At 37.5% G+C, this 72089-nt stretch overlaps 1 pseudogene; it reads right to left on the bottom strand.

Moving 5' to 3' along the window:
• Positions 1-45346: 45346 nt before the first annotated feature.
• Positions 45347-49853, bottom strand: LOC148840802 (uncharacterized; annotated as a pseudogene).
• Positions 49854-72089: the final 22236 nt, after the last annotated feature.

The following is a 72089-nucleotide window of genomic DNA, read 5'->3' as shown; positions in this document are numbered from 1 at the left end:
ATGCACTTAGCTAAGCCTGGCTATCATGATCAACGGTCATCCATTGGCGTCTATCTGTCTAGGGAGTGCCAAATGGACATCTGGACTGCATTCCTAAGTGTCAGGAGTAAGTGAGTCATATCTCACCTTGATCAACCAATCAGGGACTGGCAGGGCGTGGTAACACCACATGGGTCTCCAATGCCCGCCAAACTCTCAACCAATCAACACACATCTGTGTCTTGGTCAAAAAGGGAGTGCAAGCTCAGATCGGGGCTCTCCTTGGCCATTTTTGCGCATCCTCAGAGACAATCATGTGACAACTGCTGTTGTCTGCACTGGGACTTGGACTTTGTTCTAAGCGCGAGGCCGAGGATCCCGTACGTACTCAGAATTCTACCAACGTGAATGCTCTGCTTGATCAACGGCAGCCTACAGTTGGACCCTCGTCGACAACCTGAATAGCTTATTCAGAAGCAGCGCTGGACCGGGAACGAACCACCTTCTTCCCGGGCAAAAGAGTGACTTGCGAGGACCCGCGGTCACACTCTGTGCATAGAGACTTTCTACTAGCCAGCCGAACTGCTGGTAGATCCCCTCGGAGCAACGACTGTCCTGCGCGCCGCAGTTAGATTCCTCCGCACGTTCTATTCCGAGCTGCACCTCGACTGGTTGGCCGGTAGCCAGAGGACGCCGGGACAACACCCATTGGACAACCGCTGGAACAGAGGCTGCAACAGAGCCTGTCAGCTGGTTTGGTGTTCGTGCCGGGAAATCCCAAATCCATACACAGTGGATAAGTAAACCCCATGTTCTACATTGCGTCTCGAGAATTCAATTGTACCTCAACACAAGTTGTTATCAATTTAATTCATGAGTAATGTATTTACTTCTGAGTTTAGAGTAACAGTGGGTAATAACAGTGATTAGCGATTTGGTAACCGAACGATATATATTGACATATATTCTCTGTTGTGTATCTCTTTGTGTTTGCATCTCTTCGAGATTATATACCTTGTATATTGATAACCCTCACAGTAAGGTCTGCCGCTTGTATCCAGGCAGACTAGTATATGTTTGGTGCACAATTTATATTAATAAATGTATCTCGTGTATTGAACCCATATGTGTGCGTTGTTAGTTGTTCTGACGATTGATTTTCTAAAAGCCACAACGAACCACCTCGTGATTACTGCTACAATTAATAATTGTCTCAGTAAACCCATCAAACCTCTACAGTAGCAGCTAGTGACAGCTCCTTGAAGATGTTCCTCCTACAAACAGCACAAACAATGCAAACAATGAAACCCACTGCATTCCTTAGTGCTTTGCTTGTGCTGGTTTGTGCTGTTAAAAGTGGCTTTTGTGCTGCTATATACAGCACAGCGCCTTACTTTTTGGGTAATCACATGAGTGTCTACAAGGAACTTTAGTGTTAGTAGCAGACTCTCGATAGTATTGCTACAAATTAATGGATGTGAGGTTAACAATGCCTGCAAAGGTGGAGTGTTTTGCACTTGAATAACAATATTTTTTGTGTTTGTGCGAATAGTAAAATTAAATCAGTCTCCAATGTCTTAATGTTACCAAAAGAAGTGCTGTTTTAGCCTTAAAAAGGGAACATTAAGCACTTGATTTAAAAAATAGCATATACTAATACTCTGTAGCTGTGTCAGTAAAAATGAAGAATAAATTAAAGAGTTTCTCATTCTGTCCTTTTTTAAGTTAAAGCACATTTATATTGTTACAGTGAAAAGGAAGACTCATGAACTATTTTGCAACAACAAACCTTCGTAGTTTATATTTACAAGTATGCTCATAGTTAAAAAAAACCTTCCCCATACCCCATTTATTATCTACTAGTCCAGCTAGACAGAAACAAACCAAAAGTTGTTTTCTAACATGGATATGTCCTGTCCCCAAGTGGTTGTTTGTGCAGAGTTTATATGTTCCTCCTATTCCCCCTTCCTCTTCCTTGCTCCTCAGTATGAGTGTGTGTGTTTTTTCCATAATCAGGATATTCTGCTGGCTTGTTAAACCCACTTAATTCTGTAATGGAAGCGTTCTTTTGGGACCCTATGCAGACGACACAATCCAGGGATGAGTGAGGAAAACACGGGGAAAAAAGCACGCAGGGGTCAGGAATGAAAAGGTGGTGTGTCCATGGTCCGCAGGTGTTATGGGGGGTGAGGCCGGGGCAAACAATCCAAAACAGCGTCCAATGGGAAATCCAAAACGAGGCAAAAGTCCAAAGCCGGGCAGTCCATCCGAGACGAAGACAAACAGAATTAAAAACCGGAGCGGGATCCGGTGGAGGGTCGGGGGGAACAAGGGGGGAACGGGACCAGGTGCTAGAGGTCTCGGACTTACCTGGTACAGGAACCAATGCAGAGCCCAGAGCAGAGTGAGCATCTGGCTTAAGTAGGGAGGCAGGAACAGGGAGCAGGTGCACAAAATCAACACGGAAGTGAAAGAGCCGGAGCACCCTTAAGGGGGAGGGACTACAATCGTGACACATTCCATACAATGCACTGTAGAAATGTGGTAAATTTTAATAATAATATAGTATTCTCAGTGTAATAGCTGATACGTGTATTACAGTGTAATAACTGATAAGTCCCCAATACAAATCGTGATGCACAATAGTGCAATCTAGACCACCACTATGTGATTGTGGTATATCTTGGTTGTTTTTTCATAGGAGCTAGTGACAAGGACAGTTGGTGAATTTCAGCACTTATTACATAGTGTTTTATATAGAAATGCCAATCTGCCTTCCATACTGTCTTGCAGGTCCTGCATAAAATGTCTTTTCATGTTTATTTCTTCCTCACCAAGCAAGCAAAGTGTGTATTGTACTGTATTTTTTAATCTAGCTTTTCATGAAACCCGATTGATGAGATTCACTAATGTATGACAGAGAAACATTATGAATGCAGCCAAAAAATGGTTTTAGTGGAAACACCACTTATCTTTATTGTAAGAAGAATTCTGTTTTAAGTGAAGAGCTCCAAGTCACCTACTGTACACATTAAAAACTGGACCAGCCCCAAGCAATGACATCCCTAATACAAGTTTGAGTTTTCTTTTAATGCTAAGCTACAGTATGACAAGGAGTTTTAACAATGTATGGGTTTGAGAGATTATGAATGTAAAATATACTCTATCTGCTGAAACGTTATCTTCTAAATAAAAAATTATTAGCAATCCATAAATGTTATTGACAATCTCTAGAGTTTCATTCTCTCTGCAAAGCTCTAAACTTTTATTCCAAGAAATGTTAACATAAAATATTATGAAGTAGAAAAGGTATCCAAAAAAGAAAAATTAACAAATACAAACCAAAACACTGCCAGAAATAATTACAGATCAGAACACAAGTTAAGATTTTTATATGCATTGTTTTTTGCTGTTGCAGCAGGAATGCTTATTAATAAGACCGAGTTAGGTGTTGTTGTGCTTTTCCCAATGAGGCCCATCTCTCTCATCTCTGTGGTCCACAGAGGAGATATTCATGTTTGTGCACTGATTTAGGGATGTTTGTCTTCTTGATAAGGAACAGTTCCCAGAATCTGGATGCAACCAGCTATCATGATAGATGCCCTCTCTTGGAGCCTAGTTGTCTAATGAGACCCTAAGCACATCAGGATTGTGTTCCTAGAGTCAGAGGTCATGGTCAATCATTCCTAAAGTTGACCAACCAATCAGGAACCTTCAGGGTATGGGGACTCCAACTGTCTGGCAAACTCTTGACCAATTACCAACCGTATGTCCTCCAGTTAAAAGGCATTGCACAGAGCTCTGAGATTGTTCCTCCGTTAACTCTCACGCTCCTTCAGACTTGCTTAAGCAACTTGGCTGTCTGACAATTACGTGACTGCCAGTGTTGTTGTCTGAGTGTGGGGATTTGTAACTTTTTACCAAGTGCTGAGCCAGAGAGAGCCCCATTGTATCCGCCTGGTCACCGGAGCAATATGGTTGGACTTTTGTCGACATCTGAATACTTTTATTTACTTGCTCTGACCATGCAGTCACCTCTGTGCACAGACTTCCACTTGTCCAGCACGACGCTAACTAGCAGGTCCCTGGAGAGTAACAATGGTCTACTGCGAAGCTGACAGAAGAGCTGACTCTCCTCCCCACGACTCCGAGCCACACCAGGACTGGTGGGGCATCGAGTCAGAAGACCTCACAATAAGATCTGCTGTCTGTATCCAGGCAGACTGTCATATGTTTTTATATGTACAATCTTATGTATTAATAAATGTATTTTTAAGCCTTTAATAGTGTTCACGTAGTATTGCATTTCCATCATATAAGCATTAAAGTACAAATATTAATGTTAAACCATTTTATTTTTTGAATAAGATACACTATCTAATCAGTATATTAAAAGACTAACAATAAATAAATGCTCTTTATTAATATTACATCTTGTAAAATATATTAAAATATATCAAACTACTTAAATTTAATATTAACCTTGAAGCTGGCATTTTGCAAATCTATCCAAAACAATTTGTATATATGTTTCTATACAGTGACAAATATCGAGAATACTGCCACTTAACCACCAATTAGTCACTCTGATTGGACAACAGAATATGTGGGAGTGGTTGGGCATTTGGGAATATAAGTCCATAAATGTTTAAGGTGAGATGACTTTGTAATATATTTGTTTTAAATTTATCATTCTATATACAATGGTGTTAGTTGTAAGCAACTGTGAGTTAGTTCCCCGCTTCAAGCTGTTTCACAATATAACGTTTTTTTAATACAATATATTATTTAGCTATAATGTATAATATATTTTTTAAATAAATATTTAATACTGTACTGGTTTGTCTAACAACCACCTGCAGCTACGGTACTTAAAAGGATTCCCTGCACCACCAGGCAGTTTTACAAAGTAGTACAGTCCTGCATCAGATTATCTGAGAACAATAAAAATGCTGTGATATAGTGCTGTCTGGCATGCCACGGTGTGGTATTGTGTTTCTTTTTTTCTCTTTTCAGCATGGAATAAACTTTTATTTGGCCAATTAATTTGATTATTAGGGAGTATATGAAGTTATCAGTTTAGGCCAATTTTAGGGATTTTAGCCTGCAGAAAATCTGAAGTATTAGTGCTTGAGGATTTTTATAGTCATGACATGGGTATTGACATGTTATTAAAAGAGTGTTTCCATTAAAGGTGGTGGGAGTTCTGCATAGCACAGTATTCATTTTATAAAGAATGGTAGTTAATTTCCAAGCCTGTACTCAAATAAACATAATATTTTTATTGTTTTGCTCTTCTCTAGTTTGTGCATCGTGTTACAGAATATCATACAAAAAAGTGATATTACAGTCATAAACCTCCCACTCATGTTATTATCCTGGGATTGCTGGGCTACAAAAGGAATAACGGAAAGCAGGAACATTTTGTTTATATAAGTACTAACTTATTAATTATTTATTTGTTAGATCTAAAATGAGTAGTGGATTTGGCATGGTAGCAACATAATAGTGTAATAATAGTTGAAAAAAATAAAAACTGATTGAATGTCAAAGAGTACTTAAGGCAAAATGCAATGGTAGGCAAAAAAAGAAAAGATGACATTACACAGGATTTACACAACATAATTCTTAGTAATAGGGAAAAGCACCGTACTTACAGAACACAATATTTAAACAAACAAATGACTTGGTACTGATATTTGCTGTGACAGCACGATAAGTTTTTTGAGAAAACAAAATGATTACTTATTAATTCATTATGGAACTATGCTTTTATATCAATTATTGTTGTTTTGGTGCATGCATTGTTACCTTGACTTATCAAATTTAATTGCATCTTATATCTCCTCTTGTATTTTTCCATGTTCCTGCATTCAAGAGGAAACTGAAAATGCTGATTGATGTGAATGCAAGTTTTAGCTAATAAAAAATTAGAAGAACTAAACAGGGCCATATTTGTATTAAATATTTTTCATTACTAAAAATTATACAAAGAAACACATGGTACTGCTAAGGAAGATGTAAAACTGCCTTGACTATAAGAAGGTAAATCAAAAACCATAGAGAGAATGCATTTACTAAAGATTATTAAAAAACACAGCTGTTTAGCTATTCTCTGTTCTTTGTGACTGTTTCATTTGAGCTTCTTATTCTTTTTTGGTATAACTGGTATTATTAACTATGAAAGTGTACATTTTCTCTATTCTCCTGAAAGTATATTTTATTTCATTTCAAAATTATATAAAATATTATATATATATAATAATTAATTAGATAAAATTATATTTTATTTCATAATTTATTTGTGAAAATGTGTGGCTTTCTAAATAATTTGCTGCTGTCATTTCTGCTTATCTTTTTTACATGTTATGATAACTACTGGATGAAAATATACTTCAAAGTTGAAAATTCGGAAGAGATGCAGAAAAGAATAGTGAACAATATGCTCTGAAGTCTTTTTGTACTTTCACATTCAGGCATTACTGCCTAAAGCCTAAAACCATATATTCAATAACCTTTTTGCATTTTGTGCGACTATATAGGTAGACTGGGAAACTGTAAAGAAGAACAGAGGATTGCTAGAAAACTCCACTGCTTCCAAACTAATTGGATATGTTAAATAACTGGTACTAAATAACAATAAAATATATAAACAAAATGATAAATGTTCCTTCACATTCTGGCAGTCAATATATTTCTGCTGAGAAGGAGAAATTAAATTAAAATTGTGAATTTGAACTGCTTTTCAGTCAACATGCACTTATGCACTTATCTGCAAGTGTATGAAATTTTAAAGACTTAATAATAAAACAAATTAAATTACAATAATGAGCTGCGTCATTGCAGCAATTAAAATATGTTTAAATATTGTTCCAACTGTAATTCATTTATAATTCAGGATACACTCTGTTGTTAATTCAGGGACTGAGAAGTGTTTTTGTTGGAGTGAAGTAATAGCATGTTTGTTATATTAATGGTAAAGATCATTTTTTGATGCAGTGATAAGTAAAACTCAGGCAAGGAGCAGATCATAGATGATCTAATGGTTCACTTAACACTGACCTATCATTTAAAAGTGTTTTTAAATAATCACTTATTTCACAATTCACTCTGTGTGATGTGTGTGGTTAAATAAAATAAAAAGAATACACAAGATAAAACACAATTACAATATGCAGAGGAGACCGTGGATGTTGGTATTAGGAAAAGCAGAGGGATGAAGAATGGAACCAGTTAAGTAAAGGCTCCTCTAAAGAAGAAAGTTTTGAGTCTGGATTTGAAGTTTAAAGAAGGTGATTTTGATATCCTTGGGCAGAGAGTTCCAGAGCTTGGGGGCATAACAGGAGAAGGCCCTGTCACCCATACAATGTAGACGGGCTTGGGGGACAGTTAGGAGACCAGAATTAGAAGAGCAAAGGTTGCAAGGTGGGGAGTAAGGCGATAATAGCTCAGACAGGTACTGAGGTGCCAAGCCATGCAGAGCCTAATAGGTGAGCATGAGGATTTTAAAGTCCACACGGAATTTAACAGGAAGCCAATGCAAGGACTCCAGGATAGGAGTAATGTGATCACTTGCACTAGACCTGGTCAAGATCCTGGCTGCTGAATTTAGGACATACTACAGTTTGTTCAAAGTAGATTTAGATACCCCAGTGAGTAGAGCATTATAGTAGTCAATTCGAGAGAACAATTCGAGTGTTGATCAGCTTTTCAGCCACAGTTAGTGATAGCATGGGGCGTAGTCTAGCAATATTTCTGAGGTGAAAAAAAGATGTTTTGACAATATGTGCACATGTAGGTCGAATGTTAAGCCAGAATCGAATATCACCCCAAGGTTTTTCAATTTAGACTGAAGCTCAAGAACAGAACCATCTACTGATAGGGTTACAGGACTGGCTTTACGAAGTTGATGGGGGTGCCAATAAGCATGACTTCAGTTTTTTCACAGTTAAGATTAGGGACATTTTGAGTCATCCAAGTTTTTATGTCAGAGATGCATTTTGATAGAATAGAGACAGCCACATCAGTGTCATGTTTAGTATGGATGTATATTTGAGTATCATCAGCATAGAAATGATAGCTGAGGCCATGTGATCTTAAAAGCTGACCAAATGGAAACATGTAAATGCTGAAGAGCAAGGGGCACAGTATTGAGCCCTGAGGAACACCAGACTTAACAAGACCAATTTCAGACCTATACCCATTAAGAGAGACAAAGTGACAGCAATCAGTGAGGTAAGAGCCATTTGAGAGCAGTGTCAGAAACTCTAAACACGAGATGAGAACGTAAGATGTCATAGTCAACAGTGTCAAAAGCAGCACTGAGATCATGAAGGATGCGTATAGAAAGAGAACCAGAATCAGAAGCTATTAGAAGATTGTTAGTGACTTTGATCAGGGCAGTTTCTGTGCTATGGAATTGACAGATGGTGGGGTTCGAAAAGGTTAATTGTCATGAGGTGGTTATGTAACTGAAATGTGACAGCACATTCTAGAATTTATGCAAGAAAGGGTAAGTTAGAGATGGGGCGAAAATTGTTAAGATTGTCGAGAGCCATGTTAGGCTTTTTTAGCACAGGAGTAATGGCAGCAGTTTTGAGGACCGTTGGTACAATGCCAGTGCTCAAGGATTCATTTATAATATTGAGGACAATGGGACAGAGAGAAGAGAAAATGGACTGAAATAAAGTGGTGGGAATGGGATCTAAAATAGATGTGGTGGGTTTCATGTGTGTAACTAGTTTATTGAGGGTTGCTGAGTCAAGAAGAGAGAAACTGGAGAGAAGGGAACCAGAGAAGTTGGATGAGGAGGGAGGAGGTATTTAAATGATATGCGTAGTGGAGAGAATGTGATGCCGGATGTTGTCACATGTGTTGTCACACATTCTTAGAGAACTAAAGTAATCTAAGAATGTGTTGCAAAGTTGCGATGAGGCAGGTACTGTGGTGGGGTAGTTTGGCTTGAGCAGTCTGTTGATGGTGGAGAAAAGATGACTGGTGTTGTTTTGGTGATTTTCAATGATGTGAGAGAAGTAGGTGGATCTAGCAGACTCTATAGTAACCTTATATTCAGGCAAGTAATCTCTCCAAGCCTGATAATGTACATTTAGGCCAGAAAGACGCTATCTACGCTCCTGAGTAAGGCAGTAGCAGGTGGTGAAAGTCTTCAGTTGAGCAATTTCACAATGCAAGTGGAAGTCGCATTTGTAAACTGCAACGTGGAGCGGAAAACGTGAAGCAGATACAAATAAATAATTAGAAACCAGTGTTGCCGAGAAGAAAAATAAATAAATAAATAAATAATAAAAAACTGGTGAGAGGAGCGGCAGCCAAATGCACCAGCATTCCCTCTCGACCGGAGCAGGAAGATCCACAGCTTACTCATCTACAAGATCACAACTGAAGGTATATGAGATATTTCTGGTAAATGTAGATGTGTTGAATTGAATGTATATGCAGCTCCAGGCTGTTGACTCCTTTCATCCAGTAAAGTTGTAGAATTGCAGTATGTTCTTTTCTGAAGGTGCTGTTACAGTATTCTGTCACTTATAACCGTCAGCCACATTCAGACTAAGCCTTATGAACAACTTTCCTGTGTACTAACCCCACACTGGGTTGATATATATCACTAACAGGCATTTGTTAAGGCTTTATAAGCCTTTTATACGTTCTTTACAGCACCTCGTGTAAAGTGTGAACCTATTCATGCTTATTAATGCAAAATCATGTTGCAGTAAACTATTAATAGAAATTAATAAAGCCTTTGTAAACCACACATTAAATGTGCCAATAATGTACACCACATGTTCAAAACAAGATTATTTTAATGACAATAATTGTAACCACTGTATTATATAAAAATATTTTGCAAATACAAGTACAAAAACAGAATTCTTGGACAAAACAACTTTACAGTATGTTAATGAAACATATTTGTATTTTACACAGAAATTAAATTTAACAAATACCCTATATTTTCAACAACAACACTGAGGCATGGTAACAAAGTAAACATTACTATTAATATAGAAAAAAATAGATACAATTAAATTAGAAAGTTGGTTAACAAATATAAAAACTGAAAGAATAGAAAAATCTTCTTACAAGAAAGGTAAGCCATGAAAAATTTACAAAGCTTCAGATTTCCTTTTGTTGCCACCAATGTACAGGTTATTTTTGTACAGATCTCATAAGTGGCATAAAATAAGAAATATTGTGAGAAATAATAACATGATATATTAAAAATGTAAAAGAAATTTAAATGCAGTGAAACTTTCACTTTTGACCTAATTCAACACTTAACAGCAAGTATTCTTCTTCAGAGGAAGCAACTTGCTTCCATTTTCATTTGTTCAATTTTCTATTTTATATCACTATCTATTGCTGCTGAACAGAGCTTTGCAAAATCGAGCAGCTTTCTCCTTCCGGTATGAGACTGTAAAACCTCATTATATTTCTCAGGTGCACTAATTCTGCAACGGCAGCTTTTGAAACAATTGTGTTCCTGTCCACATTCATTGTCTGAAATGCTTTCTTCATCGTGCCCTTTCTTCTGAATAATTTCAGCACCCTCTTGTATCATAGCACAACACTGGAAGGAGCACTTACTGCAACACAAAGTTGGAAGGTGAGGTATTTACTGAGTAGGGTGGAGCAATCTTACACAGAGAAAAATAATTCATAAAGGAATTCTATCTAGTAGGTTTTTGTCATGACTGGTTCTCAGAGGCAACACTGCAACCAAAAACAAATTTTCCTTCTTTCCATAACTTTCACTCATATTCAAAATGATCCTGAAATCATTTATCTTTAAATACTAATGTTTTAATTGAAGGCCGTGTTACAGGCAATGACAGAATAATCCTGTAACAGGGGCAGAAAGTCCCTCTAGAGGACCTAGTTTTTAAATGATTCCCCACATGTCCGGATGGCGCCCGGGCTGGGCACCATCTGAGTTGGATGCTGCATCACTGCCATGGATCCAAGAGGGACTGTAGATATAGCTATTGTTTAGGAGGATTTTACTGGTCTACAGAGATCTGCATGGAATACTAACACACAGAAGACATGATGGATGGATTAATACCCTCATTCATTTATTTCCTTTTTTTAAATTATATTATGTTAGCATGCCCAAAGTGGTTGGGCAACCAATTGACCTTTTTTTTCTCCTTACTAAGGAGTTTTTGGTTCCTCTCCTCCGTTGTCTTCTGGTCTTCTGTTCTGTATTGACAAAATGTATTGTCACTTGCGTTGTTAAGCGCCTTGGGGCAACCGTGTTGTGAAAGGCGCTATATAAATATAAATTGAATTGAATTCGTAATAAAATGACTACTGGTGTTTTGTAATCCACCATAGACGGAAAAAGCACAAATACAGTGAACAAAGTAAAATATAATGGCTAGAAAAAAATAGAAAAGCACATATTAGCCAGCAAAGCCCCTGTCTGTTTTAGTGTTTATGTGTTTCTGTTAGGAGGTTTGGAGCCCAAGATATCTTCAAATAGATGTGGTGTCTTGATGGGGTTAACTGAAATATTGCCATTTCAGTATAAAGATAAAAAGCTGCCACCTCCACATGCTGGTCAATTGTTCAATCATCCTTGCCCAGGGAAATGACACTTACACTACTAGTAAAAAAATATTTAAAGTCATTTACAAAGCAAACTCATGTTTTGCATACAGCAGCCACATTAGTATTTACCTCTCTTACTGCCTCTGTGAACTTCACTCTTCTTCCTTTTCTTCCTAATTCTCTTTTTCTTGTGAGAGGAATCAGAAGAGGATTCAGATGATAGCGAAGAACTTGATGCGTCTTCATCTTCTGATAAAGATGACTTTTTGCGTGAAAAACAACATGTTATTTAAAGATCTTAAAAATATTAAAAGTAATATTATGTAATAAAATGTAAAGACAAATGCTGATTGAAATTCAAATTAAATCTAAATTGTGATGCATTTATTGAAACAGACTTTACAATGCAATTGCACATCATTTACGTATGTCTTACAACTGTATTAAATAGGTATTTTTGGTAAAGGTTTGTCCTCATCAGCTACTGGCATGGTACAGTAATAGTAACCTTATGTACAAGACATAGAAAAAAGGATTACTGACATTCCATCAACTGGTTTCTTAGAAAACATTCAGTGATCAGTTATTTATTCTTTTCTTCTTGCCACTGCAGTTTAAGCTTTAGACTTTCCAGTTGTGCCTTTACCCCTAAATAAATTAGAGAAAGTGATTAAGTGAACATGTTTTCTGAATGAGCAACACCAACACCAACATACTGTATACATGCCACATAAGTATGCTGTTAACCTTTATCAATGGTCCATCGACATGCTTTTAGCTACACCATACAGTATAATTTACTTTGTCTTTTTAAGTTAAGTTAAGCATTGGGATATATCTCTAAAAATGCTTTATAACTTCACATATGTCCAAAAATGTTTTTACTTACTGTCTGCTGAATTGCCAGTGGTGTATTTTCCATCCCCCTTTCTGGCAAACTCATGTTTGCAGGGATTTGATTTCGGTTATTTCTTCTTCCGTGCCTCCATTTTTTAGAGACACATTCTTGAACCTTGACCTTTACCCAGTCTATGAGCGCTGTAATCCCCCGATGCATGTGAATAACGGTTCCATTTGTCAATTAGTAAAACAGTAATTAAGATTTCATTTGTGAAAATTAAATCTTTTTTAACAGTTATTATCTATGTACAGTGCCTTGCGAAAGTATTCGGCCCCCTTGAACTTTTCAACCTTTTGCCACATTTCAGGCTTCAAACATAAAGATATAAATTTTGTATTTTATGTGAAGAATCACCAACAAGTGGGACACAATTGTGAAGTGGAACGAAATCTATTGGATTTTTGAAACTTTTTTAACTAATAAAAAAATGAAAAGTGGGGCGTGCAAAATTATTCGGCCCCCTTGCGTTAATACTTTGTAGAGCCACCTTTTGCTGCGATTACAGCTGCAAGTCGCTTGGGGTATGTCTCTATCAGTTTTGCACATCGAGAGACTGAAATTCTTGCCCATTCTTCCTTGCAAAACAGCTCGAGCTCAGTGAGGTTGGATGGAGAGCGTTTGTGAACAGCAGTTTTCAGCTCTTTCCACAGATTCTCGATTGGATTCAGGTCTGGACTTTGACTTGGCCATTCAAACACCTGGATACGTTTATTTGTGAACCATTCCTTTGTAGATTTTGCTGTATGTTTGGGATCATTGTCTTGTTGGAAGATAAATCACCGTCCCAGTTTCAGGTCTTTTGCAGACTCCAACAGGTTTTCATCCAGAATGGTCCTGTATTTGGCTGCATCCATCTTCCCCTCAATTTTAACCATCTTCCCTGTCCCTGCTGAACAAAAGCAGGCCCAAACCATGATGCTGCCACCACCATGTTTGACAGTGGGGATGGTGTGTTGAGGGTGATGAGCTGTGTTGCTTTTACGCCAAACATATCGTTTTGCATTGTGGCCAAAAAGTTCGATTTTGGTTTCATCTGACCAGAGCACCTTCTTCCACATGTTTGGGGTGTCTCCCAGGTGGCTTGTGGCAAACTTTAGACGAGACTTTTTATGGATATCTTTGAGAAATGGCTTTCTTCTTGCCACTCTTCCATAAAGGCCAGATTTGTGCAGTGTAAGACTGATTGTTGTCCTATGGACAGACTCTCCCACCTCAGCTGTAGTTCTCTGCAGTTCATCCAGAGTGATCATGGGCCTCTTGGCTGCATCTCTGATCAGTCTTCTCCTTGTCTGAGCTGAAAGTTTAGAGGGACGGCCAGGTCTTGGTAGATTTGCAGTGGTCTGATACTCCTTCCATTTCAAGATGATCGCTTGCACAGTGCTCCTTGGGATGTTTGAAGCTTGGGAAATCTTTTTGTATCCAAATCCGGCTTTAAACTTCTCCACAACAGTATTACGGACCTGCCTGGTGTGTTCCTTGGTCTTCATGATGCACTCTGCGCTTTCAACAGAACCTTGAGACTATCACAGAGCAGGTGCATTTATACAGAGACTTGATTACACACAGGTGGATTCTATTTATCACCATCAGTCATTTAGGACAACATTGGATCATTCAGAGATCCTCGCTGAACTTCTGGAGTGAGTTTGCTGCACTGAAAGTAAAGGGGCCGAATAATTTTGCACACCCCACTTTTCATTTTTTTATTAGTTAAAAAAGTTTCAAAAATCCAATAGATTTCGTTCCACTTCACAATTGTGTCCCACTTGTTGGTGATTCTTCCCACTTGTTGGTGATTCTACATAAAATAAAAAATTTATATCTTTATGTTTGAAGCCTGAAATGTGGCAAAAGGTTGAAAAGTTCAAGGGGGCCGAATACTTTCGCAAGGCACTGTATACTATTGTCGCAGCAAGGCTTATTAATAATATAGGAATTAAGTTTACTGCTCCCTTGCCAGTGTCTCTCTCCCTCATCTTACTGGTGCTGGACACAGAGAGAGAGGCCATTGCATTTTGTTCAGATTTAAGGTGTTTTTCTAGCTGATAGAGTTTCCTGATAAGGAACAATTCCCAAGGCTGAGATTCTCCACCCACCCTAATAAATGATCATCTCTGACGCCTTACTGTCTGGGAGATTCCTTGGGAGAGTCTCATCCCAGATTGTTTACAACCCTAATGTCAGAGAACATTGTTACTCATCCTCCACCTTGATCAGCCAATCAGGAACTGGTAGGGGCAGGGTAACACAATGTGGGTCTCAAATGCCCGCAAAACTTTCAACCAATGAATGACTGGAGTTCCTCCAGATAAAACAGGCAGCACAAGGCCCAGAAGGTGGCCCCTCCAGGATGTTCTCAGACTCAGCTCGGACAATCACGTGACGGCCAGTGTATCCGAGTGCCAGGACTTTACTTTGTTCTAAGAGTTGAGAATGGAGGTCGCCCACGTGTCACCAAAGGATCTGACCGAGGTTAGCCCAGCAGCAAGCCTTGTGAACTGCCGGTACCCCACCATGAACGCTCGCCTGATCAACGAGTGAACTACGGTTGGAACTGTCGACAGCTGAATCTCAGGATTCAGGACTATCGCTACATCAGGAACGAACCGGTCTTCTTCCCGTCTAAAGAGTGTGACTTGCTTGGACCCGCAGTCACTTTTCATGTGCACAATCTCTGCTAGTTAAGCCAGGACTGACTAGCCGGTCTTCAGAGAGCCCACTGCCAGTGCGCCACAGCAGATATCTCTCCCTCCTTCTCCCATACCTCACGCCTGACCAGCACTGCCTGGCACCGGGCCTGCCGCTGTTCCTTTGTGTCCGCGGGAGATCTGAATTCACACAGATTGGATGAGTATTCAATATTCTGCATTGCAGCTCGAGAATTTAATTGTTACTTCAACCTGAGTTGATATCAATTTAATTCCTATGAGTGATGTACTTGCTTGCGAGCATCTAGTGTAGAAGTTGTAATCAAAGCTCATTAACGAAACGGTATAAATAAATCGTATACTAAATGTATGTCTCTCTTGGTTTGTAACTCTTCGTTATTGAATATATACCTTTTGTATTCTGCTAACCCTCACTCTTAAGATCTGTTATGTTTATATGCACATTTTATATATTAATAAATGTATTCTCGTGTATTAGTATCCGTGTGTGTGCGTTGCTGAGTTATCCCACAAGGTCGGTTTTCTAATAGCCATCAAATAATCATTTTGTGACTTACTGCTACAATTAATAATTGTCCCAGTAAATGCACAAAAACTCTACACTATATTAATGAACATTACAGGTGTAATTAAAATTTTAATTGTAATATGGATGGATGGAATGATATTTTACCAGTTGTGCAGTTGTACACAGGACTTTTATCATTGTGGGAATTTCACGCATCTTCTGTGATATATTGACCATGTGAAGATTTGAACCACGAAAGGTCAGATTTTGGAATTCTTTAACAATCCTCTGTCAATACAGGTTTTGATGTGGGTTTTTCACTTGTAGAACCCTGAAAAAGCTATTAACCGTAACTATAATTGTTAGATCAATAACATAAGCACTAATATAGGTGTAAGAAAATAAGTGTGAAACATGTTTTTTATCCTCTTGCATACATCTCGTTTATTGTATTAGTATGCAATGTGTTTTTAACTTGTTGGTGTTTTATTCATGGTTTCTCTGTATTTTTTTCTTTTAGGCAATATGACATCTTGCAGATGAAATTATTTAAATCATTTTGGCAGCCCAAGAAGAAAAAAACTTTGAATTTGATATAGCTTCAATGAAGACAAATTTTAAAAAGCAAAATTAAGTGCCAACTTTGCCAACACAATAGGCATTTGAAGGACAGGAGGATGAAACTGATATATTTTATATACCTAGTAAGTGCAGTAGTACCTTTACTCGTTGAGTTTTGACTTTGTTATATTAATTTAATGACATTGAAAAATAATGTATTGGTTTATATATTTTAATGTTACGTTCTAACTTAAATGTTAAAGTTAAGTTGTTTATTTATCCTCCCTTTTTGCTATCAAGGGTTTGTCAGTGTTCACAGCACCGTGGAAGAACCTGTGTGGAATCAGAGACATGGATCTTTGTTCACAAAATCGAAACTCTCACTATTTCAGTGAATGAAATGTTTACACAAGTAAGTTTCACAGAAACTGATGAAATGATCACAGCAAATGGCGTCAAAGATTTCGTAAACTGTCTTTTATCCAGTAATATTTATGTTTTTTGCCATCCTTCTAAAAGTCATGTGTAAATCAAGGGGTAGGACAATTAAAGTGTTAAATATTTGCCAATTAAATCTGAAACCTATTCCCCAAAACTAAAAAGAAAACAGCTTAAATCAACAAATATATTGTTTGAACCTTCAGTTACTAAACATTCTCTCACTGACTCTTGAATTAGATTTGCCCAAGGATTGCATCTTCATCAAATAGACATGATTCAGGATAGCATAGATCTGAGCAGCAGCCCCTTGTCAAAAATGGCCAAGGAGTTCCGGGGTGTCTGTGTGAAAGCTATCCGGAGGTACCGCAGATGTACCCGGGTTTGCGGAAGGGAGTTTGTAGTAATTTATAAGAGCAATTTCATACACAAAAGAAAGGTACATTCTGTATGTGATATTTATGGCATTCCATAATTGTTTCATTATCTTTTAGCTTTCTCTTTGTATTCTGATGATGGAAAAATATATTTGCAGACAATTGGGACACTATTAAGACAAAACTATAAAGTTCTTAAATGACTAACAATAATATGACATATTTCTAGAGAACAGATTTTGCAATAATACAAAAACACACCTTACTGATTTATACAATAGAATCACTAGAATGATTCTTTAACAAAATGAAGGTAGAAATGTAGAACAAATCTCCACTTTTGTTATATGTTCTTGTTATATCATAGGTACTGTATTTGATAATGTTTAAAGTTACCTGTTTCCTTTTTCTCTTTTCTGTCAGTATCAAAGCAGAAGGGTTTCTGCAACATGGCAAAGGAAAAAATGAGTTTTTAGAATAGTGGGGATGAAGGTTGGAAGAAAAGAAGCCAGTCCTGCATCTAGTGGAGAAAGGTCATGAAGACATCTGATACCCCTCATTGTTCATTACGTTCGACCACAAACTAGCATAATCACATATGAGTGGCAAACACACAGGGGAATACTAGGCAGTCTTGGTTACAACCATTTTACTGTCAATCACAGAAAAACCTTTGTGAATCCTTGCACAGGTGCAACAACACAACATATTGAGAGAGCATGGCGTATGTACAAGGAACATGTGTGGAGACTGAGAGGAAATAGGACAGAGAGGCTGTTATAGGAGCACTTGGATTTGATAGAATGGACACATTGGCTTGGAAATAAATTTTGAAATAGACCACTGGGTAGATTATTTCATGATTTGAAGAAATAATACCATAGTCATTAACTATCCCTACAAATATGTCACTCATTATGCCAAACTCGATTCTGCTGTGCAGTCTTTGCTACTGATCATTTTGTGTAGTCACAAAGCGATGATATGCATATACTTTATTTTATTTACACCCAAAGAAGGCTCAATAGCCAAAGTGTGTGTTTCTCTTTCCTCTACTTTTCAGCATGGAATAAACCTTTGCCTGTTCCTGCTTGATTTTATGTATTTACTATTTTTTCTATAGTAGACATTACTTTACTTCCATGCCTCAAAGTCAAACTAAATTTCATTTCTAACTGTATAAAACATATATTGTTTCGTTAAGATACTGTAAAGATACTTTGTCCAAGATTTCTGTTTTTGTATTTACAAAATATTTTTATAAGTAATACATTGGTTACAATTATTGTCATTAAAAGAATCTTGTTTTGAAAATGTGATCTGTTTTATTGGCACATTTAATGTGTGGTTTGCAAAGGCTTTATTAATGTCTATTAATAGTTTACTGCAGCATGATTTTGTATTAGTAAGCATGAATAAGTTCACACTTTACATGAGGTGCTGCAAAGAATGTATAAAAGGCTAATAAAGCCTTTACAAATGCCTGTTATTAATTTAGATCAACCCAATATAGGGTTAGTAAATAGGAAGGTTGTTCATAAGCTTTAGTCTGAATGTGGTTGATGGATATAAGTTGCAGAATACTGTAACAGCACATTCATAAAAGAACATACTGTAACACTGCTCTGAAGAGGTGAAAAGGATCCGATGCAGATGCAGGAGTCGATGGGAGGTAAGTAAGCGAACAGAGCAAAACCAGGAGCTGAGTCGTAGTCCGAAGGCGTAAGGTAGGTCGAGATCCGGTAAAGGCGCTGGTGGCGAACAATCCAAAATGTGAGACAGAATCGTGGTCGACATGAGAGCGGCAGGGTCAAATCCGAAACAGACACAGATAGCAAACGATCCAAGGGGCGAGACGAGATCCGAAGTCCGAAGGCAAAAGGTGTAGACAGATTTCCAGGAAGGCAAAAGGGTAAGAAACGCTAGGCAGAGCAACAAGAAGTGAACTCAATACCGAGCACAGGCAAGTAGGTTAGAATAGTATAAATAACCCGGCGTGCCGCACGGTAGAGCAATTGCAGGTGTGTTAACCCGTGCGGCGGCGCTTGTTAATAGTAACCCGCTGCTGGTGCTGATTAGCTCGCTCACGCGTTGATCTCTGCTGGCTGGTGGTCGTGACACATACTGCAATTCTACCACTGTCCAGAATGAAAGGAGGCAACAGCCTGGAGCTGCATACATACTCTCTTCAAGACGTTTCCCATAAATATCTAGTATACCTTCAATTGTGATCCTGTAGTTGAGTAAGCTGTGGATCTCTTCAAAAGGTGTTCTATAAAGCACTTTGGTACACCAGAGACAGCTTGTGTTGCTCTTCCAAAGATCAGAGAATTCATGTTTAACAAAACAAAAATTGACATCTGTTAATGTGCTGTTCACTCTCTATAAAGTATGAGCGTATCTTAGATCTGTTTTAAGAAAACATTTACAAAACATGTTTAAGACCATTTTTTTCTCATTCTGGTGCTGAGAAATTAGTTCATGCTTTTATCTCCTTAAGGTTAGATGTCTGCAGTGCTTTGTGTTGCTGATTGCTGACCAAGTCTAAAATTTCCAAACATATATCTCCTGTGCTGAAAAACCTGGACTCATAGATAGATACTTTATTAATCCTGTGAGGGAAATTGCAGTGCAACAGCAGCCAGGCACAATCAACACAGCACAGTACAATGTAATAATACAGAATATACAAAAATAAAACAGAATGTACAGTACAGTGCACAAAGAAGCTGTATTACACAGTACATATATTGCACAGTCCACAAGCATATTGCACAAGTGTAGATATATATTACACAATTATAGATTGCAAATCCACTTCCATATATTGCACACCTGTATACATTGCATAAAGGATATAATTTAAAATTCTCTTGTTGAACCTAATATATTGCATGAGTCTGTGTACCTTCAGGTTTTACTCTATCCCCACATGATTAAGGTCAGTCACCTCACCTCGTTCCAAGGACTTCATATTGTACATTAGGGGACCAAGCTTTTTCACTAGTAGTCCCTCATCTTTGAGCTACTCTTCCCGATGATGTTAATGATGCAGATTCTGATGTTATTTTAAAATCTCACCTTAAAACTTATAATGGCCTTCTGATGTTTTTGATGGCCTTCCATTTTTAAACTGTCTTTCTTTTAATTTAATTTCTTAATTATATCTTGTTTTATTATGTATTCTGTGTACTGTATTGTTTTTATTGTATAATTTATGTAAAGTGTTTTGAGAATGCCCTGTATTTAAAGCTGAAAAACATGTGTAAGCAAAAGAGAAAAATATCATTTTGAATGTATACCAGAAGTATACTGTATTCGTTTAAGGTCCTTTTTAAATATATATACATGTATTAAATAAATAAAAAATTAACAGGTACTCAAGCTAACGATGTATTTTTGCCTGATATAGAATGAACAGTTGAAAATTCTTTAATGTCTTTCCTGATTTGTATTTGTTAATTAAAAATTGTACCCTTTCACAATCTGGTAAAATGTTAATTTCTTGTTTTCACTAGTTCAAATGTTTTAAAAAATAATATTGAAGTTATTCTAACACTTTCCTAGTCTTTTTCTATTATATATATTTTCAACCATTTTAATGCAAATGATAAAATTATCTTGGCACAATTTACAGCTCAGCATATCATTGCTGACATATTGCCAGCTGTGAATTATTATTTAACACATTAGATAGCTCAGAGGATAACCTTTCTCTACAACCTTATTTTCCCTTTGACCTTCCATAGGACCTGAAATATGGATGTTTCCATATAGTCTAAAAAATTAGACAATTTATCGATCTACGCTTTGGTGGGTTATTTGATCATATTCTCACCAAATGTCTGTGCATTGCCTCCCTTCATCATGTAGCTTGATTTGACATATTTCTTTACTGTGCTTCTTTTCCTCAGCTCCTTTTCTCATAAGTATTCCCTTTTGGAGAATGATGTGCGTTCACCATTTGCAACTACATGATTTTAATTTTAAACTGTTACAACATAGTTTGCAACACAAGTAAAAGGAAACTTGTAATGTTTCTTTACAGTAGGGCTGAAACAGTTTATCAATCTACTCTTTGGTGGGATCATTTGAAAATTTGGATATCTGTTTGTATGTAAAAATTCCAAAATGACTTTAAAGAGACTTTAAAGAGATTGTATGTCAAAATATTGCACATAACAGTTATTTGATCATATCCTCTCAGATGCATTGCTTCCCTTCATAATGATGATAAATGATAAATCTTACCATTGTTTTTTTTTATTCATTCTTTTTTTAGCATTTCTATTATGAGACACATTGGTCTTATGTTATAGAGAATCTAAACTGTTTACTAAATGGTTATCAATGTTCTTTACTTGGTTACCTGTTTGTATTAATGGTGTTTTCATGAAAGACCTGTGGGAGGTTAAACTGGGCAGATGTGGGAGTGTTAATGAGATTAGAGGCGATGGGTAAGGAGATGTGCTAGTAATGATTTACTTGCTGCATTGTGATTTCCTTCACTGTCCTATTAAATGTCTAACTTTTTTTCAGATTATCTAAACCTGAGCAGCTCATGGTTCCAAATAATAAGACCAGTAAAATAGAAAAAATCACATTAATACTATAAGCTTTCCAAGTGTTCTAAGTATCTTACATTGACTTTTACACATTACTCGTGTAGATAAAATATAACTTTTTAATCTCCTTATAATGAAGTCTGTGAAATTCTGTGAGAAGATTGTGAATTATCTAATCATATATTTGTTTTTAATCCCTGCAGAGTATTATTGATTTTACACAAATTATATGCACATGATAATGAGGCTATAAACAAGTCACAGAAAAGGGCGCTCTCACACCTAAGACATGCATCATATTTTGTTTTCAAAAAGATTTCTTCTTCATCTGTAAGGACATAAGATGCATACCATTAGAATGAATGGAATCAATTTATTTTACCATATCCAATGTGACCTATTGGATTTCTTTGATATTTTCATTTTAAACATGCAGAACTGTGTTTGTCCCCTTTACTCTGGTGAGGACTTAGATGTAAATGCACACAATTTAATTGCTTTACTTAAAATAGTGTTACAAATTAAGTGTTACAAAAATAGTGAATATCAGAAATAGGCCCAGTGGATTGATCAATATGTAAGTAAATAATCATAACCTCCAACTTGTAAAGATTTTGCCAACAGTATACCCAAATGGTTGGTATAATCGGAGGCACCTGAGTTTTTTGTTCTCTGGCACAGACAGTAACAATTCAGGCAAACTGGATTGAACAAATATTTATTAATAATGACAATACACACACTACACAACACATAACATAAACATATAACATACAAGTTACACTATGTACAAACTTACAGACAAGGTGTCCCAGAAGCCTATTTCTTGACCACCCAGAAAAAAAACAGATTGCTAACAAGTACTCAAAATCTTACATAACAGCTACAAAGGCCACAATAAGATAAAGTTGCCTTCTAAAACAAAATAAAATATGACATACAGTTAAATCCCTCTCTCTGCAAAGTCAGATGCTATTAGAGGAATTGGAAACCCATCTCCCTATTTTAAAAATGTACTCGCTAACTAGGAGAGGCCACTTTAAACTGAGGAATTCCTTAGACAGGAAATCAGAATTTCGTAAAACCAACAAAATGGCAAGCTTTCTTAACAAGGTTCAAATATATAACATGTATCTGATCTTTCTGGATGATTTGGACAAGGACCTCTCACCTTCTGTCAACCTGTCTCTTCCTGTGCCCTCATCTGTCTCCTCTGTACCTGCTTGTTATTAAGCTGTGCTCCTAGACTGTTGACACTCTTAATGATTTACCAAGAACTACATTAACAAAGGTGAACCAGCATAAACTTTATGATTGCTTTGATCACTTAATCTCACACCCCTACATCTCAGCAAACATCTCCTTGCCTTGAAGCTCCAGAGAACTAAAAATGTTGACAATAGCTAGGTGTTACCCATTATATCTACATTCTAACATGTTAGTTGTCCAAGCGCATGTCTCTGGCATGTCATACATTTTCATTTCATCCACATGTAGACATTCCAGATGTATGTGTAACTAACAGTTTCTGCACAGAACAACATCCCGAATACTGTTCATTTAACCCTGTGACAAAGCAAAAGTATATCAGTATTCCAGCTGTAAATGATAACTGATTTTAACAAATACACTAGAAAATTCCTGTATACTTTATAAGCCTTAAAATCAAATGTAGTCCTATTCTAATGTATAAATTAATAAGTAGCAAAGATACTCCACTGTGTACAGCCTACTTATTTCATATTGTACTGTTCTGTCAGCTTGTATGAGTGCAGAGAATTACATTTGACAGTTGAAGGTATAGTAGTGACATTAATGTGTTATACTGAACATCACCAAGTCTTAAATAAAAAAGTTTAAGTATGGAGCCAAAACAAATGTCTCCAACATAATGAGTATTTTACTCATAAGGTGCTGCAGTTCATTGGACCAAGAAACCCAACAGTATGAAGCTCAGGGGTATTCATTATGAGATAAAAATGTCCTACAGGAGCTGAATCTGTTTTGACAAGAATATCAGAGGTTGCAGATAACGTTAGTAACATTCTATTTGAAAACATTCTAGATGGATGCATTAAGATGAAATAGTTGTTACTCTCTGTTATTTGAAAAGAAAACTTTGACCTTTATTGCATTATTGTGTTTGCTGTCACAGCTGACTGCTCATTAAGTTAGAATGGCACTGCTAAACAGCAGAGTGCAGTGCTCCTGAGATTGGATAAATTAAGTAGTACAATACTGTACTTCTTTGCTGACCTGGCAAAACATTCAAACTCCACACTCACTATAGCTCCAAATATTGAATCAGTTTGCCTTGTCACTTTTCACATAATAATGTGTCTGCTAAGGGCTGAGGTAAACCAATTGCATTCTTCTTTGTTGACAGACGTAAAAGACTTATGTATGGGCATTTGAAATTTCAGGACAACACAATAAAATGTCTGATCTAATTTTTTTAAACATGGGAACTTAATAAGTCTTATAACTAAAGATAGCAAGGGTTCTAATTGCAAGGGTGTTTCAATAAATAAGGACAATCACAGTGTGGTTAAAATGTAAGTAACCCCCTTAAGATTTTATGGTTAACATAGTAAGACTTCTTTGACCTTCACTTAACCTACACTTGACCTTCATCAAGTCCTAATAATAGATAAAACTAACCTGATTTTAAAAATAAAATGCCAGAATATAATTTCTGTATTTATATAAGAAATCAGCCAGCATTTGATATCTTTGAGTGAAAAGTAAATACATCTTTACTTCCACAATCTTAATTAAGTATTAGTTCCTGACCTGGGATGCTGTTTGTGTGGAGTTTATATGTTACTTGTGGAATATCTTGTGGATTTTAGCTGGGCGCTCAGTTTCCTCCCACAGTCCAAAGACATACTGATCTTCTGGGAAAATATAGTCCTGGTGTCAACGTGTTGTTGTCTATGTCAGCCCTGTATCCCTCCTTGCACCTGCTGCAGCCTCCCCCACGACCCAGTATTGGATAAAGCAGTTAGAAAATAGATAATATCAAGTACTGCAAAGGATTCTGTAATTATTAAGAAAAAAGTAAATGAGTTCTCATGAAATACCTACATACTGAAGTAACTTATATTACATATGAAAAATAAGAATCTTGATAAATGCTCCAATAGACTGGTACTTTAACTGAATAAATGTAAATTATATAGAGAGTTATTTAAATGTACTGACAGCTTGAACTTCATAGTGTGTAAGATATCAGTTTTCCCTGAAGACTGGTAAACGTAATTGGTTTACAGAAGTGTAACTATGTAATTAGTTAAGTTTTAATTAACATTATTAGAAAGCAGTCTTATTTTACAGCTTTTAAGGAACTGAATTCTTCTGACAAAAAATTATACTTTCTAATACTTGGGTATTGCTAAGAGATTGCATGTGTAATTGTATTTGAATAGTTTTCTGGAAGGGAAACTTTTACTTTTACCAACTTATTTTAGGGAGTACTTTTACTCAAGTAACATTTAAATACTTCAGACAGCCCTGGTTCTACAATATGAAAATATTTTAATATTTGTTCCCAAAATACTGTATAAATAATGAAAAAAGGCCTTAGCAAACAAAACTTATATAGATAGCATTATATACTGTATTACATAAGTCCATATGTAGCCATTGTAACTGCAAAACAAAGAATATATATTTCAGACATTAACCTTAACCTAAATCACCTTTCATCTTACTATGCAGATTATGCTTTCACAATTGTTTCTTTCAGTAGCCTAATTATTTTCTGGCTGAAAACATACCTTTTTACAGTTTATATGGTTAGAATGTAAGCAATTTACTACTTTTCTCAAAAACCATTTATTTTAGCAGAAGAAGAATTTCAGTCCCTTATGTCATGGTCATAGTCCATTCTCCTGGGCAACAAAGTAACAAATGACTAAAGCACCAGCCTGTGAGGGTTCAATGAACTGTTGTTGTCCTAATACTTCACCCTATCCAGCACAGAAATCTCAGCATTCATCATCCATAGCCTATATGAGCCTGCTGCTGCCTGCTATGACATTGACATCTGAAGTCCTTTGTGACTCCTGTATCACACTTACTTAAATGGGCTATTGTGGATTACAATAACAATTCACTCTTTTTCTTTATACTTCTCACAGGCTATCTTGCAAAGCATTAAAAACATAATTCTCTGATGACCCATTAAGCAAAGCAAAGCAAAGACCCAAGCTTGGTTTTCAAAATCAATCCTGAGATGGACAGGATTGAAAGGGACAATTTGGTAAACCTGTTGTACTCTTGCTGAAGAATTCCACAGAGGTTTGACTATACTCTTGAGGTCAGCTTCAATGGCAACAACCTTGCAGCATTTCTTTTGCAAAAATGCATACCTTTAGAGTACATGCTAAATCTTGGCAGAACCTTTTTACAAATTGTTATTTTTTCATATTTCAAAGGAAAAACTTACTAAACTATAATTATTTTGAAGATGGATTAACATCTTAGTCAATTCTTTAGGTCATTAAGGTTATGTGGATATTGGGTTGTTTCTGAAAAGTTGTATCTGTTATGTGTGTCAGTTTCATGTTAATATATGCAGTAGGTGCGTCTTGTAACATGTAAGTGTGTCTCACTGGTGAAAGTAAGCAATGTTACACTGTTGAGCTCTAAAAAGGTAAAACAGCTGTGTAAAGCTTTGTTGTGGGAAATTCTTCATCAGAGGAGCAGGTAACAGTCTTGTGCAGATTCAGTTTTATTGAGCTCAATAAGTCCGACAACACGAGCTGGATCTGCCCCACAGAACAGAACAGACCGCAAGTGTTTCCCAGCTCTTAGATACAGTCAGAAGAAAGTTTGTTTCACAATCTGAGTGCTTGTCCTGTTCTTTGATATGTAATTACTTCTTGTCCTACTCTGTCTTGCTCTAGGTTCTGTCCTTTGATATGCAGCAGATATTGGTCTGCTTTATCCTGTTTGTGGGTGTTGTTTCTGTCTTTTATTGTGTAGCGTTAAGCCACTGGGGCTGCTAAAGCAAGTCAGCTTTATGGCATGACTTAGTGTAACATTTGTTTTGAGGCTAAATTAACAGACCACATTAACATCTCTCACAATGTGCTTAAGTGGTGATACTGTGATGCTGCATAAGTGAGATATATACATGTCCTTCTTCAGCTTTTAACTTTGACTTTATATAGTGTTTGTTAAATGGTTGCAATTACATATTTTTTTCTAAAGATGGCACCGACAAGGATCCCATCCGTTTTTGTCATTTTCTCTACTTTATGCTGTCTTTTACACTGTTAACTGTACATAATGCTTGCTCGATGATCAGCTATGACCAAAAAAAGCTAATGGACATAAGACCAACTATCAGCTCAACGAGGTCTGCACCGAATATGATGATGGATTATCTGGACTACAGAGTTCCAATTGTTTCTGTTCCCGAAAGCAAGCGGCGGCGCAGGAAGAGAGGTAAGTGGGCAGGTGTCTTGGTTAGACTGAGACAACGCTGGAATCGCCTCCCACTTCCGAGCATACTCCTCGCTAATGTTCAATAACTTGACAACAAGCTGGAAGAAATGAGAGCAAGGCTTGTTTTCCAACAGGACATTAAGAACTGCAACATGCTAGCATTTACTGAAACTTGGCTCGACCCATCCACCCCGGACACCACTATTCTACTGGGAGGTTTTTCTGTGCACCATCAGGACAGAACAATGGACTCAAAGGCAGAGGGGTATGTTTCATGGTTAATAACCTGGTGTACAGACATGGAGACTATTTCATTGTCATGCACTCCACATCTTGAACATCTGACAATTAAATGTTGCCCCTTCTATCTACCGAGGGAGTTTACACTGGTAGTCCTCACAGTAGTGTATATTCAACCACAGGCTAACATCACAAAAGCACTGGAGGAACTGCACGAACACTTAAACAGACATGAAAACTCATACCCTGAGGGCACATTCATCACAGTGGGGGATATCAATGATTGGACAATGTTTACACTCCCTCTGGGATGGCTAGAAAGCCCTCCCCTGACCTCCTTTTGGCAAATCCGATCACACCTCCATCCTGCTACTCCCTGCCTATAGGCAGAAACTCAAGCAAGAGGAACCGGTGACAAGGATCATTCAGCGCTGGTTTGAGCAATCGGACTCTATTATAAGTCACTGCTTTGCCACCACTGACTGGCGGATTTTTCATGAAGCTGCTGGGAATGACATTAACCTGTACGTGGACTATGCTACTGGCTACATCAACAAATGCATAGAAGATGTTGTCCCCAGGATTACTGTTCACACATACCCAAATTAAAAACCGTGGGTAAATGGCAAAGTACGTGCTTAACTCAGAGCGAGAACATCCACCTTCAACTCTGGAGACAAGGACATGTACAGAAAATCCAGATCTGATATCAGAAAAGCCATCAAAAAAGCCAAATTTAACTATAGAGTGAAACTGGAATCACAATTTTATGATGACTGGGACTATGTGAATATGTGGCATGGAATCCAGACCATCATAGATTACAAAGCAAAACACAACTACACAACACACACTGCTTTTCCCCCTGATGAACTAAATTCATTTTATGCACGGTTCAAAGTCCATAACATGGAACCAGGTAAGGAAATCCCAGTAAACCAGGGGGAACACCCACTATCTGTCTCCAGAGCTGACGTGTACAAAGTCTTTAAAAAGACGAATCCACGCAAAGCTCCTGGACCCGATGCTATCCCTGGTTGTGTCCTGAAGGCCTGCGCAGATCAACTGGCAGACATCTTCACGGACATATTTAATCTCTCTCTCACTCAATGCGCAGTCACCTCTTGCTTCAAGAAAACCACCATTGTTCTGATCCCCAAGAAAACCGGAGTTAGCTGTCTGAATGATTACCGCCCCGTTGCACTCACATCTATCATCGTGAAATGCTTTGAGCAGCTATCAAAACACATATCACCTCTTTACTGCCCAACACCTTGGACCCAATGCAATTTGCATATAAACAGAATAGATGAACTGACAACGCCACTGCCACTGCTTTACACACTACCCTTTCACACCTAGATAAGAAAGGAACATATGTAAGAATACTGTTTGCTGATTACAGTTCAGCATTCAACACCATTGTACCCTCAAGGCTTATCACCAAGCTCCGGGACCTAGGGCTAAGCTCCCCTCTATGCAATTGGACTTTCTGACTGCAAGTGGTGAGAGTAGGCACAAGTACATCCTCCACCCTGACTCTGAACATTGGCGCCCCCCAAGGCTATGTGCTTAGCCCTCTCCTCTACTCCTTATTCACCCACAACTACATCGTCAGGAACAAAACAAGGACCAGGACCAGGACAACAACCTTTCTCTGAACACCTGCAAAACTAAGGAGTTGATTACCTTGTAGCCAAGACAGCACGGCAGCACCTAGTCTTTCTCTGCAGACTAAAGAAGTTTGGCATGCCGTCACACATCCTTTCCAACTTCTACAGGTGCACCACTGAAAGCATCCTAAACCGGCTGCTTCACTGCCTGGTATGGTAACTGCTCCGCCCGAGAGCACAAGGTACTCCAGAGGGTGGTGAAACTGGCTCAAAACACTAACGTCTGCATGCTACTGAACATCGAGGATATTTACTCTGCTAGATGCCTCAAGAAGGCCAGGTCTATCCTCAGGGACCCCAGTCACCATAACCACAACTTGTCTCTCTACTACCATCTAGAAAACAATACAGAAGTATACAGACCAAGACCACCAATTTTCGTAACAGCTTCTTCCACTAGGCAGTAAGACTGCTAAGCAGCCAACCACAGCAGATGCCTGCATTTACCCAAATGGCCACTGGCAAATAGGCAACCCGTTGAACTGATAGGTTGCACCGGTGCCCTCCTGTCACTTTGCACTTTCTGGACAAATATGAACATCGCTTAATACCTCCTATCCTTGTGTTATGTTTGTAAAATCTGTAACTGTATTGTAAATTTTATAATTTATTGTATCGTAATCCTAACCTTATACCTATAAATGTCTGTCCTTCTACTCTTCTGTCCCTCTTAATGAGCTTGCGAATACTGCTGTATGCTGTACTGTTCATGCATTGATAAATAAACCTTGATTGACTGATTGATTGATATATAATAATTAGAATTTTTGTAGATCGTTTTCCCCTCCCAGAATTGTGAAATTTAAGCAACTGATTAATATTAATTCCTGAATATTCCTATGAATAATATTACCACATTCACATTATATCCTGATAACTTGCAGCCCTAATGTGGAACAAGGATGACGACACATGCTCAAAGAGCATGACAGATGCACCAAAATTTTATACAGCATTCAAAATGTGGTTAAACTAATCTGATTTATGTTCTGCATTTTACAATTAAAATCAAAGGCCAAGAATGGAATACTAAGATATGTTGAAGATATAGGGACACTGAAGACTTAATCAAGGTTTATTGTTGTGATAGAATTGTATAATGTGTATCAAATTGGCAAACGCTTTTAAGTTGAATGGTTTATTCTAATCATTTACTTTTCCTATGATCTTACCATTTTTGGCTTTTTTATAACTTCCACAAATTGTGTGAAGGGATATGCTGTTCATTTTACATACAGTCAACACCTTAATTCCTTTTTGGAGATTTATTTTTCATGATAAGAGTCTCCAAAATGTTGTAATTCAAAATATATATTCTTACTACTTTCATGCAGGACATATAAAAAAAATAAAAGGCCTTTTATTTAGGTTCAGAATCCTGTTAGTGCTGACAAAGTAACCACAGTATTTTTACTTAAATTTCAGCACAAATTTTGGATTTATAGGAAAGAACCACAACAACAAGAAAAAAAATAGATTCAGAAGAAAAGGTACTTTTTCATAAAGCTATAGGGATATACAGAACAAAGTGTTTTTTAGAGGGAATTATTAAGATGCTAATATCAAGATGACAGAGGTGGATTAAATGACCTTCTCTCTTCAAACCTTTCTTCTGCTCTATTCACATCCCACCAGGAAATTGTTTCCGATAATCTAGGTTGTTTTTTTTGGCAGCCTTGTACTCAGACTTAACTAAATTGAACATCTTAGGGCCAAACTGAAATAAAAGCCTTTGAAAAGTAATTGTTCTTCAAAGGAAAACCTGCTTGAATTGATTCAGGAAAGCACAAGTATACCCAAATAACCATAAGCATTGTTTCTAAAAGGAAGCAGGAAATAAAAGTAATCAATTCTTTAACTATTTTATTTCAAATACTTCATTTTTATTTGATTTTAAATAATTTAATTTAATGTATATCAATATAATTGCTATATACATATTACTAGTATAATTGTTATCCTATTACTACAGCTGTAAGTGGAGATGGTTTTGGAGATTATTCGCGAAAGCAAACTTAGACACTTTTGTCAGGAAATAAACTTTGATGTTTTATTACATACTGAGTACAAAATAAATTTAAATGGATTGTAATTATAACAGGTGTTTTCTGTGATTTAACAATAACATTATATAGAAGTTGTAAAATACTGTGGACCTCATTGACATTCATAGTGATTGACTTGTCATCACAACTGGTAGTTGTTTTGAGTTACCTGAAAAATGTGCTAGGAACCCATCTTGCAGTTTAATAGTAGTTGCAAAATCTTGCATAGTACATTTGTGCATGTATACCTCAGTATTTGTTTTTCTTTATTGAAATAAAATGATAAATCTTTTTCAATGAATATGTGATGATCTTAATACCCAATAATTAAAACTACCTTGACAGACTTTTTCAGAAATATCAGCATAAAAAAAATCATTTTCTAGGAATGACATGAAGGTCAGATTTAAACATGCAACATTGAGTAGCTTCTTACAAATACAAAATCAATCAATAAAATAAAATAAAATGCTAGTGTTCTTAACAGTTGAAATATAAACTCTTTCAAAGAAATATGTAATGTACTTTGCATGGTATGGTATAACACATATACATTTTATCATCTTAGTTAACTCCAAACAAAAAAGGTGGTGTATCTTTTTAAGATGTTTTTCAGCAGTTCCATGCTTTGAAGGCTGCTCCTTCCTGTCCACTGACACTTACAGTGGCCTTTATGCAAAGCTCCTGTCTGTGCTGGATCTGGGCTTCTCATTCACAGCCCTAGATGACCCACATTTCCCACATTTCTCTTCTCCCTCCCCTGCTGACATCTAATAATGTGTAGTGTCAGTCCTCTACAGGTACTTTCTCCCCCGAATCTTTCCACTTGCAGCCCCCACTGTAAGGGAGTCTGGGATTCAGACCTTGCTCCCCAGTGTTTCAGATTCCTGCACTCCTTCCAGTGCCTACTTCCCCTCAGCAGCTCCTCTACCTGGCTCCATTTCTGCACCCCCAACTTTTAGCTCAGGCATCTGTCAGCATCAATGGCTCTATCATGTACAGTATCTCTCAACTCCAGCTCTGCACCCCTAATTTTCACTCATGTCCACGTACACTCGCATCATTGGAGTCACCAGCTGTCAGCTTCAGCTTTGTTCATGTACCTTTGGCTTGAGACATTACACACTTCTTTGTTATTCTGGAGAAACCAGGCTGCCTCCTATTCCTGCAACTCTTTTTTCATTCTTTCCTTTGCTTACCTCAGAATAAGTCCTTTATATTGTGGTTAAACACTTTTTGTCATCAATCTCATTCAGTTAATAACTCCCTTTATTTCCAGCATTAACAAGTTTACTCTCTAGTTCTTGTCTTTCCTCTGCCCTTTGCTATCATTAACAACATTATACTTGATCAAAGTAGTAGATGAAAAACTTAGCTGGTGACAACTATCATCAGTTAAACCTCAAACACTTCACAAGGTCCACAACTGAGATCAATTTTATTTCATAATCCATCTCATATTTCACTACAGCATTCCTCAATAGATTTTCAACACTTTCATAAGCCCTCTACTGGACCTTCTTTCATTCACTAACTTGCCCTCCATCTTTAATTTCCCGGAAGAATTGTTCTCACTGATGTTCCTCCTGCTAGGGCTCCTTCAACCTCTACACATTTTTATTTGCATGTGTCTGACTTCCCTTCAAAAGAAGTTAAGTTTTAAACCTCCTCAGTTACAAATCTATGTGATATGCATGGTCCTTCTGGATCAGCTGTTTCCTAACTGCTTGACCTTGCTTCCTCTAAGATATCTCTGCATTACCATGTCAATCTGGATGCCATCTGCATGGTAAATTAAGGTTGTGGCTCTTGCTCCTGGAGCAATAGAAAGGCATTATTTTCTATAAGGACCACTCTCTGTCTCCTGAAGACCTAGTGATGCCACAAGGGCCAGAGTTCTCAAGGCAGGTTACTTTCCCTGAAACCCTAACAGTTTTTAGAAGCTTTCCCCCTACTCAAGATAGTGGACTGGATCACACCACTCCTAAGATATTGGACCCTTCTCTAGCTCACATAAAAAAGAGCAGAATCAGAAAAAAGACACCAGAAAGAGAAAAACTGCAAAGGGAAGAAGCCAGAAAGAGAGTGATCACAGAAACACTGCATACACTGCTCTACTACAGCAAACCCTATCTTACAATTCAAGCCACAGGGCTGAAGATTCCAGCTGCTCACCTGAAAAACAAGCTACTGGGCTGAAGAAGCTGCTGTTCTTAGGCTCAAACAACTACTGTATATTGTACAAGTTACTGACCTACAATACTAGCTTCTTGAATACAATACTCATCACAGTGCAGTTGCTGTGCTGGATCTGAAGAAAATAACATAAATATTTAACTTTAAATAGGGTGAAGTTTGAAATTTAAAGTTGTGTTGAGTGTGTCTTTCATTACTCATCTATAACCTGTGCCCCTGCTTTGATTCCTATGAATCACCACTGAAATGGAAATCTAATAAGTAAATTGATTCTTAAAATGTAGAGAGCTTTGCAAAAAATATATTGGTGCTTTTAGAAAATATATTTCAAGGATGTAACTGCTGTGCTACAGTACATGCAGAATTTTAGAAAACAGTGCGTCAACAGTACGCACTGTTTAGGTTACTTTAGAAGACAATGTACCAAAACAATATATGCTGTCTGGGTCATTAGATTAGCCGAAAGTAACTGATAAGCTTTGAAAAACAAATCTAGTGGTGCTTCTTCTTTCGTTTTTATGATGTAATCTGTTTTGTCTCAAGGAAAGGGGAAGTGTTAGAAGGGACAAAGTGCTGAGCTTTCTCTTACAGCGCAACATCTTATAAAAACCCTGTACTGCTTGTAACAAATTGAGTCTCTGGTTGCACTTTGCAAAGTGGCGGCAGGGCTCCCAATATTGCAATATTGAAATAAAGACCTTACTCAGGTGAGAACTCTCTCTTGTGGCTTCCTTGATAGGTAAATTTCCACGACACCACTCACGGCAACACAATCCCCAACTTTTGACTAGTGCTTCACTGTCTATAAACTTAGTGGCTTTACAGTGGATAACAGTTCATTGCCCTCTTTCCTCATGAATCTTTTTGGATTCAACTGTAAAGTTTTGCAAAACGTACCCCATCATCATCACTACATTTCTTTGAGGCTGCATGCATTCCACTCAGTCATATATCTGTGGTTCACATTATGAATAAAATACTTTCAAAATATGAATTTTCCCATTTGTCTATTGTGTGTTTGTATCTGGTCATTTCTATCAGAATATCTCATGCTGAGATGTGGAGCAGACCTTCTTTATTGAGGTCACAGCAACAGCAAGTTCTAGCTTTTCTCCAGATGACTAAAAGGTAAGGTAAGGTAAAACTGGACCACAGCAATAATGCACAATGGGGCAACTCCCACCGAACAGTCACTTAAGCAGAGGCTGCTCTTCTCTTTCTGTACACAGCTCAGACATGCAAGATGTGATCAGATTAACAATTGGCAAGAGGTGAGCATGATCGATAGCTTTTTGGCTGTTGTGATTACCTTGAGGAAATTGTATAAACTTATATAGTAATTTTGTACAATTTATATACAGAGTGGTTTCAGCTGCTGTCATTAGCTCTTAGAATTTTTAACCAAACTGCCATTGTTTTTCTTCAGAGTAACTGAGCTTTGTGTTAAATTAATTCTGTTCCCTTTCAGATCCTCGTGCTTTCTCCTAGAGACAAGCCCAGGTAGGATACATAAGACCCTTCATGGACACATTAGTAGAGCCTGTTGAGTGTAGTTAATTTCCTCAGCTTCCTTCTCAGCAGCCGTCTCTGAATAGCAAATAATTTACTTCATTACACTGCATTATAACACCCAAACCCTTTTTATTTTTTCAAATAATTAGATGCAGGATTGCACTACTTTGTAAAACGGCACATAGCGTGTCTAACATAATGTACAGTATTTTAACAATAAAAATAAAAGAGTATTAACCCATTAGTCCAGTCCTGAGCTAGTCATACTTTACAATAACAAAGCTTTTTAACACCGATCATTTCAATTACATATGGAATTATTAGTATTTGTCAATAAAAAAGTAATTAGAAAACAATTTTATTTTACCAACTTCCACCCATTCTTCAAATATACAGTTAACATATCTTCCACTACTCACCCAACTACCTCCTGTATAGCTCATTTCACCTCAAACACACTAAAAACTCCTTTTTCACAGTTCTTTCAGCTACGATGACTCTGCAGCGACGACATCGATTTCCAGAACCAAGCTCTCAAAATGTACTCTTTTTTCATCAACAGAGGATACCCTAGCAGTGTTATCGACAGGGCTCTTGCCAGAGCCAAAAACACCCCTCGGACCATCAACTCAAACAGCAACTCCCGCCATAACAACCGCATTCCTTTGGTGCTTCCCCACCACCCCACCACACTTTCTGTCCCCAGGACTATTAAAGACAACTTTTACATCCTACAGGATGATCCCTCCTTTGGGGCCCTCTTTTCTGACCACCCCATCATCTCATTTCGCCAACCACCTAATTTGCGTAACCTTCTTGTTCACAGCTCCCTTGACCACCCTCAGCAACCATCCATACCAGGCACTTTCCTACAGAGCTTGCTGTATCACCTGCAAATACATGTCTAACACCAGACTCATCCAAGGCCCCTCAGGACAATTCCGGATCACTCCGATGACATCTTGTACCTCCAACAACCTTATTTACTGTATCTCTTGAAGTAAATGCCCAGCCATTTAGCTTGGGGAAACAGGAAGAAGACTTGGGAGAACTCCCCAGGCTTTCTGCACTAACCTCCTAATGTCAGCCATTTTCATCCCTTTTGCATTGGCATGCATCACAATCATTTTCCTGACTGAGGGATGCAGATTAGCAATGAATAACCCTTTGAAATTCATGTTCTCTTCGCAACCCTCTTCATTCCGCCCTGCAAAATAAGTGCGCCTAAGCCTCTCATAATATTCGCGAGGGGCTTCAGCTTTTTCGTGCTTAATATGGTGCGCAGCGGCCACGGCAGATATGGGATCGATAAAAGCCAAAAATTCTCCGATCATTGCCTGACACAGCTCCTCAAAGCTATTACAGACCTCCGGTCCTTGTCTAGACATCCACTCGTGGACCGCTCGGCTGGTAGTTTTTCTTACTAACATAGCCTTTTCCTGTTCTGTCGCTTCAGGCATAAACTGCAAAGTGTAATTCAGCTCATCGATGTAGGTCTCCACATTATTCCCTGACACTGACGGGTCGAACCTTTCTAATCTTTTGCTAGCTGTCTCAGGGACTGGAGATTAATTTTTACGGCTTCTCCGCGGGCAGGGAGACGGCCGTGATCAAGACCCGGGGGTCTATGCCTGGATTCAATCGCCCTTGCGTCTTGAGCAGGACTCGGCGATCTCCCCCATGCCGCTGGGTGAGCGCTCCGGGCTGTTAGGTGGGCTGGCATGCCAGTGGGATCTAGCCTGTTTTGCTTCCCATACAGCAGCATCTAGCTCCTTTTGCAGTCTCTCTCTCTCATCCCGACCACGCACAATCTCCTTTTGCCTTTCCTGGTTGAGCTCATGTAAAATCTCAATTTCTTTTTCTTTTTCCTGCAAACTTGCTTCCAGGTCTCTCCTAGCTCCCTCAGCAGCAGTTTCTTTAGCAGACAGGTCATCTAATTTACCTAAAACTTCCTTGAGTCAGTCTTCACTTTTCTCATTTTCCACTTTCTTTTCTTTGATTATATCCAACAAATCACCTTGCTCCGCCTTATACCTTTCTAGCTTTCCCTGAAGCTTTTGAAACTTCGTCAACTCAGACAAAGACAGTTCAAGCTGTTTAGCTAGATATAAGGCGAAACTAGATAGGACCTGAACTGCGTTCACAGAACCTCCTGTGTTAAGATGGTTTGCTACCTTAGCTACCAAATCTAATTGCAGCTTCTCAATCTCATCAAAGTTCAACTTTTCGATATCGTTCCAGTAACCAGGATTGTTGTCGCTAGAAATAGTAGTTATAAGCGACTCCATTTCAGATGTTTTAGCAGCCATCGTCATTACGTCAGAGAACTTAAAGAGCATTACTTTTTTTTTTACACAACACAGTATGGAATCTAAACACCCAAGCAGATGGATTTCCAATCAGCCCACGTTACACTAGACGCTAAAGAGCAGGGGGATTTCTTTTCTCAGTTATCAGCACACCCTGTATTCTAGTGTACAGAAACCACGGTGCTGTGCTGAAATTACAGCAATATCGGTTATTCTGTGTGATTGATTCTCATTTCACTCTAAACCGTCCTCACACGGGGCACCAACAAATGTAGGGGTTTTGTGATTTTACTGAGACAATTATTAATTGTAGCAGTAATCATGAGGTGGTTCGTTATGGCTTTTAGAAAATCAACCGTCAGAACAACTAACAATGCACACACACGGATTCAACACACGAGATACATTTATTAAACATAAATTGTGCACCAAACATATACCAGTCTGCCTGGATACAGGCGGCAGACCTTACTGTGAGGGTTATCAATATACAAGGTATACAATCTCGAAGAGATGCAAACACAAAGAGACACAAAACAGAAAATATATTTCAATATACTGTTCGACTATACCAAATTGCTAATCAGTGTTATTACCCACTGTTACACTAGACTCAGAGATAAATACATTACTCATAAATTAAATTGATAACAACTTGTGTTGAGGTACAATTAAATTCTCGAGACGCAATGTGGGACATGGGGTTTACTTATTCACTGTGTATGGATTCGGATTTCCCGGCACGAACACCAAACCAGCTGACAGGCTCTGTTGCAACCTCTGTTCCAGCGGTCGTCCAATAGGCGCTGTCCCAGCGTCCTCTGGCTACCGGCCAACCAATCGAGGTGCAGCTCGGAGTAGGACGGGCAGAGGAATCTAACTGTGGCGCGCAGGGCAGTCGTTGCTCCCAGGGGTCTACTAGTAGTCTGGCTGCCTAGTAGAAAGTCTCTATGCACAGAGTGTGACTGCGGGTCCTCGCAAGTCACTCTTTTGCACGGGAAGAAAACTGGTTCGTTCCCGGTCCAGCGCTGCTTCTGAATAAGCTATTCAGGTTATCGACGAGGGTCCAACTGTAGGCTGCCGTTGATCAAGCGGAGTATTCACGTTGGTAGAATTCTGAGTACGTACGGGATCCTCGGCCTCAGCTTAGAACAAAGTACAAGTCCCAATGCAGACAACAGCGGTTGTCACGTGATTGTCTCTGAGAGTGCGTGCGCGAAAATGGCCAAGGAGAGCCCCGACCTGAGCATGTGCTACCTTTTTGACCAAGACACAGATGTGCACTGATTGGTTGAGAGGTTGGCGGGCATTGGAGACCCACGTGGTGTTACCACGCCCTGCCAGTCCCTGATTGGTTCATCAAGGTGAGATATGAGTCACTTACTCCTGACACTTAGGAATGCAGTCCAGATGTCCTTCTGGCACTCCCTAGACAGATAGGCGTCAGGGATGACCATTGATCATGATAGCCAGGCTTAGCTAAGTGCATCTCCATTTGGGAGCTGCTCCTTATCAAAAGACAACACCTTTAATCAGCCTGCATGAATAGCTTCTCTGTGGCTGCACCACAGAGATGATGAGAGAGAAGGGGCCTCATTTAGGAAAGCACAGCAATGCTTAATTCTGTCTTATTAACAAGCATTGCCGCTACACCTGCTAGAGCACCACAGTTCACAACCACATCACAGATCACAGATCAGTCCCAGTGTATGAGATATTGCTGTTTGATCTTTGATCTGAGCTTTAATAGAGAGCTTATCTCTATTAATATAACTATCGAGTGGTATTAAATGCAACTTTTTTGTATAAATGACACTTTTCTAAAATTGATTTAAAAAATAAAAACGATTACAATCTAATCTTTCCATGTTTGGTCCCATGAGGAAGTACTATATGCTCCTGTGTTGTTTAACGATGGTATAAGAAATAAATCTAAATAGTGAGAAAGCTATGCTTAAAGTGAATTAAGGGACTTAGAATGCAAAGATAATGATTTACATTGCATTGTCAGATTGTGAATCAATAAAGGCATTTAATTAAACACACGTTTGCAATTTTAATCAAAATGCGGAAAACAGGGTTAGACCATTAGACATGCAATACGTGATCATCTTAGAATCGTTGAGTACGTTTTTTTTTATACATAGGATTCAGAAATACAATCGAGAATAGTTTTGTGGTGGATGCATAGATGAAACTTTTCTAATATGTATAACAAAATTAAAGACGATTAAAATCTGTAATCTGTAATCTTTCCATGTGTAATGTCATTAGAATGTACAATAAGTTCCTGCTTTGTCTAACAATGGTATCAAACAAGAAACCTGTGCTTAATGATAATTAAGGGACTTAGAAGTCGAAGAAAATGATTTACGTTGTTAAATTTTAAACATTAAGTTATGAACGCAGACGCAATTGGTGCTTTACAGCCATTGTGCAATACTGAGCTCCACGCTTCCTCCCTCTCTGTGCCATCTCCCCCTCTGATGCAGCGCAGTGTGCAGCACTTTTCAGAGCCTCTGATTGGGGATATAAAGACCTGCTGATCTGTTCTACATACCAGGAAGAAACGTGTGTTGTTTTTATGAAATTCGTGTATTTTAAATGTTTAATTAAGAAGTAAAAACCTTACAGCGTACTCAGAGATTCTAAGCTGATCACAAGGAAGAAAAATCACCTGTTTTTCGCTCATAAAAAGTGGTTATTAACTATCGAAACTTGTTTTCATAGCTTTTAAAGTTGTGCAATGTCTAAGCAGGAACACATCATCATATCTCATTTTTTATTTATTTTTTAAGAATTTAAAAAACCGTTTGCCCAGCCTAATTTTAAAGACCTCTACTTGTGAAACTTTTTGCAGCCTGTACATAAGACTATATACACAATACTGCTGACAGCAGGAAAAAGTCCTACACTTTACTCAGCAGTTTCTTAAAAACAGCACACATGGTGTTCAATCAAATTTTTTACACAGAAGACTGACAAAGCTTCGCATTGTGAATCTGTTTTTCTAAGAAAACATGTGTCCGTGGGGGGAAGATGGACTGTCTTTCATAGGAAATATTCTACTTTAAAAATACCTGTGAAACCGGTTTGTTCACAAACAATGTAAACACAGAGACTTTGTGGAGTGAAATTCAGCACAGCCAGCACTCCCGCAGAGAGAGAGATATGCGAAAACCGTGCAGCGCCAGGCGAGTGCACAACATTAAGGTAGGGCTTTTGGGCTCACATCCTCCATGTGAGGGCGCAAGGTGGATTTGCGCCCTACACCCTGCGGTACCGCTGTGTACATACAGTACAAAGATGTTGTGATATTTAGAAATCTAAAAACTGTAAATATAATGCCAATAATATTTGCTATTTCAGTTTTTCAAAGAAATATTTATTTGTTAAAAGAAAACTCATGGCAACAGCTGGGTTTGAACACCCAACCTCAGGGTTATAAGTCAGTCACTTAAGCCATCACACCACATGTCAAGCAGTAAAACAGCACTACACATATCAATGGAAAGTCATGTGCAACAGTACATGAATATAGTTATACCGTTATTAATTTATTTAGATACGCGATTCCATATTATATTCCCCATTAATCCAATTCTAAAAGTATGCTTCTGTTTGCTCCGATAGCGAGCGTATTCGCATAAAAGGATAAAACGATCAATTTTCACAAAGTATATAAACGTACAGTAATATGGTCAGAAGGAGCACGTAAAAAAGTTTCCGAAATAACCACATGTAAGACTTTGATGCTTAAAATGTTTAGGGAGAAATGGAATACTGGTGTGTATTTTTTATTTAAACTACAAATATATGTTTATGTTCCTAAATTAATATAGTTTATGAGCATGTGAGAGGCATGGTGAATCGGAGATTCTCAAGACTTACTTTGTATGATTGGAAAAGAACACATGATCGGATCAACTAAATGCTGTGGTGTTACTTTTTGTCAATGAAAAAATAAAGTATTTTTGTTTACAAAGATGATTACAAAGAATGTGGACCAGGATAATACTTTGAGTTTACAGCTTGTCCAAGGTCATTCATTATTAATACTATTAGTAATATCTTCGGTAAATAATTGCATAATTAAAATATTTATGATAAAGGTGGTAGGTTGTGTACTTTTGTCCAACTGAGCAACCTTTCTTTCATAAAATATACCAACTTTTTAATGTATAATGATTAACATGCTGTAATACACAGTTTAAATGTAAAAGTCTAAAGAGTATACAACTGAAATTCTTAATTGAATAAAGATTGTCCCTCAGCAGTGATCAGGATTCAAAACCAGATGTTTTCTGGTGACAGCTCAAATGCTGTACATGAGAGGTTAAGCTTTATTAGCTCCACCTGGCGTATTTACAAGGTGATTCCGGATACTATTAACATAATCAAATTTCATACGGTAAAGTGTGGTATGACGTGAAATGACGCGTTAGGACATGTTTTGATGCGACATTCAGGGTCACTGAGCTTAATACCTGTGCAATATGACATGCAAGCTTTGACGTTTTCTATTCATCTTTCATATTTATTTAATATTTCCATTTTTTAATCTAGCATATTCATTATACACTGCGTCTTCACTGCACTAGTATCACTCTTCACCTCAGATCTGTGCTCGCTGACCATGATTAGAGTAAGTTCAAAGGAAAAGTATAATCCATGAGCTACAAGAAACACACCACCGATAAGTAGCAATTCTGAGATGTTATGTAGCAATTCTGAGATATAAAGTCACAATTCTGAGTTTTTAAGTCGCAATTCTGAGATATGAAGTTGCAATTCTGAGTTTTTAAGTCATAATTCTGAGATACAAAGTCGCAATTGCGAGATACCATACCGCATTTTTTTTACTCCCTGGCTGAAACGGGCTTCCATATAAATGAGATAATAGAATTTTAACTTACATGCAACATTGCGTGAAATATTCTGCACATTAAACTACATATATCGATATATTGTTTTCCTTTTTAATTGCTTCAAAAAATTGTCTTGAAGATGTAAATGATGTGTCAGTCTTTTTCTTAAGGGGCCTCTTCAATCTCAGTGTCTTGTATTTCATATTAACTCTTTATGTTATTGCAACCTGTATTATATACATTAAATGTAATCTGCCAGATGTTCACCCCATCTTGAATTTTATCTAAATCATTTTAATTTAATTTGTCACTTCATTATCTACTGAATAACTCAATACTCTGTATCACATGACCTATGTATCCATTACTGTTGTTGCTTTTTCAAAGAATTTATGAATATTTATAAATTAGAGGGGATATTTGGACCATCTAGCTATTGCGTTTTAAGTAGCTAATTGATCCATATATCTCATTCAGCCATTGTTTGAAATAAACAGGGATATTAGCTTCAAAGAATACCAGAGGAGATTGTTTCAAACTCAGATAAATCTTTATGTAAATAATTACCTCCTATTTTCAACATCCTTGACTAAATATAAGAGTGAACCCTACTGAACTGCTTCATATCTTGAACGGATCACAATATTCTGTGTTTCAATTCCAACAGCCTATGGCCACTAAATGCTGGACAGATATTAAATAAATAAAGACTTTAAACCAACCTGCTTACATAGGAATTGAAGATAATGACAACTGACAACAGTTGAAACACATTGACAAGGGCACTCATAGTGTTACATAGGAGCATCACATTTGTGGATAACATTAGTTTTTTTCTGTTATTGATGTGTGTTTCAGAGAAACTGTGGGGAAAAACAGAATGCATTTTCATAAAATGAAGTAGAAAAAATCAATACATTCTCAAATCTAATTAGATATTATGGTTAATGGGGTTGAAATGAAAAATACACTAAATAATGTTTAACATCATAATTAAATTGGTTTAGAATAAAATATTAAATTTAGAACACATTCATTTACAAAAGTTTGAACTTTTTCCACACTTTCCACAAACTATTACCGATTGGTTTTGGTGAGATATTAAAGCACTAAATACAATGCAAAACCTAAAAATTAAAACTGTGATTTAATAGAAAGCATCAGAGGAAGCCTTTTCAGATTACAAGTAGTTCAATAGAGAGACTATGTTCTTTTAACAAATGAAAGATAAAATAAAACTCACACAGTGAAGAAATGGTATATACTACAGTTATACTATTAGGTATTAGGTATACCAAACCTTTAGGTATTTTAAGTGTTAAAAACATATAAAATAACTCTCATTTACAGCTGAATCAAAATGCCACAATTTTGTTTAACTATTAATAACACTGCCTTATTTTTTTCTAGGTGGAAATAATAGCCTGTGGGCATAAATTCACTTCATATTCGGTAAGTATGATGAGATGTTTGAGATGACAACACCTGCCTATGGCAACTTTAGATCAGTAAAATTTGTAGTCCAAATCCCAAGCATGTGCTTTTTTTTTCCCGCAGTCTCATCATCAACCAGCCTTTAATGTTTTTTTACTGACATCAGCACCATCTGTATTACCCATCACGGGACGCAAATTGATCTGTATTGTATTAAGCTGCATTATGCATTATCAAGAAAAACATATCCATTGAAATACATAATATTAATACATTTTTAAACTACTGTAGGTAGCAAAATGCTTACAGTACAATATTATCATGCTTGCCCTTCAATTCTGCTACACAGGTATATGTGGTTAAAGTGGAAATTCATATTTAATTCTCTAATACTATATATAATGCATAAAATATATATTATTCATTGTATATATTTAATTTAATGCAGATGATAAAGCCATTTATGTATCCATTGATCAGATTTTTTCTCATTTGTTTAATTATACTCATAGTATATAAGAGTCTTTTACCTGTAACACCATTTTTATTTTCTTTCACTTTCAGTTGAGAGAAATAGCATTACAAAAATTGGAATATGAGTTTTCAGACAGTGAGATGGTGCTTTGATATCAGTTTCATACTATTTAATTTTTCCCTTGGCTGTTCTCATGTAGTTAGTGAAATAGTGAACATTTGGGTATTCTGTAATACAGTAATGAATATAAGGACTTACACTTGAAATACTTGTGGTAACATTAAGTCACGAAATATACCTGTGACTGTGAATAGACCTTTACTCATATGATAGACATAATGCATTACTCATAATCTACTAGTATCATGATTGATGAGTACTGATGCCAACATCCAACCATGTCCATACACTACAGCTGAATTTCCAAATTTGTTAATTAATCCTGGAAAACAATGGAAAAACATATTGATACAATAAAGTTCAGTAGACTCACAGATCACACTTAATATTTTTACTAAATATATTAAATTTGTGTTAATGTGGTTGGTGACAAAAAAGTAAATGAAAACTCAAATATTCTGGAGAAATTTCACTAATTCAAATCTGGCACAGCACGCACCTGAAACTAGGGAACTAGTTACAGAGCCTATAGCATGCTGGTAATTTCTTTATTGGGGCTTTTTTAAAATGCAGCATCACCCTCAATATGGCTCACAAACCAAAAACAAGTACAAAGGGGAAAGAAAAACAAGAAAACTGCTTGATCTGGAGTTAAAAACTGAGGTTATGAACAACGTAAGGGGTGGGCTCATCATCAGATGAGCTGCACACTCTTTTCATATTCATCATCACTGTCATTGCTAGGATATTATTGTGAGTGTTCCCTGCATTTTATTTAATTTGATTTAATCTGTTTTGGATACTGTACGTTACTGTATTTACTGCATTCCTGTTTTCAAAATACGTAATTTCATAACTACATGCACACAGTCATGCTTACAATTAATTTTATTTGTTAAGGGAGGGGAATAGGAGATCTAAGGAGGGTGTTATGGTTATACGTACGATGTCAGCAACATAACTACTGCGTAAAATTTGAGTCTACTGTACCGCGTTTTATATATTTATATATTCCTTGCATTTTTGTTGATGGTCACTATTGTTAGATACTACTGTTATAATCACTGAAATGCCACATGAAGTCTTACAGTACTCATTTGTCCACAAGAAAGGTGGAATCTGAGATATCCCATTCAGCTAGCCTTTCTAGCTGATTTCAGTGGCTGTCTTCTTTTTCAGGAAACTAGGATTACAGGATGTCTTGACACCCGAAGAAGGCTCCACAGCTGAAACGTGTTTTCTTTCTTCTCTTTTCAGCATGGAATAAACCTATTACTTGTTCCTAGGATTACATACGTACAGTATACAAATGATATCTGAGATAACAACAACTGTTACTGAGATAATTTTCCATGCATAACAGTGCCCCCTCCTGAAGGGGCAACCTCTGGGCGCTGGACCAGGCCTTCTGGGGAACCTCGCATAGTATGCCCGGATTAGTCGTGGAGCTAGCAAATATCTCGCTGGGACCCAGGCCCGATCTTCAGCTCCACGCCCCAGCCAATGAACAAGGTATTGTAGACTTCCTTGGATCCATCTGGAGTCAAGAATCCTCTGGGCCAGGGTTCTTCCGAATCCTCCAGATGGGGAGTGGGTGACTCACCAGGTGTCACTAGTGCAGGTGCAGGTTTCAGCAGAGAGACGTGGAATGCTGTTGAGATCTTTGAGCTGAGTGTCCTGGGGAGCGCAAGGTGGTAGGTGACAGCATTCACCTGCTCCTTGATTCTGAATGGGCCGATGTACTGAGGTGCCAGTTGTAAAACTGCCAGGAGGAGCTAATAAAGCTTAACCTCTCATGTACAGCATTTTAGCTGTCACCAGAAAACACCAGTTTTGAATCCTGATCACTGCTGAAGGACAATCTTTATTCGATTAAGAAATTAAGTTGTATACTCTTTAGACTTTTAAATTTAAATTGTGTATTACAGCATGTTATTCATCATTTATAAAAAAGTTGGTGTATTTTATGAAAACTAGATTTCTCAGTTGGGCAAAAGTACACAACCTACCTTTATCATAAATATTTTAATTATGCAGAAACATTTTATGCATCAAAGTCTTTACCAAAGATATTACTAATAGTATTAATAATGAATGACCTTGGACAAGCTATGAACTTAATGTATTACCCTGGTCCACATTCTTTGTAACCATCTTTGTAAACAAAAATACTTTATTTTTTTATTGACAAAAAGTAACACCACGGCATTTCGTTGATCTGAGCACGCATTCGTTTCCAATCATACAAAGTAAGTCTTAAGAATCTCTGATTCACCATGCCTTTCACATGTTAATAAAATATATTAATTTAGGAAAATAAAAATATTACTGTATGTAAACTGTACTGTATATTTCTGGTCTTGGTAGTTTAAAAAAAAAATACACACCAGTATTCCATTTCTCCCTAAACATTTTAAATATCAAAGTCTTACATGGGGTTATTTCGGAAACATTTTTACATGCTCCTTCTGACCATATTATTGTACGTTTATATACTTTGTGAAAAGTGATCTTTTTAACCTTTTCTGCAAATATGCTCGTTATCGGAGTAAACAAAAGCATACTTTTAGAATTTGATTAATAGGAAATATAATATGGATTCACGTATCTAAATAAACTAATAACGATATAACTATATCCATGTACTGTTGCACAAACAGCAGTATAAGACTTTCCATTGACATGTGTATGGCTGTTTCAGGGGTTGTCATATGATTTGCCTTGGTGGAGTGATAGCTTAAGTGACTGATTTATAACTATAAGGTTGGGTGTTCAAACCCAGCTATCGCCATGAGTTTTCTTTTAACAAATAAACATTTCTTTGAAAAACTAAAATAGCAAATATTCTTGGCATTATATTGACATTTTTTTATATTTCTAAATATCGCAACATGTCTGTACTGTATGCACAGAGCGGTAGGTCACAAATCCACATGAGCCAGAAAGCACTCCATTAATCTCTCTCTCTCTCTCTCTCTCTCTCTCTCTCTCTCTCTCTCTCTCTCTCTCTCTCTCACTCCACTGTCTGAGTCTCTGTGTCTACACTGTTTCTAAACAAACTGGTTTCACAGGTATTTTCAAAGTAGAACAGGGCAAGTCTTCCAATGAAAGACACACACTCCACCTTCCCCCACGGACACGTTTTCTTAGAAAAACAGATTCACAACACAAAGCTTTATTCCTGTCCTTACAGTCTGGGTAATTGAAGGCTACGCTGTTATGCTTCCTATGGTGATAGCAGTATTTCTCCCATTGTGAACATGTGTACACAGCAGTCCCCCCTTGTTCCAGTTAGTGCACAATTACGCATCGATAAAAAACCGAGGTTTAAAAAAGTAGAATTAGCTCACTGATAGTTTTATGTGCAAGCTGCAAACATTTTCACAAGTCATTGTCTTTAAAATGCATTTGGTTTGAAGGCTTTCTGTGTTTCCCTTCCGAAGATATGAACAAAAGAATATTCGAGAGTGGTAAAAAAATGGCTTAAAAACAACATAGTGAAGGCTGTGAAAACAGTAACAATGTACTTTGTACACACAGAAAGTGTTTTCGTAACTCTAGGAGGTTTTGTGAAAAAGCTACAGGCATGCCAATATCATTTTTGAACTTCAAGCTAACTTTACCCCGGTGTGGGCAATGCATTTTTATCACAGTCACCTGCTAATTCATTTTACACCACGGGAAGACAGATTGAGATTGTACTGTATCTGTACGGAATGTGTGTTCCATTTTCAAAACTAAAGTGTTTAATATGTATAATTAAAAATAAAAAAAAACTTGCAGCTTACTCAAAGATTCTAAGATGATCACGAGCAACTGTATTGCATGTTTAATGTTCTAATAAAAACTACAGTATGCTTAAGATTTGTTAAACCGGTTTTTATTTTTCGGCACAGCCAGCTGGGACGAACCACACAGACACCAGCTAGGCTGCTAGAGCACCACAATTCACACTCAACCACATCACAGATCACAGATCAATCCCAGTGTATGAGGCATTGCTGTTTGATCTTTGATCTTAGCTTTAATAGAGATATCATCTCTATTAAGCTACGTATCGAGTGGTATTAAATAAATACAGCTTTTTAGTATAGATTACACTTTTCTAAAATGTATTTAAAAAATAAGAACGATTACAATCTAATTTTTCCACGTTCGATCCCAAGAAAAATAAATCTAAACGGGGAGAAAGCTATGCTGAAAGTTTAAGATACTTAGAAGACAAAGATAACGATTTACGTTGCATTTGTCAGATTGTGAATCAATAAAGACATTTAAATAAGCACACGTTTGCAATTTAAATCAAAATGGGGGTAACGGGGACTCTTATTATTTCTCTCTCTCTCTCTCATTGTCAACACTCGTTCAGTTGTGGTTCTTTTGGTTTCACGGAGGGCTTCTCAGATAGTTGGGCATTCAGGTAGATTGCCAGGCAAAAGGATTAGTAAATATATTTTGTTAAAGCAAGTCAGTTTTTTGCAAGACATAAAAGACATATTGTGGCATTATTATATAGGATGGACACAGTGACTCAGACACTAGTTGAATGAAAAAGGGCACTTGCAATTTTGTTCTGTCAGTTCTTCCTCCCAGAACTTGTAAATCACATTGATCAGCTCTTGCTTTGTGCTGGGTTTAGCAGTTTTCCGAATATAGTCTTTCAGGGAACGTCATGCCATCTCTACTTGATTTAGATCTGGGGATTCAGCTGGAGTTTTCACCCAGTTCACTCCTTTTGCTAGAAGCCTCACCTTTGCTGCTTTGTGTTTTGGATCGTTGTCCTGAAAAAAACGGTGCCTCGATCCAAAGTGCTCCCTCATATATGGGGCTGCATGCTGTTTGACCACGACTTCCTCGAAGAATTCACGATCCATAATTCCTTCGAAAATAAGAAGTGGTCCCGGGCCTCTTCTAGATATACCCCCCCAGACATGAACCTTCAGTGGATGTTTGGGCTTTGGCTTGTTCACATATCTCTCCTTTTTATAAAACGACATGGTTGAAAACTGTTCCAGAGCCACTGTTGTTTCATCAGTGAAAAGTACATCATGAAATGCCTCACCCTGTTCAATCCATTGAAGAACTTGTTTGCGCCTTCCCTCTTTATTTTTTATCCTTATCATGGGACATGTGTTGGTTTTTTTATATCTCCATCCAAGCCCTCTGCGCACTCTTCTTATCGATGTCGGACTCACGCTCGCACCGAGGTCAGCCCACAGCTGTCTTTGAACTTGCACCACTGATAGCTCATTATTTTCATCCATCGGTTTGTCAATGGCTCGCACAATAGGACTTGGAAAAAAAAAGAGATCAAGTTAGTTATAAAAATATTGTGTGTAGCTGTATTTACATGTAATAACATATTTTTAGAAAGTTATTTGCCTTTGAATCGTCCTTGGTTTAGATTCTCTTTGCCTCCTGTCCGCTATGACACTCACCCTTATAAAATTATGGTGAAACAAAACAAAAACAAGATACAATCTGCAGACATATTCCTTCCTTAATCTTCCTAACATTGAGAAAGCTTGGAGGCAGCAATCTTTTTAGGGGAAAGATGGCCATTGACCTGTATCCTGAGACTGAGGAAGCATCTGAGCTGAAATCTGGGGATGAGGCTGGGAAGAAAATCCCCCTGGAGCAAAAAACTGAGACCTGGGTTCCAAGGCGTGTGGCTGAGGCTGAGGTCTGGGCATCTGAAAACCTGGAACCTGCGACTGAGGAAAGGCTGAGACCACCCGAGGCAACCACTGACCTGTGGGGCTGGATTGGCAACTGGAGAGACTCAGGGCTTGAGGCGGGAGGTATCGTATTCATAGAAAAGGTGGAAGGAGTTAACCGTGGAGCCTCTGGAAGAATTTCCTGAAGCAGGGTTCTGAGGTATTTTGCTGCATCAGCAGCTCTGCGTCCCAATTTCTTCTGCCGCCGCCTGGCTCTGGACTTGGGTGGCTCAGACATTCTGTTGTGCCGGGCCCGATGAAAATTAGAGTCAATGAGCCAAGATATGCAGCAGTCGAGATAATTTATTCAATGACAGCACTGAAGAGGACAAACAGAGCTGAGACTGAGAAAACAGCTGAGGCAGTAGCTCCGCAGCTGAAGCAGGCAGAGCAGAGGCTGAGGTCTGAGGTGCTTAGTGGCAATGATTACCGAGGAACTAGAAACTGAGGATTAAGAAACAGTGAGAAATACTTCTGAGAACCTGAAACTGAGAGGAAACCCAAAGCAGGGCTAGTGACTCAATGTCTAAGCCCTGAGGAATGGTTTCTCAGGGCTTAAATATTGTGCAAGGTTTCCTAATCGGCCTGATAGGCCTGGCCTGATCTCAAAGAGTATGGCCCCAATGAGTCTCCAGCATGTGTGGAATGCGAATGCGCATTGATAATTGGTGGAGCTAATGTGGTGGTGCTGGAGCTCGTCGGGGCGTAACATGTAGGGTATTATCTTTGTAGAGTGATCATGTTTGTTAACAGCACAGCTCTATAAAACATTTATTATGTAAGCATATCAAATACGCACTTTTGTTGCCTGTTGCCTAACTAAAAGACTCTCATGTACTGGATAAAATGTTTAGAAACATTTTAGAAACATCCAATGGATGGATGAAAAACTCCATTTAATTACATTCCTTCCTTTACGTAAGTATTAAAAAATAAAATAAATTGGCATTGAATTCAAGTTTCACAATAAACGTTTAAAGAAAATGGAAAGACACTGAATTTCAAGCAACAGGAAAATCAATAAAAGTAACCATTGGCAAAAAAAGCAAAGGTTCAAGATGCAAGTGGTCCTTTACTATATACAGATGCAGCCATTCAAAACGCGGTGGGCGTGTTGCGGTATAACACGGGTTACCGTATAATACCTTATAATACTGCAAGGAAGATAATAGTATCTGGAATTACCGCCAGGTGGAGCTAATAAAGCTCAACCTCTCATGTACAGCATTTGAGCTGTCGCCATCAAGGTCTTTACCGAAGATATTACTAATAGTATAAATAATGAATGACTTTGGACAAGCTGTAAACTCAAAGTATTACGCTGGTCCACATTCTTTCTAACCGTCATTTTAAACAAAAATTCTTTTATTTTTTTCTTTGACAAACACCACAGCATTTCGTTGATCTAACTAACGAGGACAGGACATTAGCTAGCCAATACGATAAAGGAATGACTTTTTTTGCTCATTTCTTTAGCACATTTGTACAAGCACTTGGAATCTGTCCAAGCCCTACTTTGTCAGGCATTTTCTTTTACTGTAACGGACATAAAAATTCCCTTGCTTTTAACAGAGCGTTTCATAATTTCTAACTACGAAAATTATTTCTTTCAGCCAGTCATAGATACTGAAATGAGGACTGTATTTTAGATTTTGTGTAGTTGCTAGCATTGAACTGTGTGTTGGATGCACATTAATTGAAGGAATGGGGCTATTTCATAGTGGGTTTCTAACACTGTGTATAGTTCCATCCACACAGTGCCTTTACTTTCATCCATTTTTTAATCTCTTTATCCAGTACAGAGGATTTGGAGCCTATCCCAGTAAGCAACGGACACAAGGCAGAATACACCCTGGACATAGCGCCAGTCCATCACAGGACAGACAGACACAAACACACACACCAGGGCCAGTTTTCCCATAAACCAATTAACCTACCAGTATGTTTTGGAGTGCGAGAGGGAGTCATATCACACATATGGAGAAAAACCATGTAACCCAGAGAGAACATGCAAACCCCACACACACAGGACAGCAGGAATTGAACCTAGGACCCTAGTGCTGCAAGATAGCAAAGTTAACCACCTCGCCACCATTTGAAATGGATGGATATTTTAGTTATCTTTCTAGTTCACAGGTTTGCATGCATAATTTAATTTTGAAAGCCACTGAGACATCAGGTACTACTGTTGTATTTATGAAAATGAAACAAAACAAAGAGCATACTAACAACTGTGCCATCCTACTCCTTGGTTAATACATTTTATTATTTATAAACAGTTAACATTGTTAGCAAAATATTTTGAATTATATTTTACCCTATTTTTTCTTTAGTTTTGTATTTAACTTATTGTATGATAGTCAGATTTAATGTATATTTGAACAATGAAAATGTATTTTTACAAAATGCGGGGGAAAGTGCAACAACTTATTACAGTGCTAAATTCAATATTATTGATTACTAATAGTTTATGTTAACACCTAACTTTCTTAATTAGATGTATTTAAAACAGTGAACTTTGGTGTTTGTGGTGTTTGTATAGATGAAACGTTTCTAAAATGTATAACATAACAAAATTAAAGACATTTAAAATCTGTAATCTTTCCACTTGTATGTCATTAGAAAGTACGAGAAGTTTCTGCTTTGTCTAAGGATGGTATCAAAAAGTAGTCTAAGTGGTGAGAAAGCTGTGCTTAATGATAATTAAGGGACTTTAAAGTAAAAAGAGATGCTTCATATTGCTTGACTAATTTTAAAAACTAAGTTATAAATGCAGATGCTCTCTCGGTGCCGCGCCGGGTCTAAATATCTAAATATACATCTGCCCCGGGCAGAGGCCAAAGAGCGCCCGGCTGGGGTGCGCGGTGAGGGGCAGTACAGGAGTGAAAGTGGTCAGGGCAGGGTTTAGGAAGGCTGCTGACCAGTGCGGCTGTCTCACAGTGAAGCAAGCATACAGTCTGGGGAGGTATCCGTTTTCCTTGTAAATAGTTCCCTGCTTCTGCAGCCCTGGGTGTTACTCTCTCTCTCTTTTCTCTCTCTCTCTCTTGGGCGCGCGGGCGGTGTGTTGGCTCGCGCTGTTGGCGGGCGGGGGCTGTCTGTCTCTGGTTGGGGGCGCGGGAGAGCCGGGCTGGCAGGTGGTGACGGAGAAGAAAAATAAAGGCAGCTTTAACTCCGCAAGTCTGAGTTCTTGTGTCCTTCCTATCCGAACCTGAAAGTATTACAATATGTATCTATATTCCAGGTGGTGTACAGCTTTTTAGTATAGATTACACTTTTCTAAAATGTATTTAAAAAATAAAAACGATTACAATCTAATCTTTCCACGTTTGATCCCAAAATCCCAAGAAAAATAAATCAAAAATGGGGAGAAAGCTATGCTGAAAGTTTATTAAGATACTTAGAAGACAAAGATAACAATTTATGTTGCATTTGTCTGATTGTGAATCAAAAAACACATATAATTAAACACGCGTTTGCGATTTAAATCAAAATGCGATTTAAATCAATATAAATGTTTATATTGTAACGCATACTGTACAGCCTGCATTTCTCTATAAAAATGTAAAAGATCGTTTGGGGGGGGGTCTACTCTCAGTGACAGCTGACAATTCTCCATACACCCAAGTAAAAAATTAATAATGCCAATGTAAACGTCGTATTTACAATTTGTTGATAATAGAAATGTTAAGTTCTCTAAAGCTTTGTGATAGTTTACCCAGGCAGCAAAAGATCAGCTACACTGGGAAGATTTGACACCGAAGATATGATTAATAACCTTTTAAATCTGAAGGGAGATCTAAAGGGATCCACACACACACACACACACACACACACACACACACACACACACACACGATAGAAGCAGGAAGCAGAAGAAGGGACAGTTTCGATCATGTTGTGATATTTCATGTTGTGATAAATATAAAAAGTCAATTAATTGTGCATAATATTGCTATTCTATTTTTTCAAAGAAATGTTTGTTGAAGGAAAAGTCACAGCACCAGCTAGATTTGAACACACAACCTGTGGGTTACTAGTCTGGCATGTAAACCAGCAGGCTACTGGGGAAGTCACATGAGGAGAGGTAAAACAGCCCTACACAGCCCTGTCGCAGTACACGAATATAATTATATCGTTATTAATATCTTTAGATACGCGATTCCATATTATATTAGCAGAAAAGCTTAAAACTACTACTTTTTTACACGCTATTTCACATGTTAGTTAAAGACTTCGATGCTTAAAATGTTTAGGGAGTAATGGAATACTGGTGTGTATTTTTTCTTTAAAGTACAGAGATCAGCTATACAGTATACTGTATGTTTATGTTCCAAAATTAATATCGTTTATGGCCTTCACATGTGTTACAGTATGCTCCTATTCTTTTTATGCTCAGCTACTAAGATTTCCCTTCAGTGGTAAAATTCCATAGAAACATTCAATACTAAAACGGGCACAGTAAAGACATTTAAATCTTTCTACGACCGACCAACGCACCACGAGTGCCCCTGTCGGTCAACCAATCACGTACCGCGGTATTTTGCGTCATCGCACGTCACGATGCGCAAGGACGTAGCCAATTACCCGCGGTACGTGTCTGTGCCACGCACTTTGAATGGCTGCATCTATAGATCGCAGTGATAAGTTTTTGCTCTGTGCTGGGTTTAGCAGTTTTCCGAACATAGTCTTTCAGCGAATGCCAAACCATCTCTATTGGATTTAAATCTGGGGATTTGGCTGGAGTTTTTACCCAGTTCACTCCTTCTGCTATAAGCCACGCCCTTGCTGCTGTGTGTTTCGGATCATTGTCTTGAAAGAGACGGTGCCTTTATCCAAAGTGACACAGCTGGATGAGCTCCACCAGTCAGGACAGGCAAAGAAGATACACTCTACAGACATTCACAACAGCGACATATCATAAAACATTTGCACATATTGTTAAATTATTACTTGTTTTTCAGGAAGTTAAAAAAAACATGAATTACTTATCCAGTCTCTCCTAATAAAATTATTTTTCAAGCAATGTAGTGCAAGATGCTTTCTAACGACGGGCAATGTTTTTTTAAATAACATTGATAGATTAAAAAATCATTCCTAATAGCAATTATTTACCTACATAAACTTAGAAAAGTTGTATTTTCACACAGTGAAGAGGTCTTTTTTAGTTATACAGTAGTTGTGCAAGCTCTGGTGAGTGTATCTTTTTGGATGAGTTTCAAAGGACATCCACAGCTGTATGAGCTCCACCGGTCAGGACAGGAGGCTCTACTGTACACAGAGAGGGGCAGGAAGGGGAAACAAGCCAATACCCTGGCTGATACCCTGGCCTGTGTCTCCAGACACAGCTGGAGGAGCTCCACCAGTAAAGACAGGCAAATAAGATACACTCTAAAGACATTCGCAACAGCGACATATCATAAAACATTTGCACATATTGTTAAATTATTACTTGTTTTTCAGGAAGTTAAAAAACACTTGAATTACTTATCCAGTCTCTCGAAATAAAATTATTTTTCAAGCAATGTAATGCAAGATGCTTTCTAACGTCGGACAATGTGTTTTTTCTTGAAATTTTATTTCGAGAGACTGGATAAGTAATTCAAGTGTTTTTTAACTTCCTGAAACGGTGATTAAAAACCATTAATACTTTCGTTGGAGTTTAAATAAAGTTGATGTTTTTTCTTTTGGCTAGACTTGACTATTTAGCCATGAGATTATGTTTATGTTTATTAATCTTCCTTGTTATGCACTGAGAATGATAAGCACCCCACCGCGCCCGCGCGCCAGCAGCGAGAGAGAGACACACACACACTACACTACACTACACAATGTCTACACTCTGCAGACATTCACAACAGCGACTGTCAGAACATAGGACACAGCAACTCAGACACCCGTTGAATGGAAAGGGACACTTTAATGTTCTGTACGGCTGGCACAGCACCCCACGCGCCAGCAGAGAGAGAGACACACACACCGGTTTTCATTGTCAAAAAGTAATTGTTTTTTACTTTTGTACCAATTTTTTTTACATTCCTCACGTTTAACAGGAATGTTTTGTTTCTGGACAGACTGTTAGACTAGAGGAAAAGAGCGCCTCTTTCTTCGAAGCATTTCGTTGATCCAATCACAAATTCTTTTCCAGTCACACGAAGTAAGTGTTGAGAATCTCCGATTCACCATGCTACTAATGGTTTCTCTGAGATTGCAAGGCAAGGCACTTTTGCCTCTGGACCCATCAAAATTTACTGATGTGGTCCACCCCCAGTAAATTTCAAAAGTCACAAGATTTCAAAACACGAGGGCGGCGTAGCAGTCGGCTCTCGCTTTCCCATCTATACCGATGCACTGCAAGTACAACCCCCCCTCTTTCTCTTGAGTGATGGGCAACAGTTGGATATCTGGGAGAATTGTTCGTCCCACTGGCCTCTGTGAATTACGCTCTGTAAACGGTGCTTCCTGAGGGGAGATAGACGGCGGGGACAGCATCTGCCAATTCCTGTGCGGTGGTGAGCAGAAAGGCGGGGATGGAGTGTCCTGAGGCGGTGTGTGCTCTGTGGGGGGCAGAGCTTCCACCAGGCATTGCAACCTGCGCGGTGGGGAGAGGCACATACTGTCTCCTTCTTCTGCATCTTCAGGAGTGTCTCTAACCTCCCAATCCTCCCCAGTAATGTGTCGTACAGCTCCCACTGTTGCCGAAAAGTCTCCATACAGGTGCTGCTTCTATAGGTTGGCACCCTGGCCAGTGACCGAGAGCAGAGACCCACAGCCTGTGGCAAAATAACATAATTCATGTAAGAAATAAAGTCACACAGTAGTATTCATCAGTTGCGGAACAGACGTCAAAATAAACTTTTCTTTTTATCCGTCTTACAACTTTCTTTTTTACTGTCCTGGTAGTTTTTCGAAGATTGTTTCGCCCGCGCAGCGTTTTCCTGAAGAACAGGCTGTGTATAAATATTTATAATTGAATGTATAATTCAATACGGCAATAATACCTTGTAATATGCGCTATAATCGTGTATTTCAGATGAAGCCTGCTGTATTTGCTTACCCTTCGCTCTTTGCAAGCTGGGGCGGCAGAGGCACCTCGTCTCTTCCCGTAAATGGTCTTGGTCTCCATACTGTAGTATGGTCGCTGTAGTGCAGGCTCGCAGTTTTTTTTTGTGATGAGAACTCACCCAATCACTTGGTGTATTTATGCTATATTCTCATGTACAGTTAGAATGTGTTCATTGTCTTCCAATGAAAGGCGGGTTCCTTTCGCCGAAGTCGGGAGACATTAGACGCTTGCCACACCCGGACTGTTACACTAATGCATTAGTACGTTAAAGGTATCCCATTGAGGAGCTGGGCTCAATGATTGTTTTGTTCCTTGATTTTCTGATCTCCAAGGCCATTTGGCTGCAGCGAATGTGAATTCTGTCTGGCATTGCCAGTTTGTGAAAAAATAAAAGTATTTAAATCAAGATGGGGGTTAAGGGAGTCATCTCTATGACACTCTCCCTTATAAAATTAACGTGAAACAAAACAAAAACTAAAAATAAGATACAATCTACAGACATTCACAACATAGACATATCATAAAACATTTACATATATTGTTAAATTATTACTTTGAATATATACTTTAAGTTACTGAAACAGACAGTTAATAAAATTGTTGCAATTTTGTTCTTGTTTGGAGGTGAGGATATTCTGACAACAATTGATTTAAAGACAATCTGTCAAAGTGCAATGAAATACAATATTACGCTGGGTAAACGTTCCGAGGTCAAATTCTTCCGTGACAGGGGTACCTTTAAAGCGCAGATGATGGCACCAAAAAATGTTGGCACGCCCTCTCTTTAAAGCCCTGGCCAAATACGAAGACACTACGTACAGTTATAATTCAAACTGATTTTAAAACTACACATCCCAGTTACCATGGTGGTGCTTGTGATCATTGCGTTTAACCAATGAAACAGGGCAAAAAATAATTTACATGACTTTGGGACTGAGTTTAGAAAGCTTAACCTATCAGCAACAAAGCGAAATGTACACGATAGGCTACCTCAAACTGTCAGTTACACGACTGTGTATGTCGCTTAAGCCACTCCTATTTGGCATTTTAGTTATGGAGGCGGAAAGACGCCCGCCCCCCCCACCTCTGGGTGCCTGACTTGTCGCCATCTTTAACCATTCTGTGTCCAAGTCGCACTAGGTAGAGACACGTACAAAAAAAAGTTAATTCCAGCTACAATACATATATATTTTTGTGGTAAGAGGGAGAAAAACATTAGTATTTACTGCTAGCAATTAGTGTACGATTTATAGTTGAAATCCTGAGCCTAAATATAAAGTTAAAATCTCGACAAACCAATCTAGAAAATGCGCACACAGAAATACACAGAAGATGAATCCGTTCTGACATCTCAAATCAGTTTTGATCAAGCTCTCCAAAACGAACAAGAAAAAGAGCATTTTCAGAGAACAATTACGCTGTGTTTATGTAGAATAAGTGATTAGATTTATGAGCAATTTAATTTCTTATTAGAAACAGATGCAAAAGATCACCCATTTTTCGTGCATAAAAATTGGTTATGAACTCTCGAAATCTGTTTTTATAGGTTTTAAAGTCGTGCAATATCTAAGTCGGAACACATCATTCTATCCCATTTTTTATTTCTTTTAAAAAAAAATCGTTTGCCCAGCCTAAAAGTATTGTTGTTATTGTTTTTATCCTGTAAACCGCTTTGAGAAGCCACCTTTAAAGGTGCTATATACAATAAAGTTGATTATTATTACTATTGTTAATTTGCTGGACAGAGAGGTGAACATTATTACGCAGAAGACAAAGGTAGCAATTTACGTTGCATTGTGCATTGTGCTGCTGTAATACAGTTTAAAATAATTTAAAATAAATAATAAAAAATAAAAGTCTTAACAGTATCAGCATTATTTATGGGTTGTTTAAAAAAAAAAGTCAAAAACCGCACTCAAAATGCAATTTAGAGCTTTCTGGCAAGAGGAGACACCCAAATTAATAATGTAACATGCTACTGTTTGTGCATGAACATAGTTATACTGTTATTTCTTTAGATACGCAATTCCATGTTTTTTTTTTAATCCCTGGCGGGACCGGGCGTCCATAAGAATCAAGTAATAGGTTTCATTGCGCTTTGACAGATCGTTTTTAAATCAATTGTTGATTTAAAGTTTGACAGTAAATGTTTCTACTGTAACGCATACTGTACAGCCTCATTTCTCTATAAAAATCTAAAAGATCGTTTGCGCAGCCTAAGGGGGGGGGGTCTGCTCTCAATAACAGCTGACAATCCTCCATACACTCAAGTGAAAAATTAATAACGCCAATGTAAACGTCGTATTTACAATTTGTTGATAATAGAAATGATAAGTTCTCTAAAGCTTTGTGATGGTTTACCCAGGCAGCAAAAGATCAGCTACACTGGGAAGATGCGACACCGAAGATATTATTAATAACCTTTTAAATCTGAAGGGAGATCTAAAGAAGCAGGAAGCAGAAGCAGGAACCGTTGTCAGAAGGAAAGAAGGTGACTATTCATTGTTACTAAAAAATGACTTAGATTTGAACATGTTATGATATTTAGAAATATAAAAAGTCAATTGATTGTCCATAATTTTGCTATTCTATTTCTTCAAAGAAATGTTTGTTAAAAGAAAACTCACAGCACCAACTGGATTTGAAAACCCAACCTATTGTTTACAGGTCCAGCACTTAGACCACCAGGCTACCCACACAGTCACATAAGGAGTGGTGAAACAGCCCTACACAAACAGTATCAACAGACATTGTACAGCATATACTATTGTGTTGTAGTACATGAATATAATTATATCGTTATTAATTTCTTTAGATACGCGATTCCATATTATATTCCCTATTAATCAAATTCTAAAGTATGCTTGTTGACTCCGGTATCGAGTGTATTCGCAGAAAAGCTTAAAACTACCACTTTTTATACATGTTATTTCACATGTTAGTTAAAGACTTTGATGCTTAAAATGTTTAGGGAGAAATGGAATACTGGTGTGTATTTTTTCTTTAAAGTACCGAGACCAGCCATATACTGTAATACTGTATGTTTAAGTTCCAAAATTAATATCGTTTGTGGCCTTCACATGCATTATGCTCCTATTCTTTTTATGCTCAGCTACTAAGATTTCCCTTCAGTGGTAAAATTCCATATAAATATTCAATACTAAAACGGGTACAGTAAAGACATTTAAATCTTTCTACGACTGACCAACACACCACGAGTGCCCCTGTCGGTCAACCAATCACGTACCGTGGTATGAAGTGCGATGACGTAGCCAATTACCTGCGGTACGTGTCTGTGCCACACACTTTGAATGGCTGCATCTGTACAGTACAGTTTACATAATATGTTTATGTTCCTAAATTAATATCGTTTATGAGCATGTGAAAGTCATGGTGAATCGAAGATTCAGTGGACCAGAGTAATACTTTGAGTTTACAGCTTGTCCAAGGTCATTCATTATTAATACTATTATTAATATCTTCGGTAAAGACTTTGATGCATAAAATATTTCTGCATAATTAAAATATTTATGATAAAGGTGGTAGGTTGTGAACTTTTGTCCAACTGAGCAATCTTGTTTTCATAAAATATACTAACTTTTTAATGTATAATGATTAACATGCTGTAATACACAGTTTAAATTTAAAAGTCTAAAGAGTATACAACTTAAATTCTTAATTGAATAAAAATTGTGCCTCAGCAGTGGTCGGGATTCAAAACCAGGTGTTTTCTGGTGAGAGCTCAAATGCTGTACATGAGAAGTTAAGCTCCACCTGATGGTTTTACAAGGTGATTCCAGATACTATTAACATATTCTGATTTGCATACGGTAGACCGCGGTATGATGCAAAATGATGCGTTAAAATGTGACAAACCCACCGCGTGTACCGCAGCGTACCCCGCTAGTTTTGAATGGCTGCATACGAATTTCATTGCCCATATCTTGCCTTTTATTAAATTAAGCTCACTGAAATCAGTTAGTTCATTGAGTAGACATCTGTTAGAACCAATCATAATAAAGAAAGAATCATTATGGATTGTCATTTTGGCATGTAGAACATTAACTCTCTTTGTGTCACGGATTCCTTACGGGCTCACAAACGCACACCATTCCCACGCACGCCAAATCTCCCAAGCGCCTACGTACAAGTTAATTATCTTACTACTTCTCACTCCCTTTTTCTATTTATTTTCACCATTCCTTCTCACAGGTGCTCACTATTGAGAAAATCCACTTAGAGGTCCCTTCATGCGTCTTTGTAAACTACAAATTCTTTTTCTTGCCTTTGTTCACTGCCTGACTCACCTCTCATTTCTGGATCACATTCTTTTTTGTCTCAGTGTTTCTGATTGTTACCTTCGGCTTTTTCCCTGTCTGCTTCCATGTCTTTGTGTCATCTGAGCCGTGTACAGGGTCCTTATTTTTGCAGCAGCCCTGTCACTTTGCCATGTTTATAAATTGCTTTATTTTGGAAAATAAAAGAAAATGTATTGTCCTTGTTTTGCAGTCTTATTTTCTTTTTTTCTGAGATCTTTAGTTAAATATGTATAACAATAACAAAGAAGCTAAAGTGTAACCATTGTTTAGAATCTTATCATTGTGGATAAAATTTAAGTTTTTCAGGAAATAATCCCATAGGATATCCATGAAGATGGGGAAATAAAAGAATTAGAGCCAGCACAAGCATAAAAAAGAAAATCTGCCTGTGTGTGGACGAGTAGGAATTGAACCAGGAGAACACTTAGTGTCAACATATGTCCCCAGGCAATGTGAGAGAATAAAGTGAGCAATTGTATCAAATGCAGCTCTGAGATTTAAAAGGACAAGTGCAGAAGGCACTCCACTCTCAGCATTTTCTAGAAAGGTCATTGGCAGTCTTAGCTCAACTGTCATGATTTTTCTCTAAAACCAGTACTTTCACCATAGATGCAGCTAAATGAATAGAAATAAAAATATATATTTGTTTTATCAAACTAATACTCCTTGTTTAAATAATAAAGATATAAAATATAAAGTGTAGCATTTGATATGTGTTACAATGCATGAGTTAAAATAATATTTTATTTTTTGGTTTCAGAGGACCATTTTATTTTCAACTATTTTCTCCTCTTCTTCTACTGCTATTATACTATACTGTGTCAGTGTGTCAGGCCTTCTGTGTCTGAACTGTCAATATTACAATAATGCCTGGCAGGGAGCAAAGGTAATTAGAGTGGCCCCGCCAAGCAAGAAACAGTATTGTTCTCAGTTTGGACAGTAAGGTAAAATAAATAATCAACTTGCAAGTAGGACTGACACTTGTGTGATATGTTAGCATGCTATCCTGTGGGGCTAGGGATGGATAGGGTCTATAGTCCTTGTGTTCTGGAAACCACTTAATGAAAATACAGCAAAAATAAACAGATTTATGTAAGCAATAACAATACATGAATACATCTTGTATATGCATGCAAAACATAAACATTGTGGCATGTTTTTACATATTTGTTTATTGGTAATTCAATTATTAATCTTTTAGAGATGAGCATTCTGTATGGAAGTCTGTGTACGAGGTATGTAGCACATTATATTCTTTTTGTGTACTTTCTAATCTTGAAATTCAAGGTGAAGGACTGTTTCTGTTCATCCAAAGATATCAAAGATTATTCAATTTAATTTAAAACGTTATTCTTATTTTTAATTACTTACTTTAATAGAATGATAAAGTTCTAACCATGAAAACACTGTATTTAAAGTATTTAAGATTATTTAGAAAGTCTGTTCACAATCACACATTTATATACTATAACAAATTAAGTGTACTGCTTACTAAGATTTCTCTTAAGTACTAAGTCATTTAGAGAACCATAACTTAAAATGTGTAGCTGTTGTGCTCCAATATATCAGAAAAGTGCTGACCACGCAGCACAACAACCCACTTTCTGTTTCCCTGAAGATTGCCCTGTCTTGTTTAAGCTATAACTTAATCATGATAGAATTTCCTCAGTGTTTTGATGTAAATGTTAGATGAATAAATTACCAAAATAGTTTTAGTTCAGTCTATTAATAATAAATCACCCCCTAGTATGCATACAAACACTGTACAGTTTATATTTTTTAAAATTGCCTTAGCACTTCATATATGATCCCAGTGCCATTCACTGTAAAACTCATATCGCATAAGGTTGTTAATAGAAGCATACAGATGCAGCCATTCAAAGTGCGCGGCACAGACACCGCGGTACAGATACCGCAGGTATGATGACACGGGATACCGCGGTGCGTGATTGGTTGACCGACAGGGGCACTCGTGGTCCGTTGGTCTGTCGTAGAAAGACTTACTGTAAACGTCTTTACTGTGCCCGTTGTAGATATTGAATTTTACCACTGAAGGGAAATCTTAGTAGCTGAGCATAAAAAGAATAGGAGCATACTGTAACGCGTGTGAAGGCCATAAACGATATTAATTTTGGAACGTAAACATACAGTATATAGCTGGTCTTGGTACTTTAAAGAAAAAAATACACACCGGTATTCCATTTCTCCCTAAACATTGTAAGCTTCGAAGTCTTTAACTAACGTGATACCGGAGTCAACAAGCATACTTTTAGAATTTGATTAAAAGGGAATATAATATGGAATCGCGTATCTAAAGAATTTAATAACGGTATGATTATATCCGTGTACTGCGGCAGGGCTGTGTAGGGCTGTTTCGCCTGCCTGATCATGCGAGCTCTCTTGTAGCCTACTGGTCTAGGTGCGTGACTACCAACCAGCAGGGTGTGTGTTCGAATCCAGCTGGTGCTGAACTTTTATTTTAACAAACATTTCTTCGAAAAGATAGGTAAGCGATATTATGGATATTATGTGTGTGTGTGCAACAGTAAATTTTTATAGAGAAATGGAGGCTGGACAGTATGCGTTACAATATAAACATTTATATTGATTTAAATCGTGTTCTGATTTAAATCGCAAACGCGTGTTTAATTATGTGTTTTTAATCATAATCAGGCTAATGCATTTCTACAGTTTCTGTATGAACCAGCTTAGAGGTTCATACAGAAAGACAGCTTGTGTTTAAATCGAGTGTAAGGTAATTTATGCTTCTAAAGTCATGGTCAGTATTATTGTACTGTGCTGTACTGTGTCACATTATTTTATAGCGTTTTTATTGCGTTATTAAATCCGGTGGCGCTGTGTTAGTTTCCTGACTCACATTATTTAAACTACCACATTGATCATTCATCTCTAAATAAACTTTATTTTATATAGCGTTTTAAGCGATTAGGTAATTAGATTGCTCATAAACCTAATCGCTTTTTCTACATAAACACAGCGTGATTGCTCTCTGAAAATGCTTTTCCTTTATTTTTAAAGTAGGCTCAGATTTCAACTATAGATCGTATTATTATAAACTTTCTTGGAAAAATGTATTTTATGTAAACCATGTTTGCTATTAATTCATTTAGGGCTAAAATACGTTCATTGTCTTCCAATCGAGTCGAGTTGACATTGGAAGCCTGCCACACCCGGACTGTTAAACCAACGCATTAGCACGTCAAAGCCCATTGAGCCAGTATTGGCTTTAGTATCCCCCCCTTCGCCCCTCAATTCAATTCAATTCAAGGTGTTTTATTTGCATGACAGATGGGTACAAGCAGTGTTGGGTATGTATATTGTAACGCTTACGGCAGACAGGCACTGTGTAAGAGCCGGCGCACCAGAGCAGCGCACCGAGGGAGCGTCTGCATTTCTAACTTAGTTTTTAAAATTAGTCAAGCAATATGAAGCATCTCCTTTTACTTAGTGCCTGAGCATAAAAAGAATAGGAGCATACTGCAACGCGTGTGAAGGCCATAAACGATATTAATTTTGGAACATAAACATACAGTATATGGCTGGTCTTGGTACTTTAAAGAAAAAAATACACACCAGTATTCCATTTCTCCCTAAACATTTTAAGCATCGAAGTCTTTAACTAACACGATACCGGAGTCAACAAGCATACTTTTAGAATTTGATTAAAAGGGAATATAATATGGAATCGCGTATCTCAAGAAATTAATAACGATATAATTATATTCATGTTGCAAAAGAACTGCAACGGACATAAAAACTCCAATGCTTTTAACAGAGCGTTCCATAATTTCTAACTACGAAAATGCCAGGTGAAAGGATTTGTAAACATATTTTGTTAAAGCAAGTCAGTTTTTTCCACAACACATAAAAGACATTTTTCCAAGAAAGTTTAGCCTTTGTCACTAATGAAACCACTAAATAAAGACATAAATATAGAAATCTTAAGATTTGTTCTATTTAATGTTGGTAGCAGGATGAACTGTCAGAGTGTATATTTTGTCGCAGAGTTGCTGCAAGATGTTAACAGTGAAAAAGGTATTTAGAAATGAGTTATTTCAAGATGAAAATTTTCAGAATAATTGCAAATCTAGCAGGATAGAGAAAGCACAGAAAACTGGCAGTTAGATTGATCAGATTAGTATGAAAAGTCATTTAGCAAAGGGAATTAGAAGAGTGAGAAACTAGTATACTTTAGATCTTTTTTTCTGAACCAGGGACAATCTGATCATGTTTCCCTATAACAATAATAAAAAACTTTATTTGATATATCACCATTAAAGGTGGCATCTCAAAGCAATACAGTAGATGTAAAAACAGATAAAAGGACCACAGATTACAAAGTAAATGCATATAAGAAAGACAAGCAGTTAGAGGTGCTACCAAAATTAGAAAATGAAGCAGATACAGACACTAAGTCTTCTGAAAAGAAAGGTTCTGAGGTTAGATTTAAACTGGCCTTGGTGTGTGTGTGTTTGTGTCTGTCTGTCCTGTGATGGACTGGCGCTATGTCCAGGGTGTATTCTGCCTTGTGTCCGTCGCTTACTGGGATAGGCTCCAAATCCTCTGTACTGGATAAAGAGATTAGAAATGGATGGAAGTAAAGGCACTGTGTGGATGGAACTATACACAGTGTTAGAAACCCACTATGAAATGGCAGCATCTGGCTTAAGGAAACAGCCTTTCCACCTCTCTTGCACATCAGTATCCATACCTAGTTATTTAAACAAATTGCCTCTAATTATAAACATCTTAATATGCTGGCTCTGTGGATCCGCATCAGCTATGTTTGCCCATTCCTTCAATTCATGTGCATCCAACACACAGTTCAACGCTAGCAACTACACAAAATCTAAAATATGAGCTCTACTTGCCACTTACAGTACCAACAGTACCAGCTAACTTTAGTAGTGACATTTTCATGGATCTTTTTAACAATAAAATTTACAACATCAGACTTCAGACACAATTAAACAGGCCTCAAAAAAGTCTGGTACAAACATTTTCAGCATGGAATAAACCGTTACTTTAATGGTATAAACCTTAAATGGATTCATATTCTCAATAAGATTTGGTGCTCAGTAACATGACTTAGAAAATGACAGAAGACATACGTATCATGCTTATCCTTCTATTTTTCATAATCGTAAACTCCTTAAGGCAGTTACATTTTCTCTGTTCTGACCTGGAGTTACAGAGAAATTTAAATTCTAATAAGAGATTTGTAATGAGGAAAGTCATACCAATCACTCATACAGTACCAGGATTTGCAATTACAATACAAATACTTTCTTTCTGTATGTGTTTATTTTGCAGTTTGAGTCTATGGCATTCCTTTGGGGGTCTATACTCCAAGGCATGACTTTTTTATGTATAAACATCAGTATTTACTGCTATTAATTACTGTACGATTTATAGTTGAAATCTGAACCTAGATATAAAGTTAGATATAAATTTAAAATCTCGACAAAGCAATGTAGGAAATACAGAGAAAATAAATCCTTTCTGACATCTAAAATCAGTTTCGATCAAGGTCTCTAAAACAAACAAGAAAAAGAAGATTTTCGGAGGGCAATTACGCTGTGTTTATATAGAATAAGTGATTTATGAGCAATCTAATTTCTTGTTCGTTTAAAACAGTGAAATGTCAGCTGTAAAAGATCGCACCAGAAACAGCACTCTCTCTGCCTGTCATAGACGTTCAGGAAAGGCTGAATGAAGTCATGTCAAGTACAATAATTCGGAGATCAATAATAACAGTTGTAGGACAGTATATAAGGAGGATAAGGATTTTGAAGTTGACTCGAAATCTGATAGGTAACCAGTGCAAGGACTTGAAAACAGGTGTAATGCATCCCTGATAGGATTCTTGCTGTCATATTCTGAACATATTGAAGATTGCTCAGTGTGGATTTAATTTCCTCAGTGAACAGGATGTGCATTTATTAATTCTAGAAAAAAACTAGATTTCTCTAGTTCTTAGTTTCTCTAGTTCCCTTTAAAATAAACTAGTATTCCACAATGCAGAGTATTACATGGCCAGTATTTACACATGATATTTGTGATTTAAAGAAATTAACACAAGCAGCTTTTGGAGATTTAAGTGTTGGCTGAGTTATTGCAGGATAAAAGACTAGAGATGTTGGCAAGAAGAAGATAGTTTGGGGAAAGCTGAGGAATACACTTATAACAAGAACACTTCCTAATGGGGTTAGGCATACTTTTGATGAAGATGATGAAGTTAACAGACTATATGTTTACATAGATACTGAAATAAGGATTGTATTTTAGATTATGTGTAGTTGCTGGCATTGAACTGTGTGTTGGATGCACATGAATTGAAGGAATGGGCAAACATAGCTGATGCGGATCCACAGAGCCAGCATATTAAGATGTTTATAATTAGAGGCAAGTTGTTTAAATAACTAGGTATGGATACTGATGTGCAAGAGAGGTGGAAAGGCTGTTTCCTTAAGCCAGCAGTATAAAATATTTTATTCTCAGTGAGATGCTGCCATTTCATAGTGGGTTTCTAACACTGTGTATAGTTCTATCCACACAGTGCCTTTACTTCCATTTCTAATCTCTTTATCCAGTACAGAGGATTTGGAGCCTATCCCAGTAAGCAACGGACACAAGGCAGAATACACCCTGGACATAGCGCCAGTCCATCACAGGACAGACAGACACAAACACACACACACCAGGGCCAGTTTTCCCATAAACCAATTAACTTACCAGTATGTTTTGGAGTGCGAGAGGGAGTCATATCACACATATGGAGAAAAACCATGTAACCCAGAGAGAACATGTAAACCCCACACACACAGGATGGCAGGAATTGAACCTAGGACCCCAGTGCTGCAAGATAGCAATGCTAACCACTTTGCCACCATTATAAATGGATGGATATCTTAGTTATCTTTCTAGTTCACAGGTTTGCATGCATAATTTAATTTTGAAAGCCACTGAGACATCAGGTACTACTGTTGTATTTATGAAAAAGAAACAAAACAAAAAACATACTAACAACTGTGCCATCCTACTCCTTAGCTAATACATTTTATTATTCATAAACAGTTAACATTGTTAGCAAAATATTTTGAATTATATTTAACCCTATTTTTTCTTTAGTTTTGTATTTAACTTATTATATGATAGTCAGACTTAATGTATATTTGAACAATGAAAATATATTTTTACAAGATTTTACATTAAGCACTTAAAATTAATATGGTTAATAATAGTAAACTGTAACATGCTGTAACAAGATCGGTTAAACTGCGAAGAAAATGCTTTCAGAGAAAATGTTTCAGGTGTGAAGAACATAGATCTCCAATGCAATTTCAACCAAACCTGTTCCCACACACCCTGCCCCCACTACCATTAGAATATACACAAAGCACTCAAATCTTTCGAGCTAATGATCAGGTGACCCGAGAGAGAGCGAGAGAAACACCAAGGGGTGCGGAACCAGGGAACTATTTACATGGAAAACGGGCGATCTCCCCAGACTGTCCGCCCGTTTCACTGTTACCTGGATACCTCTTTATTTAGAACTCACAAACACTGATTTTTAGTTTAGAAGGATTCAAGTAGGGTTTTAGATGAAAGGCAGCGACCTTAATCAAGCCCAAATCACAATTGAACCCATTCAGAGCCTACATTACATTTTAGCGTTTCATTCTGAGCAGAAGACCCTCACACCTGAAGAAGGGGGAGGTGTTTTTCGCTGGAAATCTCGCCTGCTTCTACTTTACAACCGGAGTGCTGGCTGTGACGAATTAAACCGGTTTTACAAGTTTCAATCACAGACCATGTGACATGGGAGTCAGGAAACTCCACCGGATTTGATAACGCTATAAAAACGCTATAAAATAATGTGACTTGGCACAGAACAAGTTTACAGCACAGTTCAATAATAAATGCTGACCATGACTTTAGAAGCATAAATTGCCTTACACTCAATTTAAACACAAGCTGTCTTTAGCCCTCTAAGCTGGTTCATACAGAAATGTAGAGATCCAGGCTCAGAACACACAGCTTCATTAGCGAATACATATGCAGGACAACTAGAGAAGACGTTTTACAGAGGATGGATTTTTAGAAACATCCCATCAGTGACATCACTGAAGTCAACTCCTAGGTACTGTAACTGTCGTGTGGATAGTTTCACAAGAATCAGACAAAGGTTTAAGCATCGCTTGTTCTAGATAAAACTGCATAAAAAAAACAACAACCCATAATGTACTTCTTTGCGGCTCTGTTTGCCCAAATCATATATTCACAACGTGAAATCTAGAAAATAATATTACGTAACCAAAATCCGCAATATGGAAACAGAACCTGTGTAATTGCTGATAGATGATGTACTCGTAACATTTTTTCAAGACGAACTACAACATTTAAAAAATGACTTGTATGTACTTGACATCTCTAATCAATCCACGGGTCCCAGCACGAAACGAAACTAAAACGCATACCGTTTCGCGCTTCTTATTAGTTGCTCAAAAGTAATTTGACCTTATGAAATGCATAATATAAACCTAGAAACATATACGTGAGCAGTACTTAAGCACTGTAGTATCGGTGTTAAGACATACCTCTCAAATACTGTAAATCAAGTTAAAAATATCTCAAGACAGATTCTGGTCATAATGAAACCATGTTTTGTGTATGTTTTCTTTAAAGTACCGAGACCAGCCATATACTGTATGTTTATGTTCCAAAATTAATATCGTTTATGGCCTTCACACGCGTTGCAGTATGCTCCTATTCTTTTTATGCTCAGCTACTAAGATTTCCCTTCAGTGGTAAAATTAGATATGAATAGTCAATACTTAAACGGGCACAGTTAAGACATTAAATATACATATACATACTGTATACAGTACAGTTTGCATACGGTAATATGTTTATGTTCCTAAATCAATCTCTTTTATGAGCATGTGAAAGGCATGGTGAATCACTGTACTTTGCATGATTGGAAACAAATGCGTGATTGCGAAATGCTGTGGTGTTACTTTTACAAAGATGGTCAATGAAAAAAAGAATGTTGACCAGGGCAATACTTTGAGTTTACACTTACAGCTTGTCCAAGGTCATTCATTATTAATACTATTAGTAATATCTTCGTTAAAGACTTTGATGGCCACAGCTCAAACATGAGAGGTTGAGCTTTATTAGCTCCACCTTGCGGAAATTCCGGATACTATTATTTTGCTTGTCGTATTATAGGAGAATTTACGGTAACTCGCGGTATTTACCGGTAGCTTGCGGTAGACTGCGTACAGCGTACCGCAAAATAATGCGGTATCGCCCGCGCATTTTGAATGGCTGCATCTGTATATCGGCATAAATGTCAAATTACTGAGTACTTTATCCCTAAAGATATTTTTCATTGTATTGCAGTTTGAACTGTAAGAATATAGGCTTTGTAAAATATATTATCTGTATGTTTGCACTGACAATAAGTACACTATGTCTAACTTGTTGATTGTTTGATTAAGCAATGTTTAAAGGGATGCTTTAAATTATTTTGGTTCAGTTATTTAAGAGAAACCAAATGTTTGTGTCTTTTTTATTTATTTGACTAAATAGACATTTAGGGAGATATTAGAAGAAGAGAATATCGTTTTGTCATATTAAATTAAAAATATACATTCTACTAATATAGATCATTATTGTCAGTGGCATTTTGTAATAAAATACATAATACATATTTTTTCATGCCTACTGCTTAAAAACAAAAAAAATATATTTTTGTTCAATTAGTTAGGTCTCAATTAGGACTCTTTGTGCAAACATAATTGTTCACAGAATTTCACAATAAAGGCACTAAATATCAAAGTCAACACAACCACAAAGTTAAAGAAAGTATCAGGAGAAAGGTTTAAAAAAATAAAAAACACTGAATGCCTCTATGAGCAAAGTTGATCGAGAAGTGGAATGTGAATCATACCACTCAGACTTAAATCTGACTGTCTCTCCTAACCAACCAGCTGGTCAAAGGGGAAACTAGTTAGGGATAACAATGTGAGGACAGAGGTGACTTGGAAAGAGTTACAGAGTCCAGTGGCTGAGATAGGAGAAAATGTGCATGAATCAACAATATCCCAGTCATTTCATAAATCAGGCCTGTATGCCAGAATTGAAAAGCATATCAAATCCCATATAGAGCTTACAACAAAGCATTTAACAGAGCACTTGCCTGATCCTGCAAACAAATGGCAAAAGGTTTTGTTTTCGGACAAGACAAATGTGTCATAATGCAAAGTGTAATTATACCTGTGACACAGACCCAGTATGGTGCACCTTTTAATGTTGGTATTTTCCCCAGTTAAAAAGTGGTGCATCACCTCTAACTCTGCCACCCTCCTCTCTCTGCAGAACCAACTTGGCTGACAACAGAACCATGTGCCTGCCACAGTTGTTGTCTGAACTTTGGGACTTAAAACTTTTTACTTAGGTGCCGAATTAGGGAGGAATCCCATATGTAAACACAGAATTCTGCAGCAGGACCTTGAGACCAGCTACTGTAGCTACCACCTTGCGCCCGCTTGATCACTGGAGCAATACGGTTGGACTTTGCATTGACACATCTGAACAGAGAGCATTATTCAGCAGTAGCCACTATGCCAGGAGCAAAAAGAGAGTGACTCACACCAACTGAGTAGTCACTACCCTGCATGGACTTTGTCCCAGTTCCGCTCGATGTTAACCCAACAATCCATTTGAGGCAATCGACAGTCTACAGCAGGTTTCAAAGGAACACGTAAAGGTTTATTCCATGCAGAAAAGAAACAACAATTTGGCTGTGGGGCCTTCTTCGGGTGTGCCTATCATAGAACTTCATAGTATATCATATTTCAATATTTTTTTGTTACTCATTGACATTTACTGTAAATAATCTATATTCTTATAAGTCTTTGGTTTGAGCATTCAGGTTTTCAATAAAAATGTTATTTAAAAAAAGGTTTATGCATAGTTTTGTAATTTTAAAAAATGGGACACTTTAGGAACTTTAATCGCTTTTCATCTGGATGCTTTTTTAAGGCACTGTGTTCCCAGATAG

The sequence above is a fragment of the Atractosteus spatula genome, chromosome 1 (assembly GCF_055471065.1).
Source record: "Atractosteus spatula isolate fAtrSpa1 chromosome 1, fAtrSpa1.hap1, whole genome shotgun sequence".
Classification (NCBI taxonomy): Eukaryota; Metazoa; Chordata; class Actinopteri; order Semionotiformes; family Lepisosteidae; genus Atractosteus; species Atractosteus spatula.
The sequence above is the reverse complement of the archived record's forward strand: the minus strand, read 5'-3'. Positions and strand labels throughout refer to the sequence as shown.